This window comes from Caloenas nicobarica, chromosome 8, assembly GCF_036013445.1.
Source record: "Caloenas nicobarica isolate bCalNic1 chromosome 8, bCalNic1.hap1, whole genome shotgun sequence".
In the NCBI taxonomy this organism is placed as follows: domain Eukaryota; kingdom Metazoa; phylum Chordata; class Aves; order Columbiformes; family Columbidae; genus Caloenas; species Caloenas nicobarica.
Genome location: NC_088252.1, coordinates 9195492 through 9267580, shown reverse-complemented (window position 1 = coordinate 9267580; position 72089 = coordinate 9195492). Strand labels below are relative to the sequence as shown.

The window sequence follows — 72089 nt, the reverse complement described above, 5'->3', positions numbered from 1 at the left end:
TACGTTAATATAAATGGATGTGTCAAACATTAAACAATCTGCACACTTGCTATAGGCAGTTCCACTTGCAGGGCTCTAACAGAAATGTTATTACAATTGGACTCCATTTGCTTCAAACCTCGCCTCCGTCTCTGACTAGACACAGGCACAAGAAGCCACCTTGCTTTGCATTCTTGTGAGTTTGGAGGGAGGGACAGACAGGACAAGAAAAAACATCAGTGCAGAGATGCAGCTTGTCCCTTTGCTCCTGCCAGAAGGCTAGAACAAGAGCTTCTGCCAACATCTGTACAATCAGTAAGTTCCACTCTCTAGCAGCATGGACATGCATTTTTGCCTCCAGGAGGAATGTGAGACCATCATGTGAATAGGAGTGGTGCAGAGTCCAAAGGGCTCCAGTAGACAAACTGTCAGAGATACGAGAGCCACAGAACCTCGATAAGTTGAAAACATCATTGAAAGGAAAAGAGTTTTGTTTACTAAGGGAAATATGAGACAGGGAGCTGTTGTCAGTTATAACTGCTCCAGTTCCAGGCCATGGAAGCACTCAGCATTGAACCACTTTTTTGAATCCAGCTGGTTTTATCTGAGAGTAAATGCCAAGGAAGGAGGACAGGCAGTGTCAGGCCTGAGCTTAGCTGTCCCATTTCTCTCTGAAATTTTTTGTAAATTTAGAGCCACCTAAAAGCTGTTGTCCTCTTGCGTAAGATTTAGTAACTACTTTGCTCTTCTGTATGATGAAACTGGAAGTTAACTGGTTAGACTTCCTGCATAGCATCTAATAGTATTATGTTTTCTTTTTTTGTGTGTGTGTGTTACAGCTTCTCAAAATAATACAAAATGTTTATGGCAGCCACTGCAGTGTGTCTTGAACCAGCTATAGCTTTTCATTTTCCTGCACTGTGGTTCCTATAGGATCAAGAAGCTTCCAGCAATACCAGACCAGCATACACAAATTGTTGTCCAGCAGAACTGGTCTCATGGCAGATGGCTCAGCTAAACTGCACTATGGCATCATAAGTATTTCATATACTTTGCCAAATGTATATTTCATATAACAATGCCAAATCCATTTTTGGGTGATAGTTTAATTATTCCAACGTTTACTGCTCATTTCCTTCTGAAGTTCATCTGAAACATTTGGCAGCATTAGCAACACCATTCCAACCTGCTACTCTGCAGCACTGCTAGTGAGAAGCGAGCATTATCTCTGCAGGCATTCCCTGGTGCTCACAATGAACTGCTACCATAGTACTCCAAAAAGGCTATTTTGGCCTCAGTTCTTGGACACCTACCTCCTCAGTAACTAAAGACAAGTAACCAAGCATTCTGGTGGTGATTTGAAAGCCTCTGATCAGCTTTGACTACTTCACCCCGATGGAGTTACTGACGCGACTAATTGTGGTGTAAGACGTCACACTTGCCTGATGACACTCCTGCTTTTAGAGACCCTGGGGTTAAGCTGCTGGGCAAGACTTTTGTGGCAATGCCAACATCAGTTTCATATGGGTCCCTCTGCCTGAATCTACATGGTGTAGCATCTCACCAACACACATTAGGACAGGCGGCAAGGTGGCTAAGGTTCAGCTCAGTCAAGATGGAGGCGCATTGTTTGGTGTAATGAAGTATCTAACAAGAATCACAGTGGTGTTCCCTCAGCCACTAGATTTTACTAACTACCCACCGTGCCACTTTCCCTCCGTATATATGACACAAAGACTGCAGGAGCTTGTTTCTGTTCTGGGCCTTGCCCCGGTTACCTGTGACTGAAAACTGAAGAACTACTTGACAATTTATGTGGGGTGATAGCACACATATTGGAAACTGAGGGTGGTGACAAACTCAGCAGCCAACCTGTGGAGAGCTGTTATGCAGGAACACGCTGTGTGCTGTCACTGGCATTCTCTGTTGTGTCTACACACAAAAATACAAAGTAATTTTGAAAGTAAAGAGCTAGTTTCTCCTACTGCCACTATAAATTCTTATCGGTTAGTTGGCCTTCAGAGTATAGTTCTGTCAAACACATTCCTGTCGAAACATTCAAACAAAGAAGACTGTATATGACATAACTGCTGAATGTAAATCTCTAAGTTGCTTGAATTTACCTACATCCTTAAGCACAATTAAAAGCTCCCATGACATTGTGGCAAATCTATTGCAACACATTTAGGCTGAAATATATTGCTCAGCATTTTGAAGACATTTCTTACTTTGCATCTAGTAGCTTTAGTTACTCTGCTTTTCCCATTCTTCTGGGCAGGCTCCAAGTAGGTGACTTGCTGCTGGTGTAACAGCTACTCACCTCAGCTACCAGGAAGGCCAAGCAGGAACAACTATGAGAGCTCTTCTGGCTCCTACTGTCACCACAGGACCACAGCAGCAGCAAAAGGAAACCCAAAGGGTAGAAAGCAAGAATAGAAACAGATGCCAAAATATCAGGAGTTTAGTCCCCTATTTTTCTGTTACAGGCTGAAGTAAAGGAAATTGTGTCTTTTGTGTAAATAACTTTCTATCAGCTCTTCCTGAAGTAGACAGAACTTCACACATCTAGAGAACTTGTAGTAAAGTATCTATCTAATGTTAGGCAATTTAAACAGTGCTTGATGCATCCTGATTAGAAATCAGGTAAGCTAGTCTACCACAGGGGTAATGCAGCATTGTATCTCAAGTATCGTATCCTCAGAAGTAGGTAATAAGTCATGTTACAGGACATAACGAGAAAAACAATCTAGCTGGCTGGTTCTCTAGAACAACACTGCAGGAGGAGGAAGGACCCCTACACCTCCCATATCCACTAACACACCTACTGTGTAATGTCACATAGCAGAGTCTGTATTCTCATATGTGTTCATTGGTTGCATTTTTTCTAGTAGAGCTGTGGCTGGAAGGAGGTGCAGAGCCAGACTGGGACACCACTACCTAATTCATCTTCCTGGATTGTCCCTCCACTTTTCAACAGCGACTCACTAACAAACTAGATATGCTGATCTTTACTGCCCACCTCAAATCATTTTCAAACTCTTATCTGGCCAATAAGTTCTCCTGACGATGTTTTACAATAGAACCAGAATCCCTTAGTCTATAGGATCCCTACTTTCAAGAATTACTTTTGTTGATACCATTAATATCTGTCCCTCATAGATTAGTCTTAGCCAAGACAATATGGCCAGCTTTTTAGCAGTGCCAATTATCTGCAGCTGTTCTATTTCAGCTTGGATGGATGATAAGTTTAGTATTTCCAAGGACTAAGCTCTCTTCAGGGAAGTGCATGTGATACATAATAGGGAAATAAAAGAAAATTATTGATCATATGCATGTGATTTGTTCTAGAATGGATTAAAAGAGATAAAACGTCTGTCTTCATATGTTACATTCTTTTTAAAAGTCAATTTGGAAATGACTGATTAGCCTATGAAAGGAAGCTTTACAGTTACCATCACTGACAACATTTGACTTTGTAAACTGCATTCTCTTCTCCCTCATCTCAAACTCTCTATGCTTGCTTTAATGCTACCAGTGATTTTTCTTACTTAGAAAAGTAAGAAATAGCAGTCCAGTACCTTTGACTGTAACATGGAAGGAAATTTCGACAGTCCCTGGCTATCTGCACTCTGAGAGCTCGGTTCTCCACGGCACTATGCTAAATTTACATTGGCATAACAGGCTGTTAATAAAGTTGAAACATGGACAAACCTTTTTTCATCTCATCGGCTCCAAAAAGGCAAAAGATTGAAGGAGGACATTACAGCGGAGATTAAAAATCTGAACAATTGTTTAAAAAAAAAAAAATCTACTTTTTTATCTAACTAACATTGAAGATAACACTTCTTTTATACACGCTGGGTGTGAGATGGCATGTACTCAAGCTGTTCTGGGTAATGCTGGTGTTCCCTGACTGGCCTGCTTGTCGCCCTGCCCAGTGCCCAAGGGTACTTACTGCTGACTGCAATCACAGCACTGCTGAATAAAGTTTCTTCCCTCTACTTGAAGCTACAGCAAGCAAGCAGGAACCTGGCTGGTGACTCTGCCTTCTCACCTCTGCTACTCTTCCGTGCTCTGACTGATCTAGGGGAAAAAAGAAGGCCCCAACAAATCAACAACAAAATCATCCTCATATTCAGCTGATCCTGATGGCTCAGCACAGCAGTAGCTCTAATCTCATTTTGCAGAGCTTTTCAGTGCTGCAGCAAGTGAGGGAGGAAAAGAATAGTGTGAAAAGAGATGCCACAGACTTTTCTAGGTGGTGATGGCAGCAAGGTACTGTTGGTTATGGGGAGAAGGAAGAATGTGGAACAGCAACCTCCAGTTTGGGAAAGCGACCACATGCACAAGTCATACAATATTCTTGAATTCAGACTGCTAACAGGAATAATCTCCAAGTACTTCTTCAATATTTACTGCTTTATAAACTTCATTGCAAGAAAAACACTATTATAATCAGAAAGTTAACACAAAAACAACCAATCATCGATACAATCCAAGTGAATTTATGTATAAATCCAGACATCTCTGTACGAATAGCCTTTGGTATCATTCACTCAGCCTTATTCCTGACTGTAGCTCTGTACACAGACCTCTCTCTTGGTTGTGGAAAGATATGTGGCTCCATCTGTCTCACAGCTGGATATGCCTTCTTGCATAATAATTGTGGAGTATGAAAAAAGCAATGTAAGAAATCACCATCAACTACCAGAGAGTGTTACATTTTGGCACACCTTTCTAATAAGATGCCTGTAAATTTTCTGAGCTACAGCCAAATGACCACATCTGTTGTGGAGCAGAACACAAGCACGTAAAGCCTCTCATGTAATTCTCTCTCTACCAGCCCAAGACTACAGGCCCTTAGAGCCAGAACAGCCAACCTACTTTCTAGTTTTGAGGACAAACTCACTGCCAAATCACTTCTCAACAGATGTTCTGATTTAGCATATACTTTATCTGTTAAACAAGAGCCTCAGTGATGGCACCTCTGTCTACTGGAGGCATCATCATCTGGGGCCTATAAAACAAGGCTGGGAAAAAAAATATCCCCTTTGTCCTGGAAAAAGATACACACAACAAAACCACATCTGAAGAAGATGACAACATGGTACTTAACTAGTCTATTGAATTACAAGGCAGTGGAGGAAAAAAAAAATATATTTACATGAAACAGCCTCGATAATAAAGGTCGATGGATAAGTATTGTAGTTTCACCCCACAGAAGAAATTATCAGTTGACACTTAGGAGATAGCATGCCCAGGTTCCATAGGAGATAGCACGCTTAGGTTGCATTTAGAGTCTGAGGAACTGGAAGTGACATTTCTTGAGGTTTGCGCAGTTTCATACAAATTGAAGTATTTCCCTCACACACATGCATCACAACCAATTTTCATTCTGAATGTTGAAGTCATGCTGATATAATTGGAACAAACACTGGAAAGTGAAGGAGACAGGAAGAAAATGCTGCTTTCTGTAAAGCAGGCTTGGACACTGAGGTTTTCACTCAAAATCTACACTCTGCTTTCTACGAAACAAGTTTGAACACCGAAGGTTCCACTGGCCCCATCTGTGATATATTGGATATAAACATAAATGGCAGCTTTATCTAAAGCTAAATTCACACTCCCATTGAAGAAAGGAAAAGGTTATTGCACTGGAAGCAGCTTGGTGTTTATCCTGCTTTAATTGATGTCTCCATTATCTGACCTCTCAAAAAGACTACAAAACCAAACATCACAGTACATGTTTCTGACCTCCCTAATCTCTCCCTGTCCAGACTGATTTATTGATTTCAGTTGAACACTGAACAGTAGCTGATTACATTTAGTATGCATTAGATTCCACATAGAGTCTGAGGAACTGGAAGTGTCACATTGTTTGAAGATTGCTCAGTTTTATTCAAACTCAAGTATTTGCTTCCCACACGTGCATCACCTCCAATTCAGTGTGAGAAGTCACTTGGTATAGCCAAAATCTGTGGTGTTTGATGCCTGGTCAAAGACCATTAAGGTCAATTAAGTCAGGCCTCTATTGAGATTGCAATCCAAATTCCAAATGTTGAAGTTCTCAGAACTTGTAGTTAAAATAGTGGATATGTTTATCTGATCTGGTGAAAGATAAGCCTGTCTTCTGTTCAGCTGGGGTTTTGTTTGTTTGTTATTTGTTTTTTACAGACTACTGCAACTTATTGACATAATGGTACATGCCCCTTTGCAGCATTATACACCAGTGTTGTTTAAACATGCATGAGCAACTTACTGCTTAAGCAATAATTTTGTTTCTTCTAAGCAGTGACAAAAATGAGGAAAAAATTGATCTATATTTCTAAGTTATTTTTCTAACCATTTTTTTGCAGAACTAGGCTGAGATTGAAAGAATAACTTCTACAGCCACCCATTCTGATGTCACAAGCAGAACCAAGGATGTTTCTGAAATGACATCAGCAGCTGGCACTGCTGAAAAATTCTTCATGTACAAAGGTTTTCAGGATACATTTATCATCTGATTTTGAAAACACAATTCCTACTTTTAGAAAATCTCACTAATGACTACAAGCAGGAGAATGCAAAAAATGCAAGAGAACAGTTTTCAATGAGTATATGTTAATGTTTGCCATGATGTATCAACAACCCTTTGTTAGTTCCTCTATATGCTGTCTTTTAAAAGAAACAGGAAAAGCCAAGTGTATCATCTTCATTCACTGGCAATCCAGCAGTTGTCATGATTCATTTTCTATAGGTGTTCATTATGTTTATAGAAGACAGTTGCACATGCATAGCACAATTTATTTGCTGTTCTATGAAATTCTTGAAGGAAAAGTATCAGTATATCCTCAGATTTCCAGTCCTTTCTAATACCTAAGTCACAGAAGACAAACAAAAAGTGTCTTGGACTCACTCTAGGATGGCATTCCTAAAGGCAACTCACAGAATTAGGAAACAAAATTCCCACCTGTTCACACTAAATATAAGTTAGGTGAAACTGAAAGTCTCACTTCTAACACTGAACACATGTTCAGATCTCAGGATTCCCACCCTCCACTCCCTCAACAATTTAAATATATCACTGCGATTGGTTTCGGTAACTCTCTTGCATAGTATGGAAGGACCATTTCCTGTAAATGCCATGTACCTTTTTTCTCATCATGCTCACCAGTATATTTTGAACTGCTTTTCACACCTATATTTTGAAGGTGGCTTGGACATGCTCTCTATGAGGGTTCCATCAGTAGTTCTTCTGTAAAGTCTCAGCCTGATAATCATAGGGGAGCTGGATTATAACCTAGAGGGGTTTGTTGTTGTTTAAATGACGAGCAGTGTTTTTACTGTGATAAATCCTTGCTACTTACCGAGCTCTGAGAATAATATGTTCTTAAATTAAGTGTATGTTTACCTTAAGGAAGCAGCAGGTATCATAATCTTAGATCCAGCTCACCATTAACTTGCTATTCTGGAAATAACTGTTGCATGACAGACAGTAACTTTACCTCTAAACACTATGAATTCAAGTTACACAGCAAATCTCTCATCGGACTCCATTTCATTTAAAAACATGGCTAAATATCTCAGTGCTTCAACCTTTTGCTCTAGTCTGGATACAACACAGTAACAGACAAGGAATGAAACTTCTATCAAAATATCCTCAGAGCTTAAAGGACAACAGGAAACAAAGTCAGTCCTGTTCTACACAGCTGGATTTAGGAACATTTGAATTCTGTTTGAAGACCCTCGGAGCACATGTGTATTACATAATCACACACAGACTTGGCTTTGTGAACAGTGATAAAGTGCTGCTTTGCTCACATGGCAAACTAAAATTAAGATAAGATTCAAATAAAACTGGAAGAACACTGTGGAAAAAATAAAGAGTATATTCTTAGTCAGAAATCCTTGGTTTTTGAGAGATGGAAATTGAAAATATAATTTCTAAAAAGAGAGATGTAAAATTTCATAGTATGATTAAAGACAGGGGGTTTGAAATGTAGGTCACCAATCATGTTGAGTTATACAGAATTCCCATTTCATTCACAGGGAGAAATACATCCTATTAAACATGCATTTTACCATGAAATCAAGATGATCAATGCAATTTCCTCATCACTTTATGTCACAGATAAAAAATATAGCTCTTTCTACCACAGTTAAAACAACCTAATTACAAATCCAGACTTGAAATTTGTCAAAAGAAGAATTTGTCAAAACCTCCTCCATCAGATCTCACTGGTATCACATCACAAAAAACACTGCTGTTTCCACAATGCTCATAAGACCATATTCATCCAAACTGCAACTTCACCAAGGCTAAGAGACTTATAGCATGATATGAATGCAACTACTTGAGGTTGTGCCTAAATTTACGAAAAATGTGCAAAAGATTTTCCTGAGTATTCTCATAGAACTAGGGGAACATAAGTAATTTGATTGAATTGTATTTGAGTAGAAAGCAAGAGGTTAAAGAAAAAGTTTGTGCTCCATACAAGAGGAAATAACATCTCTGAGAAAGGATGAGTAGTTGCGACTTTGTATCTGCGACCATGTTGTGTCCCCAGAATTTACATGAGCCTATGTGTGCTATATAAACTCCAGAACAAGTGAGGGCTTCATCTGTTTGACCTGATGCCCTGTCCCAGACCTACCACTAATTACTCATCATAATCTCATTCAGATGTTCTCAAAGGTTAAGTAAACAAGTATCCCATAAAGTCTTGAATAAAATAGGTCAACTTGTAAGTTTCTTTTTTTTTGCACTGTTAAACGTCTTTTAAACTGGCATCGGTTAAACTCTAAGTAGGTTCTCTCCATTTCTTGTGAGTTTTCCTAGGCAAAGGAGTAATTCCCACAGGTTGTTTGGGGGCAGGAAATCAAGTACAATCTGATAACCTATCAGCCTTTTTAAATTAAACAAACAAACAAAAAAAGCAAAACCACAAACAACAAACTTTGTTTCTTTGGTCCCTGCCCTCACCTGCTCCATTTCTGGAAGTAAATGAAGAGACCATCGGAAGAATCTGGAACATGACAAGCTTTTTCCGTAGCCCACAGAAAATAATGAAGACTTCATATATTTAAAATTAAATTTGAAAAAAATTTTTGCCTCATTAGGATAAAAAACTTATTAACAATGCTCAACATCCTCCATTTGTAGCAGCAGCTAATCTAACAGTTTTCATTTTAGCTATGGTTGCTACACTTCAGAATCGAGGCTCTAACTGAGCTTTGTGTCATATGCATAACACCCAGGGTACAACCCAGGAAACAAAAACTATACTGTAGAGCTACGTACCAAAACTTCAAATGCATTATCTGTTAAAATAAAAAAAAAAAAAAGGCAAAGCCTCCTTGCAATACTTCCTCAACTGTTTCATTAGCAATAATAAAGCTTAGCAGCTTAGCTCCCTAATGTACACCTAAGTCAGCAAATTCCTTCTCCAGGCTTCAACAAGCTAAAGAAGTAATATCTCCTACAGTTGGAAATTAATTATTAAGCCGCATTTATCAAATGAGAGCAGCAAGGTGGCTGACTCCCTAGGCAACTGTTAGTGTCCTGAAAACACCTCCGTAATCTTGGTGCACACCTAAGATGGTTAGATTTGCTCAGTTGTCCAAATTAGGTTGCTTACATTAAAGGCTGACACACCACAGAGATCAACAGGTGCAGCTGTGATCCCTCCTCTCCACTTACATTCAGCCTCTTCCAACAAACAACAGTGGGGAGATGTTATTCACCACACCATTACTAAGCTCCCTGGTTTTATCACTCCAGCTGTGCAAAATCTATGGAGTCACACATTCACCTTTCTAAATGAGTTGCTCTTCCTTCTGCCTTTTGATGAAAAACTGCAGAGGTTCTGCTTCATTCTACTAGGGAGTGAGTAAAATTCTCAAATCTTTGAAAATTTTCACAAGGAAACTCATTTCCAATCCATGGGACATTGTTTACATACTGTTCACAAAGTAAGCTAAGGACAGAAGCCTGTGCTTGAGAGATGGGCTAAAACAGAATGGCATGATGGATCCGCATCTTTCAAAAGAGGGACACCTTGACAGCACAACCTACCCAGCTTCTCAATTTGAGACCCATCTGAGCACAGGGTGCACACAGTGCTTTCAACCTTCCATTCTAGACCCCAGGTGCTGCAGAAAACCACATCATGGACTATCACTTTTTCTCAACCTGAATTTATCCATGCCTTCCGGTAACTCTGCTAATATTGACCTTCGGCTTACGTAGTATTTTACTTTTCTGGTCCCTGTGGTTTACTCCTTTGGTGTCTTTATAGGCAATCATATCTTGTCTTAGCCTTATTTACCCAGCCCAAACAAACCAAATCTTTTAAGTGTTCTCTGATATGATAAGCCATCCATTTTCCAGATAACCTCAATGGCTGTTCTGTACACGTGATTTAGTTTGAATACACTTGTCCTGAAAACTGACAGCATAAGTCATGCAAAGTGTTCTTCACAGCTCTCACAAGGGCTAAGTACAATACAATTAACTGCTTTCTTGTCTCTTTTGTATCTGGATGGTCCTAATTCTAAAATCCAATTTTCAACACTTAGGGCTTATACTCTCCCTAGCAAGCACCTCCAGGTATTGAGGTAAACTATCCAGTTTTCACTCTTTGTTTGCAAATCATCATGCCTTCTGTTCTTTCTCAGTCATACATATATAATACCACTCTCCAAGTCCTTATTTTTATCCTATTGACCTTCTCGGCTAAGCATCTGACTTATCTCATTCTACTTCATTATTGGTGACATGGATTTAAAATATAGATTCACATACAGATCAATACAAGAGTTAATAAGATCACTGCCTTTAAAAAAAAAAAATCTTAAAGTGTCAGCTTTTGCTAGGGTGGAGTCAAGGTCCTCCAACTGTCGCATTTCACACCAATTCACTTCTACCATTTCAAAAGAGCGGTACACTCATTTTATTAACTTTCAGAATCAGTACACTGAGTTAAAAACATTACAAGGAATGTCTTGCTATGATTTCAGATCCTCAATTACATCCAAAAATCCTCAATACACCCAACTCCTGGCAACGAAAAAACCTCATTCCATCATTTACGTTGATGGTATTTATCATTGAAGTCTGAGTTCTTTAAGTCAGTGAATTATTTGTAAGGCTATCTTTAGATTTTGGGGTTTGTATATCTAAGGTTCTTTTCTCTTCATCGAAAAACTCTCTGAACATATTACCACTGTATTTGAAAGTGAAAGCACAACCATCACCTCCCCCCATTTTGAACAGTTTCTGGAAGCAAACCAGATAACACACCAGGAACATGGTATTTTTAAAAATGTCAAACAAGAAACAAATGAACCCTATCTTGATCTCATATACCATGTAATAAATCCATCCAGTTTCTTCCCAGAGGCTTACTTTACATCTAGATTTAACCCTTTTGCCAGGTCTTCATTAGCAGTAATGAAGCAGTTCAATTTCTCAGTGTTATCAACAAACACTAGGTAAAGCCTTATTCCTCAGCCAGACTTACAGAGAAATTAATGCTGACTGTTTAAGGAGCTGTACTTCAACCCCTCACCAATGTTGAATCAAATGACTCTTAAAAATGCATTTCATAGAACACAGAAAATAATATGAAAACAGGAAGCCTTAATCGCCAACTACTCATTTTCCAAAGCACAAAAGTTGTGATCTAAAGTCTCCTTTCTCACTTCCCTGGGAGAACAGCTCACTGTTTTCCCCCTGGAGTAACATCCCACTCATGCTTTGTTGCTGCCAAGTCCTAGGACTTTATCTCACTTAATGTACTTGTAACAAGGCCTGATCCGAGCTGCAGCTGACCCTGCAATGCCAGCTGCCCTCAGCCATTCCCACTTTCCTTCCTCCTACCAGTTTCCTCATTTGACTCTTGAGTAACTTCTGGTGTTTGGCATTTTACCACACAGAACCATCTACAGGCTCTGCCCCCTTACCTGCTAAACTGTCCCCTGCACCTCCCAGTTCTCTTTGATGCAGGACTCTAAGGCTTTCCCCTTAGCTTAGGGTGGACCCTTCCACTCACAAAGGAACAACTCAGTTTTTAAGTTCTGATATAAAAGTGATAAATCCTTTGTAGATCTTGATGAAAGCAGGCCTACTACTCAAACAGACCTCAATGGAAGTCAAGAATTGTGTTCAAGAGTTTTTCATCTTCTCATAATTAATCAAGCTTGTAATCCTTACCTTGTGCTTTGCAATTCTTCACTTTACAGCTGACTACTATTCACTTTAAACACATTGGCACTAAAGCAAGAAGGCAGCTGTTAAATATGCAGATGATAAACACCAAGAGACCTCATCAGCTCAAGGGACCACTGAAAACTGCCTGGACAGAAAAATCCATTCCTAACTTGCACACAAAGGCTGGGCAAGAAAACAAGTTCTCCAGTTTTTTTCCGCCACCAAGACAGTGAAAATAGACTTGGATGTATCTAAACCTTCAGCCCATTTTAGTTTTCACTGATACATACTTTCATATGGAAACTTCAAACCCAACATCTGTGGTAGCGCTTCAGCAACACTTTGTAACTCCGTAGTAACTCTGGCTCTGCAACAGAGCAACTACAGGTGCAAGCCGTAAAAATCTGCGCCTTTCAGCAGGCATGTGCTGCCCCTGCTGCCACTCTGCTCCCCATGCACTGTGTGATACACTCAATCTTATTCCTTCTGAAAGAAATAAAGGAGAACTGCATATATGCTCAGAATAGCCCACACCAAGTACAATTACACAAAGTATTACTTTGTGAAATTTCAAGAAAATACGCTATATTCTACCGAATGAAAAGTAGTCTGATAATTTCTCAAATCATACAAGTTGAGTTCCCAGAAATAAAAAAAACTCTTTAAAAGGAGAACATGACCTTAGTGGCCACAATTTTTAATAGCCTAAATTCATTCTTCTGTATGCTTTTGAAGTGTTAGGAAGCCTAAAGGAACTGAATAAACATTTAACTTCGTAGGATTGAATTCTGAGTATTCATAATTTTTAATTCTACACATCTTATCATTCCTGAATATGTGCATTTAAATGGAATACCTTAAGACATCTCCTCTGGCCTTTCATGGTGACTGGAGAGAAACAGAGCACACTGGCCAGGATGGTCATTTGAAGAAGGCATAAAAGAGATTAGGAAACAGTAGTTCCTAGGAAAAAGCAGCAGCATACCACAAGTGTGCCTCCTGCTGTGTTTTGAGAAACTTCTGTAGATTGCCTTGGTCAAGAGAAGCTGCTTTCTTCCATCTCACTACTCAGCATCTCAGGGTCAGCTAGTTGATAATATACCTTGTGGTTCATGAGGCCTTGAAAGCGCAGCTGCCTCTGCCTCCAGCTCACAGGAGCACCACAGCCATACACCCATACCCAGCGACACTTGTTCACGTAAGGCCCCCCTGAGCCAAGGCCTCCGGTGAGCTCTGTGCCACTGTCTTCCCTTCCTCATTATCAGCCCTTTTTTTCTGAAAGACTGAAGGATCCTACCTACTTTTTGATTCCTCCTGGGACACATTTCCTTCTCTCTACATGAGGATATAACACATCCATCCGTTACAGCATGATATCAAGAAATAATTTTATCCCACAGCAAAAGAATTTCATAGAAGGAGAAAGAAGTGGATTCAAATGGTTCAGAATCAAAATTCCCAACTGAATAAACCTTGTCTTCCCATTTCTTGCAGGGAAAAAATCTATTTCTGTGAGCTTACTCAGGAAAGGGAGTAATGTATCACTTAGATAAACACAGCATCTAAGAATGTTAAATATTTTAAAATAGGTTGTTTAGTACAAATATTATTTCAGAGAAATTGTTTTCTATTGTTTTATGAGGGTTAACCTTGGCACTGGCAAAAGACAGCAAATGTTTGTTTAAAGAACTCTAAATTGCAAACAAAGACATGACTACACTGAATCCACGTTCCAAGTGTGGAGTTGTTTCCTGTATATTTTAAACTTGTGTAATGTGGTCATATAAATATTAGAAAAATAGAAGGTCATTATAAGCCTAATAATAAGAGCAAGAATCCAACATAGTAGTTCAGAATAGAAAGACAAATGCAATTTTCAGAAAACTCATTGAAAAACAGCAGAAGAAATTCTGCTGCATAGGAAAAATATATTATCCTACTTTAAGTGGCCATAAAAGAGAGGAAAAAATGGCTATATCAGGAAGGGTAGGAAAGGTTTTTCTATTGCTCTTTTTTATACAGAAAGCCATCAATGAAATTTAAGAAAGGGTGCTCTCTGTTCAAAGACTACAAGAGGACAAGTACAGCATGTGCTGTGTGCATGATATCCTGAGGAAAAATCAGAGCTAGAAAACACAGAAACAATGGCTTAATTTCTTGTCACACATTTTTCTCCTTATTGGAACTCTGTTGAGTGCTATTACACATCTTAGTTACACCAAACAAACAGGAAAAGTCCAAAGTCCAACAATACACACTTTTAAAAAAAACTTCTAAATAATCAAGCGGTAAGAGTGACAAAGGATTTAGCAGGAGAGTTACTCAGGTTTTGCAATTAAATGATGGGGAAAAAAATAATCTTACAAACACTCAGATGAATAAGATCTTTCGAAAATGGGACATCACGCCATCTGGATGGTTTTATTTACGTTCTGGGCACTCACGTGTGATCCCATGTGGCATTTCCTCTCCACACTTACCTCTCCCCCGTGGATGAAGGGCGAAACGCACTGTAAGAGTCCACATCCATCAAGCATTACGGGATACGTAGTTCAGCCAGGAAGTCCAGCCTAGCAAGGTAAACAGAAGAAAAAGTAGTGTTAAAGACGGCACTCAAGAAATTCTGCAATGTCATTTTGAATCAGAACGCTTCAGACTCTGAGTAAAAACTGAAAATATTTCGGTTTGGGCCTTTTTAATGTTTCAATGGAACATTTAAATTTTCTGTAAGACACAATTTTTTAAAACTACAAAGCATATAATAATGCAGCTAAAATGTTTCAATAGCTCTGTTCTTACTATTCAATAAGCATTTCACAAAAATAATCGAATTACGGTTTTTCATTTGTCACAGTGCAAGCCATAAGTGCCAGATGAAGGTTATAGCTCCCCAATTATGAGTTCACCTACACAGAGACAGAATAAAGCAGAGTCTTTGTCTGTCATTTAATCTTCTTTTGAGTTTACTGGGACATGTGCTCTCTGGATGGCATCACATGGCCTGCAGAAAACTCATCATCTGTTCCCTCTTAAGCTACTGAGGGCACGGGAAAAAATTTGGACTCATGACCAAAAACTAAGTATTGGGCATACAACCCTTCATCTTTCATGCATCATTTGGTAAAATCTCAGCCAAAGTTTTCCAGTACTCTCCAAATAATTTATCTGTTTTAATTAACCTGAATATATTTACTCTTTCCTGTGTGACATCTTGTGCCAAGCTGCACATGATCCTTACTTTTTGAATGTTAGGTTTAACAAGTCTCATCTTAAACATACTACAGGCTTCCAAAAGTCTTGCCTGTCTGTCTCTTTTGGAATGATTTTCACTCATTTGTTCACTAGTTTCACCTACACACAGTCATAGAGTAGCAATGAAGAATACCAACTGCAAAATCATCGTCCTACTTTGCTTGTCCCAGTTCACTGTAACTACATTTCCCCCCCTCATGTCTCCAAGCCTTCTCCAACTAAACTGCCTCCTCAACTCCCATCAGTCTTACAAAATTTCGCATTACATTTCTAGCTTATGTGTTGCACATCAGCTCATCTTCTCAGAGGAGGATTTTTTTTAAAAAAGTGACTGCTTCAAAATGCATGCTTGTTTTGTTAGTGTAGAGATTCAAAGTTGTTGTGCTATTATGAGACAGGTCTTTATATTTTGGAAGAACTCTGTATTATATGGACACTCACAAAGGTTTTAGCTAGTCATTTATTTGCCTTCGAGTGCTTGGATTGTCAAAGCATTGACTTGAACAACAGTTTTATGTATTAAGTCAAGACTTTTGCAGTGTAGCATTATTTCTTTTCCCTTACCTATGTATTTTTGAAGAAAAACAAGACAAAAGTCACCCAATGAGTCCTGATACTCACTTAAGAACAGCTCCCAACAAGCCTGCACTTGGCTGTCTCTTTAGGAAGATGCATTGCTCAGTAGCTGAGGATATAGCCTATAATGCAAAAACGAGAAGAAACAATAACTAAGGCTACTACATGCCTTGCCAATACTACTGCTTTTGGACGCCGAGGGCACGGGGATCACTCTTCGTGTCCCTCTTCCCCGTGTTTTCTGCAGCCGATACCTGACCTACCCTCAGGACCAGCACACCCCTCAGGAGAGGCAGCCCACAGCGGGCTGTGGGCCTCAGAGAGCTGCACATAAGGCCCCCTCAGGAAGCAAAGGAGAAGGAGAGGAGACTCCCAGGGGAGGCGTTCACAGCAAGGACCCAGGAACACCCCTCACACACCGCAGCGCCGAGCCCGCTCCAGCGGCCCCGCACATCGCAGCTGCCGCCTCAGAACAGCCGGTAACGGCCTCCTCGCCCGGCTTATGAGGCGGAGCGCGCCGGTGACGTCACACAGCCCCAGCCAATAGCGGGCTCTGTTTACTCCGGGAAGGCTCGATGCCTATTCATGAGGGAGGCTCTCGCGCCCGGCCGTTGCCGCAGTGGCTCCGGGTGGGAGGCGGAGCCAGGCCGCGCGCCCCGCCCCCGCCCGCCGCGCGCCGCAGGAAGCGCGCGGCCGTGCTGCGTATTTATGCGGAACCGTGCGCGGAGCGGCTCGGCCCAGCGCGGGGCGGGAGCGCCCGGGAGCCCTTTCTGCAACCCGGGTGCAGGCGACGAGGATGAGCCAGAGAGACACCCTGGTGCACCTCTTTGCTGGCGGGTACGTACAGCCGCCGCCCGGCGGGGCGGCGGGCACGGTACCAGCCCTGGCCCATCCGCGCGGGTGGCTGGGCTGGGCAGGGCCGCCCGTTCGCCGCTGTTCCTTCCCCGCAGGCTCCGCCGCCCCAGCGGAGCGCGGCACCGTGTGGCGGGTGCAGCCCTGCAGTTCTCTCCGCGCTTGTCCTTCTAACCCTGGCAATGGCTCCTGCGGTGTTTTCCCGTGGGGATCCTGCCCCGCCGCGGCCTGGCCGGGAGCTCGGCCTGGAGCAGCCAGCCGGTGGCGGCGCGGGGGCTCCGCTGCGGCGGGAGAGCTGCAGAGGCCGCCCCGGAGCGCTGCGAGGGGCTGCCGCCCCTTCTCCGTGCCTGACAGGGCACTAAGGAGGAGAGGGATCCCTGCTGGGACGAGGGGCCCGTCCGCTCGCCCGGGCCCGCCCCGCGGCTCAGCCTCCGGGCCCAGCCCTGCAGGGAGCCCTGGCTGCCCGGACGGGCGGCCCTGGCCCTCGCCGGGAGCCTGGGCACGCCGTGCCCGTGTGGCGCCTGCCGAGCCCGGCCCCGGGGTCACGTTTTGCAATGGGCAGCGGGAGTGATACGTGGGCCCTTGGGCGAAACGGGTGAAGGTTTACCTTTAAAACAGCCCGTTCCCTCTGATCGCCCTTCCAGGAGTTTGCCCCTTATCAGGCGTTTCCGTGGAGCAGCACAAGCCTCTGTGCACGGTCTCCCCCGCTGGGTTGGAGAGGCTGCCTGAACATGCCTGCCAGTGTCAGAGGGCCACCGTGTTACTCGAGTGCATTTCAACACTCTGCTGTGTATTGCTTTTAGCTGTGGGGCTTGACATGAGCCTGCAGCTTTCTGCACACAAAGTCAGAATAACTAGAGGGAAGAATACAGCTAGAAGTGAAGCTGTGGCTCTTGTAGTCCTGGTTAGCTTTTGAGGTGACTCTTGTGTCTTTCCACGTCTGTGTGCATCTTTTTAAAGCTTTGTAATGCTGGAGGTGTTTGTGGTTACACAGCCTGTGGTCTCTAGGGATAAAGTGGGAGCAGCACCTACCTGAAAAGAGAAATCTGGGGATCCTGTTTGGCTTAATGATAAAAGTGTATTTGAGTAGTGAGCATGGCTGTACAGAACAAGAAAAGTGACAGACTGAGAACATACTTTTCATCCAGAGAGAAAGCTTGAAGCTTGGATTTTGATTTGTACTCATTGACTCTGGACTGGGGTGATTGAGGAGGAAGAAGAATGTGGTGTTTACTCTGGCAGGTCTGGGTGAGTTAGATACACATGAGCACATTCTCTGCTTCCAGCCCACTTTGCAGGCTTTCACTGTTACATGCCAGATTCAGTGCTTCTGTGGGTGTTTTTTCACCCCCCTGTTTTCTGGAACTCTTCTTTAAGAGGAAAGTGATTATGCAGCAGGAGGCCCAAGATGTGGTAGTGTGCACTTTTTTCTTCAGAATTCACATCCTTGTAAATGTTCAGAAAAGCAGTAGAAGGAGCACTGCCTTATTGTAGCACTTTAACTTAGATCTGCAAAGGAGAAATTACTGGGCAGAATAATGTGTAGTGGTAGGGACAGGTTTATAAACCTGAAACTTAAGACCGGATGAAGATTGCTCAGCTCAACTCTTGCTTTCCTGTTCTTTGCAGAGAATTCTGGTCTACATTTAGCTGCTGGCCAGTTGGGTCAAGGGTTATACTGTAAGGAAAAGGCCAAATGATGTTTCCACACATTTCCTGTAACCTTAGTTCAGCAAGGCTAACTGTATATTTGTCACATTTTGCAATAAGAAGGTTATTTAGGGTTATCTCATTACTTCTTTGTGAGCATGATGGGCTACAGATCTCTCGAGTGATCTTTAGTCTTCAGTGAAATTAAAGAAAAAGGAACGGAGCTTTGTTTTCCTTTAGGTTTCACTGGAGACTGTACAGAAACAACATGATTATCTCAATTTCTTGGCCTTTGTAATGCCTTAACATAAGTTCAGTCTTCGATTCCTGCTTTCTGTAATGAAACTATAGCTGTGATGATATTGCTGTTTTAGTAATGTGGGTGGGGCCATCCTGGGATTTTTCTGTAGCTGCCTGGTTTGTTGCAGGACCAATTCAACAAGAGCTGTCAAACTGCAGTACTTGTGGGACATTATGAGTTTATGTTGAGAGTTAGTTTCATATTTCTAATAGTTTCCCCCCCCAATTCATTTTTTCCTATCTTTGCATCCTTCTCCCTTTCCAACAGGTTTAATATACTCTTTTAGCAGTGCTGGCCACGGGGGCAGTGATGATGAGGAAATTACTCAGCAATTACTACTTGCTTTGTTTTCTAAAGTAGTTTTTACTCAAGTAGTTTCATTTTTAAGAATTGTCTCTGTTTAAAAACTGCATGTTACTTGTAAATACATCCGGTATTTTGTGATGGAAATACTAAGTCGAAGTCTAAAAGTAAGTAACTTAGTACTCATTTTGGAATGGCTTTTAATGTAGTTTCGAACACTATCATTGAACTGAAGTGGTCTTGTTTGTGAGGTTTTTGGTGGTGTTTTTTTTTTTTTCCTAGAAAACAAAGCTCATGTAAATGATTTTGCTGGACTAGTTCATTTATTAGACGATATATCAACAAAGTAGTGCTTCATGTCTAGGCAACTCCCCCTGCTATGACCTTCTTGATTTTTTTAAAATAGGATATTCTCTGAGGTTCTATACATAAGAATAAAAACAATCACATTTAGAAGTAGAAAATACATAGCATAAAAGCATCACATTTACAGGAAAGAGGGTAAGGTAAAAAAATAAAGAACTCAATTTTAATAAAAAAATAAGGTTACTAACTTTTAAGAAGACATTCCTTAAAGAAAAGCAGTTTTAACTGATAGAATTTGTAAGCAGTTGGTTCCATGCACTAACTTGACTGTCAGCTAAAGACACTTAAACATAGTTTTCTAGGCTATGTTCAAAACTGCCATTGTGCACTCTATACTGAAGAGTAATTGCAGGGAGCATATCTGCATGGATCGATAGTGTACCTGGGGTTCAGTTTCATGCTGAAACAGTGTTGAAATCACTTACTTAGCTCATATGTTGTCACGATGCCCCTAATTGTCAGACTCTGTTTCTGTAAACTGTGTGGTGACTGCACCTCCATTTGCGCATAGTATCTTGTCCTCGTGGCAGCAGGAACTAGCTGGACGCCTGTAGTGCTGGATCATGATACAAAATTGTGCTTCAGGTGAAACTCTTGCTATATAATTTTTGTTTTGAGCTACTCAGTTGCATTGGTCAGAACTCTTCTGGTTTAGATTTTTTTACATATCTTATGGTTTTCCATTGAGTCAAACAGCAGCTGCTTTCATGCTATAGACAGCATGTTGGTAGTAAAAACTCAGGTGCTTTTATTCCAAACCAAGAATAATCATCAATTAAACATTCTGTATCTTTACGTTATGAAGTCTTGTGATTGAAATGTAGGCTTTAGATGAACATTTTAGTTCAAGTATATAAATTACATAGTTACATGCTTTTCTAGTTATTAGACTACATAAGCCAACCAAAAAGTAGTATGAGGACCTTAATGTTTTGCTTTATAGGGAAGATTAATATCTTTTGGATGTAATCTGGTTGCAATCATAATTTGTACATTGGATGAAAGTTCAGGTGTAGGCTACAAAAATAGTTTCAAAGTTTTCATGATTTATTCTTCATTTCCAGAAAGCTTATGACGGTAATTCTGTATCATTCAAACTTCCGTCAGGATGTGGGAACTTGCCTGGGCTTTGTTTCCCCAGCAAAAGGAGGGACTGTTTTGGGTTAAGGTGTGGGCAGCTGCTTTTCTGAGTTCAGGGTTTGCATACTCTCAGATTTACTTCTTAATTTTTTCTTTACTCTCGGTGTTTCTTGCAGAAAGTTGGTTGTTTTTTTAATTTAATTTGTAAGGAAGTATAGGGAAGAGTCTCTGTTCATTTGTCATGATTATAGAACTATCTCAAATTGATCTGTGATTTAAATTGGTCTTTGACAGAGGTTCTTAGCAAATCCCTGCAATGGCTGAAATAGTTAAGACTCAAAGTATATTTAAGAAAAATGTTTGAATTATTTGGAAAGATCAGGCACTGTTGAAATGTATGAAGTAAAGGTGAAAGACCCTTGGAATTTTTCTTAAGAGATCAGTTAATCATGTAGCAGGTAGTGTGATGATAAGGGCTTTTTCACTCCTCCTCAGAAAATAGCCACTTGAGCCACAACTGAGTTGCCAAGCTCTTGGACTCTCCTCTACCCTAAAGTACATTCCTGGCATAACCCTAAATGTCTTTCAGAACCAAGTTCTTCCTGTTGTAAGGCACAGGAGAAGGTTAGTACCTTCCTATCCAAACTTCAGGTTATTTTTGTGTTCAGAGACTCTGCTGTGGGGAATAAGGCAATGTTTGTTTAAAGCACTGAGTAGCTTGGGTTTTGCTCCGTGAGGTTACAAAATCGCATGAAAATTGCTGTCAGTACTTGAAAAAACTGTGGAGCTGGTGTGTTTCTCATGTTTCATTTTAGATGACTGATACTTTCAGCTGTTTTTACTTAATACAAATGTCCTTATAAGTATTTATTTACCCTGGTTCTTAACAGAAGCTACGCTGTACATGTTCATGTTTGTTTTGGATAATGGAACCCAGTAATGCTTGTTCTCCTTGTGTTTTTCCTGTTTTCGCTTGTAGGTTTCTGTATGTCAGCACATCAGGGGAATTTTATTTTTATGCTCTTGAATAGAAGTAGCAAGTTTGATTAGTATTTTTAGTTTAAGGATGTTAGCTTAACTGATATGTTCTAAGTTTCAACAAAGAAACATAATTGGTGAATAAGGAGGTTAAGGTTTTCTGGCTGCCAGTACTTCTAGTAGTCATGTTAGTACCAAAGATGGGAAGGTGTATAATATACAGGTTTAGCAGTATAACAGGAAAAGCCTGAAAATTCTGGATTAATGAGAGACATTCTTGCTGTTCCCGAAATTTGTACTTGCTAAAGCCCTTAATTACTTGAAAAGAGGGAAACCGTAAGCTTAATATCCAAACCTGCAACTATATCTGTTGACGTGAAAGCGTTGTAGTGTTGCTCTATGGAGTTGCTGAGAGATTTGGGACCTGAGTTCGCAAGAAGAGGTGAAGAGGTTAGAAGGAGTTTTGTTTGCAAGTGCCTTGGTTTTGTTTCTTTTAAGAGTTTTGAGCTCCATTTTCTTACTGTTTCTCTTGGCAGCTAGTATTTGCATGGACTTTCATTTTCATACAGGAAAGAGAAACAGCTGGTAAAATACATGAATGAATGTAGACCCAAGATAACAGGGTCAAGGTTTATCTTTGAGTCTTCGAGGCTGTGGTTACAAATACTGTGAAAGGTGAATCTGAGACTAGCACTATGCAGCCTCATCTTTTATTTGTATGAAATACATAATTATCTGAAGGAATAAAGAAAAATATTGCACTGACAGTTTCAATTCTAGGTCAGCTGACACTGGCATTAGGGATATTAATCTGCTTTGGGGCATTTATAGACAGTCCAGTGGCTGAAGCTGAGACCCTCATCCATGCTGGAGTTGTCTCTGCTTTTACTTGCAGGGGTGTAAGGTAATGGCAGATGGTAAAGTCTTCTTTGCCAGCCATCTCTCGAAATAGAATCTGAGATTCGAATGCCACACAGGATTAGGTTTTTGAAGTATGTACGTATTTCTTTCCTTGCAGTGTCTTACAAATAATACAGATTTATCTGGGGAGAACGGTTGTCAATACTGTATCTGTGTTAAATTGCTAGCAGAGTTTAAAACCCAAATAGTTCCAGGTTTGTTTCTGTTAACCTGGTGAGCTGATGTACTTCTAAATGCACATTAGAGATCAAATGAAATGTTTGCGTTTTGGTGGTGGGTTTTTTTGTACGGGTACTCTCTGGAACAAGCTGCAGTTTAGGAGAGCATTGCCATCTTCCTAGATTCTTCTGTCCAAAAGATGTCAAGTAGACCACTGTTATTTGTTTTACCATTGTTGTTTGAAGTTTGTTACAATCCCACAGGTTGAATAACTACATGTCTCTGTTTCACTAAGTGCAATGCCTCTTGTGCTGCCTTGTACAGTTTAAGCTGCAGATTTAATTCTCTAACTTGACTGTGTTAATAATAGTGGGATTTTAATCTTCCTTTTTTACCTGTGGATTTACCTACTGATCTTTGCTCTTCTGGCCTTCAAACTACTTGGGACCTACAGGTGTTGTTTCATGCACTTGTATGATCAGACGTTTCTGATGAAAGTCAGCTTTGCAAGGTTTTCTCATACTCAATTGGCAAAGCTGAAAAAGGCTTGTAGTAAACGTAAGTTAGAGGCAAACATCACATTTAGGATAGGTCCTTAGAAACTGCTGTGAATGTTCAGACACAGGATTGTCTCAGGTTTTGGTTCTTCACTTCCAGTTTATACTCTGTCAGCAGGAGTGTATTTGCTCACCTGCTCATTCCACCAGGTGAAACCCATCTAATCCTGGAGAATAAGTTACACAGTAAAGTGTTCTCACAAGTCACAGTTGTTGAGGCCTAGTATGTGACTGGAGATGCTGAGGTCCAGAGTACATTTACAGAGGAGAAATTTCTTAAGTAGCTTACAAAATCCCACCTGTGTTATTGAGGAGAAGAATCCCAATAACTTTCTAACTCTTAAACTTTTTTTACCAAGCTCTGCTACTCCCTAATTTGTGTTAAGCCACAAAATTAAACAAATAAAACCCAAAACTCCTTAATTTGAGCTGGTGCAGCAGGAGAGGTGGCAGCAGTCTGCTGGCAATTTATAGAACACTCGGGCTAAGCTGGAGCTGCTGGCTGCCTGTTAATGGCCTGCCAGAACTTGGAGCACAAAGAAGTAGCTGTCCCTTTCACAGTGTTTCCAGTAATGTGTTAAATAAGCAAGGCCAGAAATACATTTCTAAGTAAAATACACTGTCATTGATGGTGGTGACAGAACAGCTGGTGTGCTGCTTGAAGTTGCTTATTTGTACAGGATGCGTAGTTATTGAATTATCTCTCTTTGTTTACCTGGGAGCTATGTTTACTGACAGTTTCTCATAAACAGATTTTTGTCAAGCCTCGCAGTGTTTATCTTGAAGTTCAAGTGAACTAAATAAATCAGTGTAGTTCCTTGGGCTATGCTTTTGTTCAGCAGTTCAGTTCAAACTCGGATCATGAGACTACTGAGCAAGGTCTGGTTTCTCAGCATTTGGGGACTTTTTCTTTCACTCCTTTGATTCTAGGTGCTTTCTCTGAGGGCTGGGAGAGTGTGGTATTAAATTTTGACAGAAGTAAAAATTGGGGATTTTGCAAAGACTTGTTTGTGAACAATACAGGACCACGCGGCACTTCCCTGCTTTCTTCATTTGTAAGTAGCAGTTTCAGATCTTGAAGATGGGTGACAGAGGAGGATTGTAATCCAAACTGTCAACAGATAGTGGAAAACATTCAAAATATTCTCAGGTTCAGTTGAGACATCTTAAACTGTTTAAAGAAAAGCAAATAAACCAACCACCCAACAACACAACAGTAAGAAACTGCCAAGAGTGCTGATTATTTGAAATTACTTGAATGGCAGAATGTGGTGCAGGCAGAAGGTGCCCCATTCTTCAAGGGAGGTGGTTCGCCTGCTGCTTCTTGCGATGCATGTAAAAATAGTGCTGGCTGCTGCTACATCAGCTGGTGATCACTGAACAACGCTTGTTGTAGGCAGACTTTTGAGGAGCTATGTGTCTTCCCTAGTGATCTCCTCAACTGTTCTGGAGTATTTCCAACCCCTCCATGGTGGATGCCTGACAGAAGTGCTGCTGCAGCCAGGCGGCCCTTGTGGTGATTGGATGTGGTGCAGGGGAGCATGCAGGACACAAGTGCCAGCTCGGTGTTAATCTTTGACTTTGGAAAATTTTTCCAGTGCAATGTAGCTGTGGAGCCAGTAGCATTAAAGGCTCTAGATTCCAAGCCCTGATGAAGAACGCAGGCCAAGTTTTTTCCTCTTCTGTTCTTCCCCTTCCATAGTATTTATCTCATTAATATAAACAATACCATGTGCTTTCTCTTGCTGTTTCTGTTGCTTGAAAGCAAGCGCTTGTGGAGCCTGTCCAAAAATCAAATGCGAAAAGATCTTAGAGTAGGCTGGAGGGGATCAGAAACAGAGGGGTTGCAAGAAAGGAAACAAGCTCTAAGGCCTATGGTGCCATATAGCAGTGTCTGCCCTTGAACTGCAGGAAATGCAGGAACTTGCTCTCTGTCTTGATGCTTAAGCTCTAAGCTGCATGTCAAGTTGTTTTCAGGGCTGGCTGCCTGTGATTCTCATGTGGTATCCATGTCATAAACCATACAGGCTCCTACTGCTTCCAACACTGGCTAAAATAAATATTAGCACATCTAGCCTGTCTCCTCCTGCAACTCTTATTTTAAAAATTATATTTGTAGCTTGCTATTAGAAGAGTGAGTTGCTCATTCAGAGATGTTTTAAATGTGCTTCTCTAGAAGCTGTATCAGGCCATTCCTGCATGTGTACAGCACACACTGTGAGAACACTTCTTTCCAGACTGACAATGAAACTCATTTTCTTAATTAAAACTTGGAAAAGAGTAGACTTCAGTCTAATCTTGGAGTTAGGGGTGGGACAATATGCCTTTAGGCTTAATAATAGGATACCTCTAGGCCACTAGGTTTAAATGGAGCATTAAGTGAACATCATCAAACATTATCCTACTTTGCAGCTGTTTGGTATTGTCAGTTCAAGTCACACAAACATTAGTTTTTTAGTATGCAGTGCTCTGCTAACAACTACCGTTATTTCTGGTATTCTCTTCAGTCAAACAGAGACAACAGCCTAAAAGCTACATTCCTATGAAAGTTTATAGCAGATCTTGAGTCTTAGTTATTCTAATTTGTACTGAACTCTTCTTTGCATTTTGGATGATGTTATGTAAAAAATACCATCGAACAAGTCTTACAGTTCTTTAAAGGTTTTGGGGGCGTATGAGCCTCTCATGTCACAACAAAATAGCTGGTAACTACCTTGTTAGAATCAAACACCAACTCCAGTTATTGCATCAGAGAAGGTAATGCTGGGCCCTTTGAATTTAGTATGAGTTGTATTTGTTAGTGGATTTCAGACTGAGCTGTTAGTAGCATAATTAATATCCTAATTTAAATCTGGGTTTGGGGGGTGGTGGTGGTGAGTGTTTGTTTTTAAAAGGGTGCATATCGTGTCCTGGTCATAGTTTTAAGATGGACATCTTGCAAAGTTAAGAATACTGATTTCAGAAAAGGTTCAAGGGGAGCACTTGCCAAGGAATTTGGGGATGTCCTTGGAATTGGAACTTGTGGATTTGATACTTTTCCCTTAGAGGCTGTATGTGATTGTAGTTAAACAGATAGTGTAGATCTTAATAAATCAGTTATGATCAAGCACAAGTAGAATCCTCTGAGCAGAGCTGCTAAAAGGCACACGTTCTTGGATATTTTCTGCTCTAGCAGAATGAGAGTAACTCCACTGTCAGTACAAGTCATGCACAACTTGCCTTGGCTTGCGCACAGAAACAAGTGGCAGACTGAAGCAAAATCTGCAAGTTTTCATCTGGTTAGTGACTTAATGCTCTTTTGTCTTCCCAGGTTATACTCCACAGTAGCTAATCTGTCTTGCTGTAATGGACAGAACTTAGGAAACACTCAAGAGAATCATTGCTTTCTTGGTACAATGCCCAAAATACAAATGCAGTTACGAAGATGTCTTCATCAGTATTTTAATTTTATTCAGTTGCCACACCATGGTTCTTACATGTAGTCCTGTGTGCATAGTGCTTAAAACATTTCTGCCATGAAGGATTTTTGGCACCACGTTTGTGGTGAGGAGCACACTAAACATTCAAAAAAAGTTAAAATTTATCAGAAGTTAAACATTTCACATAGTGAGCTATTTTCTAGAACTGATTTGAACAACATGTACTGAAGACTGTGCACCTTCACTACTTTAGGAAACTATTTTTTTGTCTGTTACATTTGTAGTCCAAGTTGTGGGGTTAACAAACTGACTTAGCAGTTTGCTTGCCTTCAAGAGCAAATAACTGCAGCATTGTCATGCATGTTCAGTTGTTTCTTCACCTTTTGCAATTTGACTGTGTTCACTATAATGTTAATTAGATTTGAATGTATCTTTGAGTTTCATTGCAGTTAAGAATGTGATGATCCTGTTTCTTTTTGCAGATGTGGAGGTACTGTTGGTGCAATTCTGACATGTCCACTGGAAGTTGTGAAAACACGATTGCAGTCCTCCTCTGTGACTTTCTATATATCTGAAGTTCATCTTGACACTGTGAATGGTGCTACTGTCAATCGAGTAACTAGAGTTTCTCCTGGACCCCTTCATTGTTTGAAGTGAGTGTACTTGTTACTGGGTTTTTGACTCATTTTGGGGAGGGAGGAGGAGAGAGGTGTGTTGGACAAATCCATGTGAAAGATTCAGACTCTTATGTCTGTTATGAATCTACTGTGAGATGACTTTCCATATTTTGCCTTTTAATTGTAATTAAGTTTCACATTCCACTTTTCCAAATGTCCTTCATGCTTGAGTTTGTACCTTGAATTAGCCAGAGCATATACCCTGTACAATTCACAGCTCCAAACTACATGCCCAAAACTCACTGGGAGCACTGTAACACTTAAGTGCCAGACTCCATTTTCATCCTGAAAAAGCATTAGTTTAAGACTTTTTAAACTGGTTTGTGTCCAAATCATAGATGTTGCTGAATATAGAGGCAAGAAGCCGTATGAAAATTAACTCGGCTTCTTAGTTTCTCTCTCTCAATTTTTATTACCCAATACCCTTCCCGCCTTTTGGTATTTTCTGGTGGATGTGTGACAAGTAAGGCCAGATTTTGCTGTGATCTGGGATGTTCTGTTTGCATAGCACCTCGCTGAACGGAGACTGCCTTTCCTCTCCTTGCCACCAGTGCTCGTGATGCCCAGTAGCCAGCAGAAAAGTTGTATGACCACAGTTAAACTGCTTGTACAGACCACAGGCAGCGTTCACTTCTGGGGGACTCAGACCAGTTATAGGGAGGTGCCTTCAGTATTTGGTGATGGAGCTTTCCTCTAGAAAGGACCTGCTACTGCTGCTTGCATTAGAAAGAATTTGATAAGACTCAGACCAGCTGTCTTCTTTCCCTGGTTAATCACTGAGTAGTTTGTAGAGAGGCCCTTCTGGCAGTTGCAGTGTAGGATTTAGGCTTAATCTAGTCAGGATTTGCTTAAATGGAGGTTGTACCCTAATAGCTTCTTGAATAGAAGATAGATCCTATTGTGGAAGGTTTGATTCAGAGCCTTTTTATGTGTAAGAATCTGATGGGTGAATGTGTTAGGAACAGGTATGGGGGAAGGAAGAGCTTATATTGTGACAAGGAAAGAGCTCCACCCAAAACACTTTGGTTACGAATTTATCTTCTGTTTAGAAATGTACCTGAATAAATAGGAGGAACAGATATTTGTTTCATGTGCCCCTCTGCTAGAAAAGCCCGCTATGCTTTAAACTCATTCCTAAAACTTAAGAAAACCTAAAATAACTTTGTCTTCCCAGGAAGCAAGTTCAGACAGAGGTAGTCTGTGATGAACTTCATTGGTGTTTGGTTTTTGTTTTGTTTGTTTTTTAAATTCTGCTTCTTAGACATGCTGCTTATTTATGATACAAGAATGTGTGTCTTCTGCTGCTTTTGTTTGTTGCTTAGATGTGTTTTCTTCCAGGACAGTATCAAACAATTGAGATGCCAAGTAACTTTTCTGGGTTTAAGGTTCTTTAGATACAGTAAATATGAAAAAACCCCAAACAACGTGGCAATAGACTGTGACTATAAAATACATAGGTGCGGGACATAATAATTCTTGGTTAAGGGACCAGGGCTGTTTAGTGCAGAAGTCACACTTTATCCCTCTGTTATTCTCAATGCCTTTACTGTCACTTGATATTTTTCTGACTCTGGTGTCAGGGTTTGGTTGTCTCTCCTCACACCAAATTCAATGCAGTGCTCCAAGGCTCACAATGCTAAGTCTAAAAGCAGGGCAAACCTGGCAAATTATGTCAGAATTTCAGTTAACTGATTGCTGTGGAATCACTTCTGCATTGTAAGCACTACAGAGGTGACTTCAAAGGCATCTCTGTCAGGAAACAAGCTCAAAAGAATGGGTACAGGTGGCTGCATTCTCTGGCAACAAAAGCAAATTCCCTTATTCTTAAATATCAGTGGTGTGTATCATATTGCGAATGCCTCTCATAACTAACTTTGCTGAGTTTGAACCTGAGGTCTTGATAACGGCAATCTGACCGGCTTCCCAATGTGAACTTCCTCATGTGACAGGAGCAGGTCAGCTGAGGCCATGTGGGGCATTTCTGCTGCTCTTCCAACCATGGATTTGCCACTTCTTTCAATAAACAGTGCAGGCTCTGAGATCTGGTATTTAATGCAAAAATGTTGTGTCATATTTTCAGTGTAGGCTCTGGAGCTCCTCCAGCTGGTGTCTGTGAATGCGATGAGTGTCAGTCAATACAATCCTGTCTGTTGCAACCTCTCTTTAACTCTTTGTTCTGTCAAGTCTTGGGACACTATAGATCCAGAGGAAACAAATGGACCTGGTACCCTTCACTCTTGAGTTTCTCTTCAGACACTGAGGTTTCTGCTGCTTTGTATACATGTTTGTTATATGTGCATATATACATGTGTGTAATGCATGCTGTTGTGGTGGTAGTGATATTTTAGTAGTATTTTAAGTGGACACAGATCATGTTAATTAGGTTCAGCTTTGCTGTAATCTGATGCCGTGCACATGCTGAGCTCTGGAACACGGTAAGATTTTTTTTGAACATTCCATAAGCATTAGAAATGCTTTCAGGATGACAGTCTAAGTAATTTGTATTTCCAGAGTGCTTTTGAGTATGTGATCAATCAATTATTGCTGTGGAGCAATGCTACCCACACAGTGAAATCCTATCTAATTGTTATGGACATGAAGATAAGATGTTGCTAGACACAATATATACCAGCATTTGTAAATAGTGGTGCAGAACCACCATTTTATTTTTGCTTACTGAAAACGAAGGTAAACTTTCAGTTTGATTTAGCAGCAGAACTGTAGTGGTGGGAATCTGAATAGGTTTGGAATCTCTTTCAGTGCTATAGATGGCTTTCACCTGTTTGTTCTGATAGTAAATGCTAAACAAATGAGATGTTTGTACAAGGGTAGTTTGCTTTTGAGTAATTGACTTGCCATTAACCTGCATCTCTCTTTGAAGAAGAAATATACAGAACTATGTGTGTATTGGCCAGTGTTTCTAAATCAATAAGCACAGAGTTCTGTTTTGCAAGACCTAGTGAAGTAGTTAAGGATTATAATCTGGTTCTAAAGCAATTGCTAGAGCAATTTGCAGTGATGGGATGCACATAGTCCTTGTTTCTCCTCCCATATCCTACCATACTTGTTTAAATACTGTGTCTTATTAGCATCTATATTGTTGGACAGATTTATTTCTCTAAAACTGAATATTAATGGATATCCTCTTACTGTGCCAGTGCATCTTGCCGCATAATGGTTTTCAACCTGGGCGTGACAGGAGCTGACGTCTTCCTGAGCTGCTCTCTGAAGGCAGAGGACTTTCTGTAACTGAACCTTCATAAGTCCCTCACCTTCTCCTCTCTTGCTCTTCACTCATCTTTCCCACACAAAAAAGTTCCCAAACATTGGGAACTAAAGGGTGATGAAAGGAATGTAGAATAGAAACAAATATTTTTGTTTCCTGAACAATCTACAATCTAGAGGAATGTAAACATTTCCATGTGTAGTGTTTTCTCCCTGATAAAAGGACACTTCAGCTTTCTAATGATGCATAGCTCCATGTATGTGTGTGTTCCTAGATTTGGAGTAAGTCTGTGGTGACATCACATGGCTTTACTTCTGTATTTAGTTCCTGGATTTCCATGGTATGTCAAGCAATAATGGAAATCTATTTTGTGCTGATTCTAGGAAATGACTTGTCGGTTATTATGGAAGTTTTACACAGAGTAAGGCTTAAAATCATGTACTTATGGTGCTCAGTGTGTTCCTTACTTTTGATGTGAATGTTACAGTATTACCACTTTTTTGTTTTCTAGGATGATCTTGCAAAAGGAAGGTCCTCGCTCTCTGTTCAGAGGCCTGGGTCCTAATTTAGTAGGTGTTGCTCCTTCCAGGTAAATACAAACATGTACAGTAGATGAAATAGTTTTGATGAAATCTAAGTTGCTGTACATTCATTAAGGGATTTAAGGTTTATTTGAAGTGAATTTTACATCTGTAGTTGTAATTTGTGTGAATTTTACATCTGGAGTAATTTTGTTGTCTGAAAAACTGATCTACTCATATACTCCACAGCTCCAGTGCCACATCCCTGCACCAACTGTTCCAGCATTTACTAGCCTATATGCTACTATAATAGAATTTACTATTGTGCACTATCCTTTATGCAGAGTTTTGTCCATTTAAGAAGGAAAACACTTATGGAATTGCACATGTAAACAAGTTTGTACCTTTGAGAATACACAGGTAGATTTAGCTCTTGGTTAATCTGTCATCTTCAGGAAGCAATTGTGTGACTGTAGCCTCAAAATAGTGGATCTTGAATTCTGGTAGAGCACAGACCCTGTCCCCTGCAGTAGGAAGCCTGTTCTGAAACTTCAAAAAGGGCAAGGCTGGGTAGGGTTACATACGGCCAGCTGTCCCAGAGGAAGCAGAGCCAGCAGCGGGTGCACTCCAGAGCATTCTGGGGCAGTGTCAGAAAGCGCAGTGGCCGGGGCTGTAAATCCGCTGTGCTCGGTGGTGTTGCTGCTCTCAGCTGCTCCACATCAGCAGACACTCCAGCTGCTCGGCTGGTGCTGCTGGTCAGAGTGATGGGCGGGTTATGCCAGGGTTTGAATTGATCCTTAAGTACAAGTGTTAGCCTAAGTTCAGTCCAAAAATAGAACACCTAAGGAAGAGTACAGAAACAAAGTTGCGTAAAGCTAATATTGCCACTTAATTGTGGGTGAGGCCGTATTTGTTTTCTGACCCAGTTTTATTCCCTTCTGTTTAAGAAAAGAGTCTTTTATGCAGAGGGAATATATTCCACAAAGGTTTTATTCTTCCTTTGACTTAGTGCCGTGCTTTTGTTTATTATTTTTGGTCTGAAGAGAAGACGTTCTTGTCTCCTGCATGCCCAGTGGGAAAGTATCTTAACTGTTCTGGTTTAAGATCTTTGGATTCTTCTGGAAAATTGTATTAAACTGGACTTCCCATTCAGCACTGATCTGTCTTCTACTTAGATCTGACCGGCGAGGAGGTGTTCTGTAGATCCTCTACATAAATAAGAAAAAAACATAATCCAGGAATTGGAATAGTTTTATTTTAGCAGATTTTTTTTTTAGGGAATTGGGAATACTTGAGGTATTTTGTGATCATTAACTTAATATCGCTGTTTGGAGAAGCTGAAGTAATGCTGGTAGCTTTCGTTGTTTTTGACACCTGTGAGTTGTTAGCATTTACCTGAAGAGCCTTTTGTTTGATAGTCCAGTCTGGTCTGAATGTTCAACATTTGTTAATTTAACAGCAATTTTTATACAGTAATGGATTCCATTTTATAAGCGACTATCCTCAATGAAAAATATCTTCACTTGCAAAACTCCATTTCAGTAAATTTTATGATAAATCTTATAATTACCTTCCTCCCATAGGTGAAATACTTAGCTCGTTTCCTTCCTCTCCCCCATGCTAAAAATGTCAATTTGATATAATATGTGACATGTTAAAAATAAGCACATCCTCATTCCCCTCTGGCTGACTCTGTCTTCATCCAGTACTTCATCTCAATTAAGCATTAGCTAAGTGGGTTTAACAGCAGCTCTTTGTTTAAATAAGCTGTAGAGAAGCATGTTTCATAACACATCCAGTATACTTCACTGAGTTCAGATTCCATTTTAGAAATGACACCTATGAAGCAAGCACTTTCTTTTTTTATAGTAAAGAAAAACATGTTTTTGCAGCTAATGAGGTTAATGTTCTGTTCATGAAAACATGCATGTTCATTTTTTCTCTTGTAGAGGAGTGTCTGTAAGTTAAAAAAAAACCCACAACTGAGTTACAACCTTAAATTTGTGAATTTAATGTTTAGTTTAAACTGTGCTTAAAAATAAGTTTTTAGCTTTAACAAGTGAAAACAAGCAATTTTCTTAATATATTGCATTGGAACACTAACTTTTATGTCTCGCTTTGCTTTGATACTAGCCCACAAACTTGAATATAGTACAAGTTTACACATTTTTGTAGTGCAGAGAAGATCTGTGTCTATTCTAAGTACAGAACTAAAGAAACAAAATGCGAATCCCAGGTTCACAGCTGTTCTAGCATTTAAAATAGAAATATTTATAACTACAAGTTATAAAGTGTAACTACAAGTTATTTGTATTTACATCTTAAATGCTAGAATATTATAGATATGAAGTGTGCTGTTTGGCTTAAAACCTACATACTTGATAGTTCTTGTGAAATTATAATGCTATTGAAATGAGTTTAGGTCCATTAGAACAAATTTGATATGTTAATAAAGAAATACCACTTTTCACTAGTAGTTTTTTACTGAGGAAGTAAGACTTGAACCAAGATCATTTTGAGTTAGTGAAGTTAATGGCACTGCTTATAGGGATATCAACACATAAAATGTAACACAACTTGGATTTGGTTCTAATTTTAGAGCGATATACTTTGCTGCATACTCAAACTGCAAGGAGAAGTTGAACAGTATTTTCAATCCAGATTCTACCCAGGTACACATGGTTTCAGCTGGTGTGGCAGGTAAGGATCTGTAACTTTTTAGCTTCATTCTGGAGTCATCTACAAATGAGAGGTGGCAATAAATGTGGAAAAAACCCAGAAAATGTTCAGTGATTGAATGATCTCTTTTGGTAGTGGTTACCTTCTTTGGCCTTTTGTTAAACAAGCTATCTAGAGAATATGTGCGTGAAACTTTACACTTGGTGTTAATGAAGATCTTTAACTGTGTGTGTGCACAGTCTTTTCTAGGAAAACTTGCATGCCTGCTTTTTCAATTGAAGATTTGTGAAATGTAAAATGAAAACTTTTGAAATAGTAACTTTTTGCCTTGCAAGCTATAAACAATGCTGTTTGCACTGGACCCTGGTTTAATGCTTCTTTATTTTTTTAACATCAATTTGTGTATCTGATGTAGTTTTGTCTTTCTGAAATATGCCTACCGATATTTGTATAAATTATATGTAACACTCCCCCCTCCTTTGTTCAAATACAATTGTGTTAAGTTTGCTCTACCACTAAAGTGATGTAGAAGAGCAGACTTCTGTAGTTTTCTTATGTTTTCATCTCTGGAAATGAATTTGTTTTATATCTGCAGTGTAACTTGGGTGTATTTTAGCAGCTACCAATATTTGTTGCTTGATTTGTATGTTTGTGCTTTGGGATCACTAACAAGGGGAGTTAAAGGCAACTGAGCCAAGTTATGGCCACGACCTGTGCTGGGGAAATCAAAACTTGGGCTGGCAGCACTTTACCTGTTGTTGCCTGTGTCTTTCCTATACAAAAACAATGTTAAAGTTTTTTTCTGTATGGACCATAAACACTTCACAGATGACTTCTGACAAATATATGGTAGCCTGTTGAAGAGTTTAATTCCTGTCAAACTTTACAACCAGTGTATATAATGTGAGTACGAGCAATCTCAATGGACTGTCAAAGGTGATGTCAGAATAACAGATAGGATAAGTTTTCTATTTAATACTTGCTAATGATCTGATACAAGTAAATTGTTATATAGCATGGAAAACTTAAGTGACATTAGCTTTATATTTAAATAATACTCTAATGCTTCTCTCTGGCACATGAGAAATGTGATGGCAGTTTTAAATCTTAGAGATGTAAGGAGAGCCGCTTTATCTTAAATGAGTAGAATAAGGGGCTCAGATGATGCAGTATTTTTATCACCTGGAAATGTGTGTTTTGTTTGTAGGTGAACAGCATGGGGAATGGAATGGAAGGGGATTTCATGAAAAGTTCATCCTAATCAGTTAATTGCTCCAAGATAAATGAATTGTCTTCAGCTCTTTGTCAAGGGGATAAACTGTCTTTAAATTTGGGTGGAGGGAAGTGTGGGTGATAGAAACAGGTCTGTCCTCAGGTGAAGACTATTTGAGTAACTGATGCAGTGCTGCAGGCAAACAAAGGTTCCTTATCTTTTGAAGTGACTGCCCTCATTCTGTAATCAAAAGCACGTTTATGGAGATGTGCTGTAGTGAGTTTTCCCAAGTGCTTGCAGACACAGACTGTGGTTCGTCAGGGAGTTCTGTATCTGCTTATTAACCTGCTTCCCTTCCAGAAGGTTGGAATTGTGCATTTGTACTTACATCTGCAGGAGACTGGGGTAAATGTATTTGAGCCTTAGTTACTGTTCGCCTTTTTTACATTTGTATACAAGTTTTAATATTGAACAACTTTTGTGGCTCTTTCTCACACTTACCTAGCTCTGCAGTTGTATTTCTAAACCACATATAGCCGGTGAAACGGAATGCTCAATCCAGGTCAGAACTTACTTTCTCTTGAAATGTCTTGGCGCTGTATCCTACAGACGTTCTCTGGAAGGCCTTTAAAAGAGGGTCCTTTGACAAACAATTTCTCAATACTCAGTCCTGGTGGTATTCTGATTTATACAAAAAGGATGGTAGTTAAAATTAACAGTACTTTCTTGGAACATGCTAACTTTGTTTTTGTAATTCTAATATATTTCAGAAAATGCACTTAAACCAGCTATTAACAGTTTTACCTGCAAGGTTTGTATTGCTGTATGATGCGAATCACCTTAAGGAAATGGCAAAAGAACAGGATCAAACATGAGCTCTTAATTGGCTGGCTTAAACAGGTTAACACAGAAGATGACTGTAATACTTGCTTTGGAACTTAAGATTTTGAAATGGGCAAGGTGGATAAACACTTCTAATATTTAGCAAAAAATAATCAGTATTGGTGTTTTTTCTTTTGCAGCTGCCATTGGTTTCAGTAAGGATTTGAGTAACTCAGTCTTAAATGAGGGGAGTGTTTTTAGTTTGGATATGGCCTTTCTGTTACATAAAGTCTTAATAGCTAATGAGCATGAGGTGGTGTTTGCACTTAAAAAGCTTCTCCTGTAGGTTACAAAATACAATAATTAAAAAATCTGTAACTCACTGTTTTATGAAAATACTGTAAATAGTGAATTTTAGTCAACTTTAAATACTGTTGACTTGTATCGTGTTAAGTATTTCAGGCTAGGCTGATATTGTTGTTAAACAAAGGTTATTCTATGCACATGGCATTCTTGGGAGTGAGAAGCTGAGGTATGGTATTTTAAGCATTTTTGGGTTCAGGCCTGATTCTTCCTTCTCAAGATAAAACATATATTTTTTTGTTTTATTAAGATTCTTTTAGTAAGTTTGTTTTACCCCAAGGAGGATGAATTATGCTACATAATAGTAACTGATGCCTTATGCAATTAGAATTTAATGTTCTCTTGCTATATGTGCTAGCTTCCAGCATTATAATTCATGTCACCTTCATACCTAAAATACCTGTGTATTGACATGAAGAAGTACTGGGCAATCTTTTTTGCTCACTACTTGGCATATTACATGGTTCTGTTTTTGCAAACTTGGACAGTGAATGCATCTGAAGCATACTAGAAGAATGAGAGCGTTTGCTTGTGTGAAGATAGTTTATCTCTGTACATTTCAAACGTGGGCTAAATTCTCAGATTCGCTATAAACTCTGCCTTCTTATTGCACTTACGCAACCTCTTCTGCCACAGAGTAATAAAAGCTGTGGAGAACGGAATGAGATACTCGATTCCAGTCTGGCTTTCTGATTTGCCTTTTGAATGATTCACAACCTCGTTCAGACAACATGGTTGCAGATCTGCTGCAAAACTACCTTGTATGCTATTGCTGTTCTTTCTAGAACTCTGCTGGTGAACCAATACAAATGTAGATTATTATTTTTTATTAATTAAAAAAAAATGGGACTACATTATTACTTAGAGATTCCGTACTTTTGTACCTTTTTAGTAGTATCAAATAAAATGAATATTTAGTTCATTGATTACTGATATTAGAAAGTTTGATTTCATAAGGCATCTATTTTGCTTTTTCAGTCTTAAGACATGGCTAGCTTTTTTGAATGATGTTTTGAGAGGGAATGGGGAAGGAGGAGGGTTCACTTGTAAATTTGACATATGGGTAAGTATTTGGAGATGTAAATTTGAACTGCTGCAAATGAGCAGAAATTTCAGTACTCAGTGCATTTCACACAACTATTTTAATATCTGTGGCCTGTTCTGATGATTTTTCTTTCTTTTTTCCTAAACTTTTACCTGAAAAGAGTTAGATCTCACAATAACTAATTCACAAATCCTTCCAATGGGATTCGATTTGTACACATGTGTCTGATGAGGTCACTGCTTGTTGTTATGATACAGAAAAGCCTGTGTCTATTTTAGGCATTTACTGTACATTTCTCCCGTGAAAAGAGTGAGATCGTGTCATCTCATGCTCCCCATCCGCAGGTCACTTCCTGCAGAAATATGGACTAACTTAAACCTCGTGAGTACTGAACTGAGCGTCTCTTGCAGCCTCTAGTGTAAGAACCACACATTGGGTTTTGTAATATCTATTAAATAAACAACATAAGGGGAATTAACTTTCATTATCTTGAACTCGGATGATGTGCATTGTGCAAAGACATCATTTCTCCTTAACTCTGTTAACAGAGTTTGTTTGGGTTTTTTTCTGGGCACTTCAGGGAAAGGTGAAAAATACTTTCACTGATAGCTGCTGCTTTACTTAGCTCTGGCTAATTGGAAGTCCCTACTGGGTTAAACAAAACCTTTAGGGTTTTTTTTTTTTTTTGTGTCCCAGAGCTGCCTTTAAAATGCTGCAGCTGATAGTCTGTATTGTCACATTATTTCAAAGGCCTCTTTTCTGTTTCTTTTTTAATATGTTTATAATCTCCTTTCTGTCTTTTTCTGTTTTCTCTTTTGATTTGTTTTTATTTTACTACTTTGGATTTTTAATTCAGCATTCCATATTCACATGCGTCTGTATGAATTACATTGGCTTACAGATTAAAAAAAAATCCTAACCTTTGAAATATGATGCATAATAGGAATACCTGGGATCTTACCTGTCAGTAGCTGGTATAGCTGAAAAAGTAGATTGAGGTAATTCTTTCCATCTGAAACTGGGTTGCAATTTTGTAGAAGAAAATAAGACTTGGGAAAGTACAGGAGTTTCTGGAGATGCCAAATTGATCTACACTTCTAATGAATCCATAATTATTATTGAGGATACAACACATAGATAAGCATTTTAAAGCATTATAAAGTTCACTGAGACTTCTAAAAAGAAAAAAAAGGCAAAAGGAAACAATTGATAGAGCATCATAGAAGTTGTTGAAAGTCTTCCACCTTTGTTTTTTTAACAAGTACTTTTGCTACAGATTTTCTGCCTTTAAAAGGAGCTTATCAAAGATCCCAAGTGGGATGTTTCTTTTTTTGGAGTGCTTTCCTTGGTGTCAGCATCACTCAACTCTTAATTTTTCTTCTTCCACTAACTATATTTACTACATTACCTTTAAGAATTGAGCTGTAGTTGTTTCATCTTGAAGCCTGAATTATTGAAGACTCTTTGATTTGAAAGCTTTGATTGGAACTTGTCACACCATTTAGTGCTTTTGACAGCCCTAGGGAAAAAAAAATTGGCTCTGTCGCTAAGTGTCCGATCCTACTGTGTTTTATCATGTGCAGAGCGACCCAGGGAGTTTAAGTTGAGGCAGAAGGGGCTGTGTCCTGCCCTGGCAGCCTCCAGGGTCTCCTCCTCCCAGTGTCACCACAGTCCCCACTGCCACTGGGGCTCTGCTGCTGGTCTCACCCGTGACATTCCTGTTCCAGATTTAGGAGATAGAGAGACCTTTTTTGGGGGATTGACTAGGAAGGAGAGAAGGCTGAGCAGGTAATGCTGTAACATGCAGTCTAGCAGTAAGAAAATTGCAAAGCATGCAACTAAAATAGGAATGCAAAGAGATTTTTTTGGTCTTGTTCACTTGTAGTTAATAACTAGGATACACTTAAGAACTAATTTTGGTTTTTAGAGGGAAGTCCGTCCTTGAAAATGTGTTGGTATGGGGAAGTCAGTAACTTTTCCCCACCTTACGTCAAAGCCTTTGTTGCAGTCCTGTGCATTTCTAGTGCCTTTCACTGCACTACAGATGTGGAAAGATTTTGATTTGAAGTAAAAGAAAGTTAAAGCTTTCTTAGTGCCAGTATAAAGAAATAAAAAAATGCAAGAACAAGGTTTCCTTTCAGTTTAGTTCAATCCAGGATCAAGTGTTGTTGGAATCAGCGGACTTTCTGTGGCATTAAGTGACAGGTCAGAAGGGCTCAGGCTAGTTGAACTACACGACCTTTTTTGCAGATGCATTCTGTCTTAAAAACATCCCTTGCCTTGTTACAGCACAGTAGTTCACTGATGCTTTGAGTTTTTACATAGTTATTTACCTACATGAAATGCAGATATGAAACACTTCTGGCTTGTTAGGATTTCATGCCAGCTTATGGAGGGCTATATATGTACCTAGCTATATCAAAAAATGAGTAGTAGTGTATCAAAAAAAAGCCAACACCAAACCTTTATAATCTACCACAGGAACTGATTAGTTAAGAGGTTTGAGTCAATTTTAAATTCTATTTAATCTAACAATTAAGCTGAAATCTGTAATGTGGTTTTACTATTTTGGCACAGAAATATAGCTAAATCTTAGTAGCTGCTAAACCTTGTAGTTTGTCTTTAGAACTGTAACTGAAAATCATAATGACCTATTTAAGATTTTGGGGGTGGGGTTAGAACAAACCTTAAAACAGTTAAGATCCCCTGGCATTTCTCTGAGTATTGCAGTCATTTGTGTGCAATGTAAATGTAGATTGTGATTAAACAGAAGTAACATGTATGCAAGCAGTTCTGCTAAATAGATATAAGCTGTTAATGATCTCCATAAACAAGCTTATCAATAGCCTGTTTGTTGTATAAGTATCGTGCACCAGAATGCACTGAACAAGGTAACTCTGTGTTGCTTTCCCACCCCCCAGTCCATTCCCTTGCAGGAGGGCAGCATGTGTTTGTAGTGATATATAAGTGATGTGTGTCACTTAGCAAGTGTCTAAATTTGTCATCTCTTGCCTGGCCATGTTCCAGCTCTTCCCTTTTCCTCTTCTCTCATGCAGACATGACACCTCATTAATGGTGCATGTGTGGTATTACAACTCTAGATGGTTTTTATTTTGCCTTTTTTTTTTTTTCCAGAGCTGTCTTTCACTCTGCTCTTCTTATCTCCACAGTTGTGTGGAAGTAAGAGTGATTCTTAATACTTTTCTTTATTTTTTTTTTAATTTGTTTCCTTCTCTCTTTTTCTTTTTCTTTAGTGGACTGAAAATCTTAAAGCTATAACTCTTTGCCCTTACGCAAGCCTGACTAGTTGCCGAATGTCTGGATAGTTAGAAGCCATACTATTTACTTTAACAATTTAAAACCTCATGTTTGTAAAAGTACTCCTAGGCCAACCAACAATCTCTGCTTTGAATACTAAATAAAACATTAGCACTCAAATTTAACTGCTCTTTATAGTTCAGTATTAAAAGGTCTCTTAACTTACAGTAATACATGCCTTTTAACTGCACCAAAAGTAGTATTCAGTCTGCATGCTTTTAAACTCGGATTGTATTTCAGGTGGCATATTAAATTGACACAATGTTTTATAGCATCTCAAATTGCTACAGCTTTATCTGCAATGCATTCTTATTGACATGTTTGCCAAATTGGCTAATATTAGTGTAGCTAGCTTTGCTGTCCTGTGGTGTTGGTATGATTAGATAGGTAGGGAAATGTACACAATTGGGCTTACTTTATATGTGATGTCTCTTGCTAAGAATCAAACTTAGTCAATATTGATGCAAAATTTAAAAAATAAGCTAAATGTTTATTGGCTTTATGGATTCACGAAATATCAGTGAAGGGCTACAATGGGTGCTTCCTAAAGATCAGCATAGTCCGAGTTTTTGCATCCACTGTACCTTTGTGGGTTTCAAACTTAGATGCGGTTGCTCTTGCGATACTATCACGTCTAACTTTTCTTTTTAAATATTTCAGGTTTTACTGCGATCACAACAACTAATCCCATTTGGCTAGTCAAGACACGATTACAGCTTGATGCAAGGTATAGTGACCATGGGTAATCTAACTGCTGTAATAAGATTTTGCTTAAATGTTGTAAATCTGTTCTGCATCCCAAAATGGAATGATTCTTTAAATATCCAACACTTCGAATTGGAAAGTTGATGCTGATCTATCTCCAGGTTACACTCCTTTTTCTCTATTTAATAATCTCTGTGTTCTGAGGCATGCTTGAGACACTAGAGTAGACTGACCATCAAATTTTGAATGAACTCCAAGGTTAACGGTCTCATTAAAATCATGTTCTACCATCCATATGCTTGCATTTTCCTTCAGTAATACGTTCTCTTTGTTTTTAGCCGTTGAGCTAAAAATTCCTGAAATAAGGATTTAAGTTTTTAGCAAAACTTTAGAAAAATGCCTGAAACATCCTGCATTTCATTTTTACATACGAACTGTAACCTGTAAAAAGGGGAAGACTGTTTTCATGGATCAGAACACAGGAATTGTCCTAAAGCCAGACAGTCAACAGAAGTTGTTTGGACTTATTACTGAATCTATTACAGAAACTGTTTATTACTACAAAACTTGTAATCAAGTAGAGTTTTATGCAAATAGCGAGGAAGAAAAACTTTTATACTCCTATCCATTTAAAACCATAGGGAGAGGCTGATATGATGCAAGTGTCTCAATGCAACTGTCTCGTTCATTTTATAGACTTTCTTGCCGAAAACTTAGCACGCAATATAAAATCATTTCTTCAGCCACGTATTCCTATTTTGGAGATGTGTTGGACTTCCTGTATAAAGTGCATGTTAACATTTTTCCTCTTAGCAGGCATATTAGCAGCTGCAAGGTGACCATAGTAAGTATATTCCAGAGCTAGTTTTACTGCGAGGAATTTTTTTTTGTGGTGCAATAGCGCGATTGGGGTGATAATACCATAACTGCTTCCAGGGGGATTTTAGTGCTTATGTGCAACCCGATGGCATCTTCTGCCTCTGCTTGTTTATCACTGATTAGTCAGTTTAATTGCTTAAACTATAGGGCTTTAAGGAAATTAAGGAGAATGATGGATTACTTGTGCACAATTATTTCTGTACATTATATCAAACACATTGTTCATGTGGGAGACCTGAAGAAGGATCTTCTAACTTTGGGTAGGACACTGCAATTACATGGGCTAGCCTAGCACATACTGCAGCCTCAGTTGTGATTAGAGGCACAAAACCGCTTGGCCTGTGGGATTATCCTGGCCCGAGCTTGTTTCTGTTTGAGTTCTCAAATTCCTCTGATCCCAGTAAGGGCTGCAGGAGGCACGTAGGTTCTTTCCAAAGTGAAATTGCTTTGGCCTTTGAGATAGACCTACAAGATGCACCTTGAGCATCAGAAGAACAAGCTCTTACAGCACAATGTGTCTGTGCCCCTGTCCAGGGGACTGGGGTCCCTCTGGGGCTGCAGCTGTAGGTCCCGCTGCCCTTCTCACCAGTTCTTTGCCTCTTTTCTCTCGCCTGCTAGCAAATCAATGCCAGCTGCTGAGTTCTCTGCCACCTAGTGTACTGGAGATCCAATCCGCAGCCATGTGTGCCCACTCTTTCTCTTAATTGCGCTTGGTACCTTGTTTCATTTGTCTGGCACTGCAGGTTCAAACTGTTGGGACTTAAATTCTGCTGTCGAGTGTCTCATCATACTACTTACGTAATAGCTGCTGCCTGTCTGTCTTTTGGCAGTATCTGTATGAATGACCATAACTTCTTAAAAGGTTATTTGCTCTTTTATTCTGTGACTTGTTCCTTTGGGAGACCTCTGCTGGCGGAATCCGCATGCTTCAAGTGCCTGCCCTCACTGCTGCGGTGAGGCAGATTTTATTCAGTGTTGTAATGGTTTTGCATAGCTGTGTACAGCGTGCTAAGTATTTCAATATGCACAACTCAATTCAGTAAGCAAGCTAAAAAGAGGAATAAGATTTTATTTCCCAAATACTGCTTGGTACAGTCGTGTCTAATGACCACTTTCCTTGACATCTGCAGTGATTTAGTTGAATCAAATCAAAGAAGTCTGTGTTGTATTGGTTGGTATGATCCCTTTGAATATGCCAGTTGTTTGCTGATAGCTGTGATGCTGCAAGGCCTGCTGTTTGAACTCTTAGCCACTGAAATTACCGTTCTATGCAGCTGTTTATTTGAGGCAAAATTTAGAGAAAATCCAGTCTTATTATACAGAAGAAAATGGTCATTTTTCATATGAGTCACTGACACTGACAGTTCATTTGGGTGTCTGTTTTCAAGCAATTTAGTCCTTTATTCTGTAAAGCTCGGGGAGGCCTAGAGCTGTCCAACTTGCCTATGCAATATGTGACGTTTGGCTTGGATTCAGTGTAATGCTTTACCTGTGGTTAGTGCTGAAGGCCTTTGAGACTTTCAAGTTCTTAAATGTATCTGAATTGGAGCCCCTCTGCACCAGTGTGAAATGTTTCCGAAGTCCTCTTGTCACTCAAGCAAAACTGTTGTTATTATTTTCTAGTTTCAGGTTGCACCAGATTGATGTCTGTCTTGTTCTCTCCTTTTTAGAAATCGTGGAGAAAGGCGAATGAGTGCTTTTGAATGTGTCCGAAAAGTTTATCGATCAGATGGTATTAAAGGCTTTTACAGAGGAATGTCGGCATCTTATGCAGGCATATCTGAGACTGTTATTCATTTTGTTATTTATGAGAGTATTAAGAGAGAACTCCTGGAGTATAAGACTGCTTCTGCCATGGACAATGAGGATGAATCGGCAAAAGAAGCTTCGGACTTTGTTGGAATGATGATGGCTGCTGCCACTTCCAAAACTTGTGCAACATCAATAGCATATCCCCATGGTAAGTGGGGCACGTACAGCTGAGAGCCTGAATACAACTGATCAAAGGGAGCGTTTTCAGTGATATTTCTAGCAGGCTTTGGCTCACTTGCTCGTCAGGAACTATTTCTTTGCCTAAAGTTTCTCACATCAGATTCATCCAGTCAACATGAATATAGTGTTCAGAAATAGAAGTATTTTTAAGAGTATATCTAGCACAGGCCCTTCTTAGGCAATGTTTATTTTTTTCCAAAGGATTTGCCAGGGTATGGCCCAAAATATGTAAGGAAAAGGTCTTTTTTCACTTGGAGTCTCTCTGTATACTCAGCAATTGCACATAATTTGCCAGGAAGTTCTTATCCCCCTTCTAGGAAAACAGGCTGTCTAGTTTGATTTTCAGTTGCACTCAATTTTCCCGCAAAGTAGTTGTGTATACATTAAGTTTGTTAATGGATTGAGTACTTCATTAGTGGCAACTTCCAAGCTAAAACATAAGCCCAAACAGTCCTATTCTGGATTTTAACTAAGAAATGAACTTTCCTTGCTTAGCTAGATAGGCAATACTGCCAAAAATTTAATGTTTTGTTCTTACACAAACTTGGTTTGCTTCTCTGTTTTCCATCTTCCTCTTTTTTTAAAGGAGTTTTTCTGAGCCTGAGTCCTTGGAGAGGGGGAAAGGTGGCATTTTAATGTAAAATCACTGATTGGTTCCTGGGAACAATAATGAAAAGTGGTGAACATAACCGCTGTGGTTTTTCTTTGTACAGAGGTTGTACGAACAAGACTAAGAGAAGAGGGAACAAAATACAGATCTTTCTTCCAGACATTATCTTTGCTCGTGCGAGAAGAAGGGTATGGATGCCTTTACCGAGGTTTAACTACACATCTGGTCAGACAGATTCCAAACACAGCTATCATGATGTCAACGTATGAAGCAGTAGTCTACTTGCTCGACGGATAGCAGCGTGACAAGGCTTCCTAGAAGAAAGTAGAAGACTGAGACTGGAGTGGACCACTGAATGTCAATGCCAATGTGGTGGGCAAAAGGAAAGTTGTATCAGGAACATGCAGCTATGGACAAAACAGAAGGTTGATTGTGGGCAACTATGAATGATTTTATGCCTTATTGTATGGTCTCTTGGCAATGTGACAAATGGGAGCTGCCCAGCAGAGAATGCCTTTATACATCTCTTAATTCAAAATTGTTACTTTGTTTTTGTCTGTTAATCTAGACAAGGTCATTCAGTCATCTTCAGAGACCTGATGGGTGAGGTAGGGGGGTAAAATATATTCTTGGGCAGCCTTATTCACTTGTTAGTGATTGCTCTCAACTACATCCTTTTTGTTTTACTGCCCAGTAACCTGTTGGAAGAATGAAGACAGTACTTTCATACCTTTTCATACCTGAAACTTTGATTCAGTTGTTCTCAAGATTTGTAGAGAGACTGAGGCAGTAGTCAGTGTGTAGAGTTCTCCATGTTTTACCTCAAGACAAAATGTGGTGCAGGACCCAGAACAGTTATTTCTTTGCTACAAGAGATGATACTTGGTTTGGGGTGCTTTTCGAAGTTTGAGCGGTGGTGTAGGTTAGTGAGAGAGGATATGATTGTTGAACTCTTCAGGTTATCAATCTGTTAATATTGGTGTACGTGAATTTCTAGTTCTGCTGCATCAACCTTTTCTGGAACTTTCCTTCCGTAGGTGAGACCTATGAAACATTCTCCCTATAGCATTGATTTTCTTGCCAATCTGTCAGGTCCCTCACATAGCTAAGTAAAAACTTTCTGAATGTGAATTCATAACCTTTTAAAGGATTCTTAATGTGATGAGAAATCTCAACTAGTCCAGCCTATAATTTGTGAAGACAAGATTCACTCAAATAGTTTCATGCTACCTAAGACCAAGCTGTATTACCCTAAAATGTCAGGCAAATCCTGACTTGGATTACCAGTATCTATGTGGGAGTGCAGGGGGAGAACACATCACCATGGCTAAGGCAACCAGAAAGCAGAAAACAGTTGAAGTTGTGATAGATCTTTCCAGTGCAGACAGCCTCCGCGCAGAATGATGGAGGAAATTGTGATTGAGATTTCTCGTAAGCGTTCCCCTTGTAACTGTTGTGTCACTTCTCCCAACTTGAGCCTGTGTACTGAACTGCAGCTGATAGTGTAACCTTGTTCTCCAAAGTGTCTGAATATTCAGGCATTGTTTTTGTTGTTCTATAAGCCAATTGCAAAGCAATGCATTGCATTCAGCAGTGAGGCTTAGCTAGTTTTTTCTGCAATAATTGACAGGGTTTTCCAAAAACATACAGCTGGAGCATCAAAACCAGAAGCTTAATGTTTCAAGAGGTTGTACAGCTTTCCAAACAGGTATCTTTTATCTGTAGCTTGAGTACTTCTCAGTCTGCATCCATGATCCTTCTGAGGAAGATGATAATTATAAATTGGGGGCAATAGCTTTCTACAGATAAATGTTGCCGCACTGGTGCGGACAGAACTGTGCTATCAGCTCTTCCAGTGTGGTACTTCAGTCCACTCAAACTGGGCATTGTGTGCAATGGCTTTACTTTATGAATGGCTCCTTATGCACTTTGCGGCCGCCTTCCGGCCTATGACTTTTCTTCCTCTTACTGGTTATCCGTAGTTGAACTGTGTTCAAAACATGCAGTTTGGTTTTAAACAAAGCATGTGGTTTGATTTCTGTGTAAGCTGTGCAGGATAAAACATTTTATGCTGTAGATCCATAGCATCTCTGTTGCAGTTGTTCTGTAGGCTGGCTGTAAAAGCTTGAAGCTTACAGAACAATCTGTCTGGGTTTTTCTCATTTGCGTTTGTTTATTTTGACCCTTGTCATGTTCTCCACACAGCGTCAGACTATTCGAGTATTTCTGTAACTGTACTAATTGCTCATCCTTCTAAAAGCTGCCTATAGTGTCTACTGCAACCTTGCAGTGGAGGCTTAGCTTTATTGGCTTCCTTCGCCTTGGAAAACCTTACCTTAGCTTTTTAAAGACAGAGAGGTGTGGTCTGTGATAGGACCAAAGGTGAACTTGATTGTTTTAAAGAAACGAGGGGAGTGCATAAATGCATGTTCTAAAGTGGTGTTTTTCTAGTCATGTCTCTAGGAAAAGTCTGGAATATAAATGACTTTGACCTAAGTCTTGCTGTGATGCCATTGTTCAGATAACAGGGTGCAATTTCTGTTCTGTACGAAGTGGATTACTCTTCAGGCTACCCAGATTATTCAGTCATAACCAAAATTAAAATTGGCAAAGACAATATTCAGCTTTGAATACAATTAACACTTGTATTAGCTTAGGCTTCATGAGAGTTGCCCTCCTCTGTTTATCGTATACATTCTCCCTTGGTTATATGTTCATCTTCCATTAATTCACTGGTACCGTGTGTGCACCTTGGTTGAGAATTCACAAGTAGGGAATATTAACAAGGACAATTGAATATGGGAGACAACAGCTAAAACCAGACAATCGTCTTATTATTCTGACTTTTTAATGGGTGTTTAAGCAATGTTTTAAACTTCAGGGGTGATCTTTTTGGCTTGCTTTACATAACAAAACATAAACCCAAAATTTCTTGGGATTTTTTTGTTGTTTTTAATCTAGCAGTACACACAAAGTTACCTCTGAAATATTTCCCAAAGATCTTTATTTATGTAGTTTTCTTGATATTTATTATAAAAACTCAAAGGGAGTAAGATGCTACATTCAGTAATGTCATCAACTACAGAACTGAAAGGAGCGCGTTTAAACTTTGTTGTAACTTAGATGGTCGTCTTGAAGTCTATTTGAATGTAGTGTATTTGTCACACCTTTGTGTGCTAGAGGCAAAGGAGTTGCATGTCTCAGTTGTTAATTAGTTTTTTCGTATTTCCCTTGCCTACATGAAACTTTGGTGTTATCCCAAGCTGTTAATTTGCTTCGGGAGCCGCTGTGAGGCTGCAGGTTCCTGAGCAGTCAGGAGGTGGCACTGGAGCCGAGGGGACCAGGCGGGCTCCGGGTGTCACCGACTGGCTGTGGCGCGCTGGGGGACATGGCAAGGTGGCCCGAGATTTGAAAGCCATTAAAAAAAAAAAAAAAAAAATTTGCGGAATGCAGTCACATTTCTCAGCCCCTCTATTACCCATTTGGTCCCTGTAGAGCAGTGTGAAACCAGGAGTTGTGTGTTGCTGAGGGCGGAGCCCTCAGACTGATAGATCTGTTTGTATCTGAATTGCTGATCTGCTGGCCTATGTTGTTTTAAGTAGGTTTATGCTAGGGATTTCTGGAGTTTTTTGGGGTTTTTTTAACTGTAACTGAAACATCAGCCTGTCCACTTGTATATTGATATTGCCTCTGTCTAGTTCCCTGTTTACTTAATGCACTCCGTATATTTCTTTTCTGATTGAGGTGTTTGTTAATGAGTTTCTGCTATTCTGTTTTTGTTCTTAAAATGACATTTGTAACATTCCTCAGACTGTAGCATTTTAAAAGAATGCTTCCAGAGACAAAACATTGGAGAGCCTTTATAAATGTTGCTTCCTGTTTAAATTTGGAAAACAAGCTGACCACTGAAGTGTGCCTAGGTAAATGTACCGCTTTCTTCAACTTTCTGTCTGTTAAGACTCAGTTATGTAAGTTTTCAGTTCTTCTATTTAAGTGAGTCTGCCTACCCTGCATATGTGAACATAATGATGCCCTCGGAGTCATAGCTAAACGCTCACAGGTGACAGCTGGAGAACACTTCAGTGCTCGCGTGAGGTTTGCTATTATTCTTGCGTACACGTAGTAAACTATGTGCATTTACTCTGTATTTATATTGTTTTTTGTTTGGATTGCTTTAAACTTCAAAGCAAATTAAAATGATGTGCTTCTATTCAAATGCTGCCTTCTGTGCTAAACTGTACACTACTTTTAACCTTTTAATTTTTCTATTATTCATATATACCAGTGCCTGGACAATTGTGATTAAAAATGAGCAATTCATTAGGAGATGCCAGTGAATCATTTTACCTTGTGCCATGTAATGTATCTGTGTTGTACCTGTAATATGTTCCCTTTGGAGGAGTTTGTGGCTGACTTAAACTAGTTGGGTGTGTTCTTGCAGTTGGATTTGAATGCTGTTACTGCTGCAGAACTAAGTATTACTGTCTGTCAGCTGAGAAATCAGTAACTGGTGATCAGAGAACTTGTATCCATTTAAAGTGCCAGCTAGCACAGACCACGGCTGACAAAAATGAAGGGCAGTAATTCCTTAAAATGTTCAGACCTAATTGCATGTGCAGTTATAACCAAATCCTTGAATCTGAAACATTAGACACTTTTTCTCTTAACAGTAGGCGTTTGATCTGAAGTCTGAGGATATTCTGCAAATGTGTACGTAGGTGTTTTTTGGCGATTGTGTGCTGCGTTTTTCCCCCTCTCTCTGTTCTGGAATCGAATCCTTTGCAGCCTTTGATATGGGGCCAGGCTTGATGTCTCCGATTTGTTGTTTGTGGTTTTTGGGTGTTTTTGAGCTATTCAGAGCTATTTCAAATCTTGCATTAAAACAGCACATCTCTGGGTTTTTGGTTTTTGATTGCTTGTTTTCAGTAGGTGTTAATGCAAATTGACCCACCTTGCTCTGCTTCTGAGACTTTCTAACTTTGAGGCCAGCCAGACTTACAAGTGATCAGTCTTCTGGAACCAGTACAGGCAACCAGTGTGTTTATCCCTGCCCTATCTGAAATTATGCCCGTAACTGACATAATTGTGTCTGTAATTGATCTTTAACTCTCCGAAAGAGGCACATTGGCAGGGCAGAGCTCAGGTGAAGCGTTTGGAGATGTTTTGACAGTCATGCTGCTTTACAACCCCTCCTGTGGAGATTGCCCTGGACAAAATGCATATATATAAAATAAAGGTGTATTTGAAGTCCTAATTGGGTTATGGCATGGCATTAATGCAGTAGTGTAGCCTGACATAGGTGCAACCTAAAAGCATGTGAGGTTTACCATTGACCTCTTTCACAAAATAACGCCCTTAAATTTGATAATACCCTTAACACTACAATGAAAAGGTACTTCCGAAGGCAAGTACTCTGCTCACCTTCTATGTGTTGTTGCCAGCCAGTGTGCTTTGTGCAGACTCAGAACATAATTCTCTTCTTGCACAGCTTCTGTCAATGGCAGGAAACACCAGGGCAGGAATCTAATTCTCATGAGCAAATTGATGCAAAAAAGGAAAAAAAAAAAAAAGTTGAGCTGTGGAAGATACATTGGAGAGGAGGAGTGTCTGTTTTTGTAGATGGAATATTTCAGGGGATGCTCTTAATGGTTTCACTGATGCAGAGATCCTTGTTAATGAGAGAATTGTGTGAAGCTAACTAGAAGCTTTCAAAGACAAGCTCCAGATGGTGAAACCTACTGCTAATTCTGGGTAGACTTCTACCCAAGGGAATGTTTCCTCACTTAACTCCGGCTGCTTAGAAGTCGGTAGCTTTTCCTAATCCTGTTTCTGCAGCAGACCCTTGGAATAGGACTGAGGATGTAAATGTTGAATTATCTGGGGCATAAACAAAATTCAAAGCAGTCTGTTCTGAGACTCGATCATTCATCTGAAATTCTGAAAATAGGTATGCGATGTGCAAGTGTGGCAGAAAATATTTAAAGGATTCTGTTAATTTAGGACTGTCACTATATAATTAGAATTTAGATAATGTAGAACAAGTATTGAAAAGCAAAACAAATGAGGAAACTACAAGCTTGCGTGCCCATAGCAAGCAGAGCTCTAAGTACATTCCACTCCTGCAAAGTATGTTATAGATATAAAGGTACCTGGACAGTAAACAAGAATTGATGATGTTAAAATAAGCTGATGGTTATTTCTGATCATCTGTATTTTGGATGAAGTAAATGCAGGAGATCCAGTCCATGATTTTTTTTTTTTTGTGGAACTATGTGATATGGAGCCACAAAGGAAATTTCTAGGTAATTCCAACGTGGGTAAGATCTTAGCTAGAGGGAAAGTGTTTTGTATTGGGAACTGTTGGATTGGTGGTGGATACTACAAGTACTTGATGACCTCTGAAGACTTTTTGCAAGAACTGGTCTTGGTGTTGTATTTATTATGCCTGTCATTGGTTTTGGCAGAAAGACTTGGGCTACATCAGGGTGATTTGTGGGTAATAAATTTGAGACAATTTGCAGTACACTTAAGTTTTCAATGATTTTTTTTTTTTTAAATAAGCGAAGTAAGATTAAATAACAGTGCAAAATAACTATTCAGTCAGTTATAAAAATACTAATGAGAATTTTTGCTTTAGGCCAGGAGCGTTGCTTCCTTGGCTGGAACGGAGAGAAGACAACTCCGGGTATAGTCTGTTCAACAATGATTGTTACCCATTTAAAAAAAAAAAAAAGTAGAAGTTCCAGGATGCTAAAGGGAAGCATAAACAGCACGATATGTACAAATCTTGAGCTGGCTTAATTTGGGGTACATGCAGAGCTTTAGTTCATCACAGCTATAATAAAGAGAAGGTTGTAAAAAATGATGAGGGACAGAAATGTTTGTATTCTGTCAGAGCCTAAAACCGTGTAGCTTAACCTTGATAGGATCTGAAAATGGATATGGTGGTTTTACATATTTAAAAAAAAAAAAAAGTACTGTGGGTGAAAGTATTAAGTTACAAGACCTAGTGCTACAAGAGGAAGAACTATTTGCTGGCTGTTATTTTATCTAGCCTGAATGTAAGAAAGCTTTTAATGATCAGTGCAAAACAGTCTTATATAGCGAGAGTAGGAAGGGAGGCAGCTCTTCAGAGTGCCTGAACAGCCTGGGAAGGGGATGCCAGGATCTGGTGACCTGCAGCAGCACAGACCTAAATGGTCTCCTCTGTGTGTTTCATAGGGAATAGGGTCTCTGTTTATGATGGAGTTAATCACTCTGTGCCTGTGGGGTGCACGAGGCTTGTTTCAGGAGGTTTTATAGAAAAGACGAACTAGGATTCCTGCTCCCTCAGAATCAACCAATCCCAGTAAATTGTCTTTGCAACATCCCCCTTCATATGTATATCTTTAAGCAGTTTATCACTTTAACTGAACAAAATAATGTATTTTGTTGCTGATCTGAATTTTTCCTGGTCCTATGCTACATATTGCTTTTCTGCAAGCATTATATTGTTGTCAGTGCCTGAGGAATGGCACTGTTGTATGCTAAGGTATTAGGCAAGAATACTTTGCCTTCTCATGGAGCATGCAAGGACTCGAGGAGATTCCTGGTGCAGATCTGTGTGAGCTGACCTAAACTGGGACTGAAATTTGCCAGTTCTTATACTAATGAATAATTTTATCCTTGTTTGTTTCTTCCCGCTACATCTAGTTGCGTTGGTTCCCAGTCCCCACTACAGTTCAGTGAGTTCATACAGTATGTTCCAAACTAATCTTTCTTAACTGATCAGTTAAATACAGTTCACCTAACTATCAGTATGTCCACTTTTCCATTTCTCTTAGTATTGATTACTGTTTTGACTTAAAATAAATGTTAAAGGGAACGTCTTTGTGGGTTGATTCACCCTGGTGCATTCCTGTTGCATACAGTTATTTTCCTCTAGTTTCCCAGGGAAAGGCTTTTGTGGATGTAAAATGGATTGTGACAAACATGCCACATCCACTTTAGAAACAGCCATCCCTGTCTGTGAGGTCCAGCCATCAGCATCGTTCTGTGCTCACTCAGATTAGGCTTTGGCTAAAGGTAAAATGAGCGAGTGTTGCAGCAACAGGTACGGAAGGAAAATCCAGCACTTCCAAGGGGACATCTAACTCGTCCTGTATGCAGTCTGTATGGGCAGTGAGGGCAAGTTTTGCATTAAGGAAGGATTTGGGAATATTGAGTGGGGGTGTTTTAAATATTTCAAAGGAACTTGGTGAGAAGTTGTCCTTTCCTAGTCACAGCTTAAGAATTTCTCTGGGAGGCATAAAAATCTGGAAGATCTGAGAGCAGGAGTAAGTAGTGTCCTTGCCATAACAAGAAGAAACGTGTAAAAGTAGACTGGAAGGAATCAGAAGGCAATGCATGATTGGTTCTATTTTTATCATTTTCATGATCTGCAGTTAGATGTGTAACGATATTTTTTAAATAATGGAAAAAGTCCCCTTTGCCAGCAATTCCCACCTAAGGGAATAAAGCTTTCCAAGTACAGCTTTGCAGGATTTCTCTCCCAGTTTGGCTGTGTCACATTCTTTGATGAAGGTAATAGCACGAATACTTTTCAGGGCCACACTTGGCTTTGTGCCATCTTTGGCTCCTCCACATCTCCAGAAGAATATTCAACAGAAGCATCTCTGTGGACTCCGCCTGTGCTCCTCTAAAGAGACCAGTTCTCGTAGGACTGTTCAATTTTCCCTCAGGAGAGACTTTGGCTAAAACAAGTATCAGTGAGAGCCTTGTGGATAAGATACTGAAGGGAGAGCACAGCTCTTGAGAGAAAATCCTCTCCAGTTTCTCTAGTTTATCCTTTGGATAGAAAAAGATAGTGAATGCTGAAACAAACAAACAAAAACACAAAAAAACCCAAACCAAAACAAACCAACCACCTCTGTCCTTACTAAGAAACCCCAGTAAGTGTGAATCTCTTCCCAGAGGTGGGACATTCTGCAAGGAATTCTGTGGGAAGTCCCAGTGGATTTCCCTGGGCATTACCTGGTTTTGGCCATATCCAGGAGTAAGGTCTTCTGGGGAAAAAGTTGGGGTTTCCTTCCTCATCCTCTAGAAATAGCTAAAGATGTGTATCCTGTTGTTATACCTTTTGCTGTCCACAAATACTGTTGTCTACAGAAAATTCTTACTAATGTGCAAATAACTTTTTTTTTTCCTCTGGCTGCTAAAGGCAGGCAAGCAGAATTTGTTTCTAAGTTGGTAAGTTTTCATGATCGTTGTTGGGTGCTTGCATTCTGTCATTCCTTGAGGTATTTGTTTCCTTTCTGTCTTTTCTGACATGTAGCTATCAGTAAAAGTTTACGGAGTTTATATTACCTTGCTCTGCCACTACAAATGTTTCCTGGCCTCTGCAGTGATTGAATGACTTGCAAGTTGTTTTGGAGAGCTCCAGCTGGATTTGTGCTGGATACATTTAAAGACTTGGGAATATGGTTTGAATTACTAGAAACCAGAATGATCTATTATCATGCACACATTTTCCTAAGAGACTAGTTGAGGGAAAATACTGAAAAATGACAGCCATCCAGCTATGCTTGTAGGGTGGTCCAATGTTATTCCCTAATTCATTCAGGTAATAGACAAAGATTTAAAATGCTTTCTTTGCAGTACTAAAAAAATCACAAAACCAGTACAAAAAATATTGACCTTTCCCCACGAGACAGAAGAATATCTGCCCTAGTCCCTAACTGTTATAGACCAAGGAGGCTATTGCTAAAACTTTATAGCTTGAATGTAAATGGAATATTACCTCTCGAGCAACAGCAGCTCAGAGCTGTTAAAACCACACACACTGCAATGCCTTAACCACACAGGGCTAAACCAGTTTGAGCTTGCAGTTCCCCATAGCTCAGTTCAGCCAGAACTGTACTTCCTTCCCATCACCTTTCCCAGGGTACGAAATTGTTTCCATATGGCAGGGCAGGGACACGAGGGGTCCTCAGACATGATGAGATATTTCTGTGGGGCAGCATTTTGGTAATTCTCAAGTTTGGAGCTTTTTCCTTGAGCTGTCACTTGCCCTTCTCCCCTCTCCTTGGAAAGGTGTGCAGAATTAACTCAGGAGGAATGGGATTTTTAGAGATGACAGACATAAGACACTGAAAGTAAGAAAGTATGAGGATTTTGGCTTACTGGAAAAGACCAAAAGACACGACCACACTCCCTTCCCAAGTACCTCAAGAAAGACAAATCTGTGAGAAACTTGGAGCTTTATTCCTCCCTAGCTATGAAAGACACCTCTCATTATTCAAATGGAGAGTTGGCAACATGTGGTGCCAGTACCCACCAAGCTTCCTGTTTGTTCCTGAAGTTGAAATAACATTGGGATTCTGTGCTGTAAATCCCTTTCTAAAGAAGGAAAAAAGGAAAGAGACAGTACGTGGAGAAAACAGAGAGTCGCTATGGCTTTGAACCGTGTGTTTGAGTTCCTGGGATGAAAAGAGGCTCTGAACTGAAACCTGTATTCAGGGTTACACCCTGTATGCATGTTACTCAATTATATCCAGTCTGTCTAGTTTGCATGTTCTGGGGAATGAGTAGAGGAACCTTCCTAATATGTTTTCTCCTCAGCGTTGTGTCCCAATGCAACTTTGAAGGGAGACAGACTAAAGCTGCAGCAATTCCTAGGCCTGTCTGTGGACTCGGTGCTGCCCCTCTTTGCTAAAGCCAGATATAAAAGTAAGCTGGAAAAGGCTGTGGGTTTAAACTGTTAACAAGGAACAAACAAACCAGCTAGCCCTCTTTTTGATTTGACTTTGTATCTGTTTACTTAATATTTATTTCCTCATGTGTGGTTTTACTGGGTTTTTTTGTTTGGTTGGGTTTGTTTTGTTGCAGGCTTCCGGTGTTAAAAGGGTGATGGATGGAGAAAGTGAGATTATCTGACTAAGTATATCTGTTTTTCTACAAGACAGCTGAAGTCATCTTTGCAAAAAAAGCTTCTGTAAGAGTGACATCTACAAACATCCTGAGCTGGCAGACTAAACAGCATTCTTGGGACCGAGCAAGAAGCCTGGTAGTCTCTGCTCGAGGCCAGGTAAGGGCGGAATGCCAGCAGAGTCACCCTGGAAAAAAAAGAGGTGGGCTGTGAGAGAAGGCTGAATGATTTTCATACTGAACCTGGCTAATTCACTCTCTTACATAAAATTAGGGCTAAGGCAAAAGAGGTGGGGGGGGAAAAAGAGATACTGGTTAGTGAAGCTTTGCATAAGGAAAAATGAACTATCAGCTTCCTCCAGAGCAGGCAAGTCTAACACTAGTGTTCTCAAATGGCTTATTATGCCTAAATGTGTTTTGGGATGAAGTTGTGTGCTGTTTATTGGGAAGTCAAAGAGCAAATTTGCACCAAAATGAGAATATTGCTGTATGCAGTAGACCCTAGCATGTAGACAAGAGCTTTTGCATGTGCGCTATGTCAATATTAGCTGTCTACCAGAGTGTTTGGATGAAGGCATCACTGAATAGTGTGATTAATGTTGCAGGTTTTCTTGAGATGTAATGGATGATTGCAGTCAGCCTTCAGCATGTACCAAACTTGCAGCATTTTGTTACTGACTTGGTGATGCAGCATAACATGATGATACAGGATTGAGTCCTCATGATGTAGCGTTTCCTTCCTGAAAGACTGCAAAGGAGAAACTTCAGAATCGTACAATAGTCTGGGTGGGAAGGCACCTTCAAAGCTCATCTAGTCCAAGCCCCCTGCAATGAGCAGGGACATCTTCAATTTGATCACGTTGCTCAAAGCCCTGTCCAGTCTGGCCTTGAATGTTTCCAGGGATGGGAACCTTGGTGGATCAAGATGCAGAAGATGGAGGAGCCTCACCTTGTTGTTCTGAGCCCCTTGGAAAGAGCTGCTTTCTCCAGGGAGCATGTCAGCCCTAAGTAACTTGGAAACTGGGGAGCTTCCTTTGTGCAGTAAGCATGGAAGGTGAGGTACTTCCAGGCATTACAGACCAGAGAGAAGATAGTCATGCAAAAGCGTCAGCCTTTGTAGTTGATGGATTTGAGATGGCTAAATGCCAAGTGCTGTAACCAAAGCTGAAACTTTATTGACAAACAACTTGTGAAAAGTCTTATTTATGTGCTCTACAAGTTGTTGCTATCAGCACATCCTTCTACATGAATAGAAAGCACCACAACAGCATAGTTGTGGAAAACCAGAGATATTGCCTTCTGATGCAGCACAGGTAAAATCTGCAGTTAACCCTTCTACTCAAAGTTTAGGGATTGAAGAGGACCTATCTGGACACTTGATGCTATAGAAAAGGACTTGGGTGTATAAAGTGAGACTTAGGCACTTATGTTTTGCCAAAGACCCCTTGCTGCTTTGTCTTGATGGTAGATGAACTGCAGAAATCCCCAAGTAGTTTATTTTGCCAAACATCTGGAAATTATTCTCTGCTCATATCCACAAATGCCTCAGTGGGACAGGAACATGCAGCTCAGCCCTAAGCTCAACTGAGATCCTGAAATTTAGCATTCCTTTTTTCAGGTTCCTTAATGGTCTTGGCCTGGAAATAGGTATGAAATAAAATGCAAGGAATGACTGCTGCTTTCCTTACTGATATGGCTGGTGTCATTCTACTTGAGTGGGGTTTTTTTGTTGTGTTGGAGGGATTTTTTTGGGGTTTTTTTCTTTGCAAAAATAAATGAAGGTAAGAGTGTTTAGAGAAAACAGAAGAGACCCAGATTCAGATTACTTCTCTTTCTAGAAAATTGTTGCCTTTTGAAAGTGTAGAAGAGGCTGTTCCTGGCTCAGATGAACCTTTCCTGCTTCTCTTTCCAGCATGCATCCCAGCTGTAAGGAATTCAGGAAACTTGGAGAAAAGAAAGGAGGGAGAGACAGGTATTGTGCTGGCTGGTTCTGGCCTCTTTTCTCAAGTCACTGGAAAAAAGGAAGAAAAAGGAACAAAATCATGGCTTTGCTCCTGAAGAGTGATTTGTCTTTTGCCATGAAGTTTATTGACCTTCTTATGCACCCTTTTTCACTTCCCTTCTCCAATGACTTTGTTTTCTGCACAGCCACTGTACTCTAGCACTGGAAGTTGAGACTGTCTTTCCCAAGATAAATGAGTTTATATGCATTTGAATTTCCTCTAGTGAAGGAGAGACTTTGATTTGCTGTGCCCCTTCCCATGGCAGAAAGCAGTCTGCCTTGCTTGGGGTTCTTTGAAAGAAAGTTCATCCAATCTCCTAGGTGAGTTCTTGGTTGTTATCTTGACTGGATAGAAAGTGCTTGCTGTACCAATGGTCACCTCGGGTTTGGAGACTAAGGCTTTGTCTCAGTATTTCCTCTTCCTTTGCTCTATACAGATACCTGTGAATATTTAGGATTTTGATGGTTTTAGGCTATGTTAGGATTGTGAAACTTTGTACTGTCCATACCTGTATGCTGATAACATGGGCCCTCAGGAACTTCACTTTTCACTCCCAGTCCTTTCTCAGGACAGGAAACCAGCAAAGCACCAAATGAACTTACGAGCACTGAAGCCCTTTACTGTGTCTGATAGAAAGAGTTTGTACTTCTGATAGACTGGGTCAATGGTAATGTTCTGCCAAGCAGGGTTTAAGATCTTGATACTGCTAGCCTTTGTCTGGTTCCTTATTCTGTGGTCTTAACTACTTTTGCAGGTATAGGATGTGATGAACTTCAACTAGTGTATGTGAAAACACAAACTCCAGGGAACTCTACATAGAGAAATTACTGTATTGCAGGGGGAAACACCAGCACCTGCTTCAGCTCAGCTCTGCCAGCCTATGTCAAGACTGTGCTAAAGTGCTTAAAGCTGCTAGTACACCACAGGAGGAAACAGGCAGGGGGGATATGGTAAGAATGCTACATGTGTTTTTACATTATGCAAGCCTTCTTTTACTCTCTTCCTGGCATTATCGACTTTTTTTTTTTTTAGGTAGAAATTGCTGCAGCATGTGGAGGTGCAGCTGCATCTCTATCAGCCTCTGTGAAGAAAAATATTTACTTGCTGTCCCCAAATTGAAAAGCCCCAAACTGCCACTGGTCAAAAAAACATTAAGATATTGCTGTTGTTCAAGAACAGAACTGTCAAGCTAATAGCTAATGATTTCAGATGAGCACAAATCAAATTTAAAAAAAAAAATTCCAACACACTGAGGTATTTTGCAACCCTGAGAGCCTCACTGAGGAGGCTTGCAGGAGTGAATGTTGGTGGTTCAGCTTATTATCTATTCAGTTTCTACAAAAAGGGCTGATGAGGTGACCGTGATACGAGATGATTGAAAACCCTCACCAAGTCAGCTGAAGTCCATTGTTGATTTGTGTTGAGGCAATTTGGATTATGATGAATATTATTACCGTAACATTGAGGAGTGTTAGTCATAGATTGGGATTCTTTGTGTAAACTGCAGACACGCACCTTTTGAGAGAAGTGTTGGCTGCCTTATAAGCAGGCCCAATTAACGCAGAATAATTTAGGTTACTACTGATAGATGCAAATTTTCTGCAAACTCGGGTAAATAGCATAGTCAAAGTAATTCTTCATTTAGCTTCCTCTTGGTTTAGTTTTCAAAGATTTAGGAGTCTTAGTGGGAAGAAAAGCATTTCCACCTGTAATATCTGATGTTATTTAACAGAGCTGTTATTTAGCCTGTTAATTTGAAGCGTTACAAAGTGGTTCATTGTGAAAAAGCAGTATTAACTCCAGGAGACCTAGAGGGACTAGTGAAAAGATGCTTATTTTTGTAAAAGGTCATTCTGAACTTTTGACTCTGAAAGTGGGGGCGCTTGTTCTTGACCTTGGGATTTCAGGTCCCTGCACTGATGGTGCTCAAGAATATTCAAAACAGAGCTATAGAAAACTACCAATTTTCACTTGGTATGAAAACTGATAGTTTTGCAAGTATGTGAAAACCTGATCCAGTGTCCAGTTTGCTCTTTCTGCCAGCCAACGCCCCTATTTGTGGTGTAAATGACTGAACTTCTCCCTCGGGGCAAAATGGTGGATTTGTTCAGGCACAAATATGTCTTTTCATGACGAAATTTTATCCCCCTTCTATCAAAAGCAGCTTTTTATACAGAAACATGGTTTTCCCACTGTTTTTCTAGTAATAAGAATTTCTGTGCAAAAACAGTGATATGGTCTTATGGGAATTGCATACCAGCTAAAGCAATTCCAGTCATTGTTCTCTAAGATGAATTTCTACCCCTTCATGCACTCCCACTTGAATTTCTGCACATTAGTAGGAAGCCAGTAATATGGAATTTTATAGAGGAGAATTACATGAATACCTGAAAGATTAATTTACTCTGATTATTCCCTTGTTTATAGGCAATCAAGTATCTCTTAACATGAGTATAATGTATATAACAGCATGAAAAACCCAAGATTGTCTAAGAAAATACTTTGAAGGTGAAACACAATGGTAGTATCATCTTGCAGTTACAATCATATGCAGCACAGGTAGGGTGTCCAAACAGTAAATCATATATGTGTCATAACACTCCCAGAACGAAAGTACCACAAATTCACATTTGTAAGTAACATCTTCCCTGTCCTGCAGAACTGAAAGAAGTATGTTTGAGCTTGCTTATCTTGTCCCTCAGTACGTGAAACGTTAAAGGAATTATTTCTTTTCTAGAATGACTGAGTAAAAAGAGATGTACATATAAATCAGTAAATTCAAGTTCCTAGGGGTTGAATTTTAACTTTTTACTGAGTTTTTATGATGGAGAGTTCATTCTGTATTTGTTATTTCTGAGTGCTAGTAAGGTTGACATAATCAAAAAAGCTTGACCCACACTACTTAAGGAAAAAAGGCGTTTTAGGTATTTGGCACTAAGCAGCAAGTTTTAGAATGAACAAATCAGGTGAACTATCTACTTCCCTGTGAATCAATTTGTGGAGCTGTCTGCCTGAAATGTCCCTGCTCTCCAGAGATGAAGGCATAAGGCTCTAGAAAGAAATGAAGTTGTTTAATGTAACTATTCAATATACAAGCATGGTTCAAACTGGGAATTCTAACAAAAGGCAACAAAGCCAAGACCCAGGTCTAAGTAAAGCTGGGGTATCAGAATAGCATGGAATTATACATTGACTTGAATAGCCTGGATAGAGCTTGAATACGTCAGTGTATAAGGGTGTTAGTGCTTTTTAATGCGACTGATAAACATTTGGAAGTAGATGCATGAGTTGAAAGAGAAAATCCCTAGTAGGAACTTCAACACAGGTGCAGAAGAGAAGAATTTGCCTATTTTTTTGGTAACACTTCAGTGAAGTTCCATTGTTGATATATATTAAGAAGAATTTTTGTAGTTGGTAAACCTAGTAGATTCTAGGAAGTCAGTAAGTTGCTTATGAAATAAAATCATCTAACACCTTGTCATACTGTCCTATGGCACTGCTGTTCATAAGGATCATAATACATCTCCCAAGGATTTAGAAAACTTTCAAAATGGGACCTTAATGTGTAGGTATACCATTACTAACAAGAAGCAGTGTGATGTGCAGGCCTCTTTTGGTTCCAAGGTGGCCTGGGAGTGGTGACAGCAGAATATATAGTGAAAGCTTAGAAAAGAACATTGGACAGGTAAATAATTTGTGCAGTCCAGAAATATCCTTGCCCAGCCCTCCAGAGGAGCTTGCTCTCCTGTCAGCCTGGGGTAAACCTGCGTTATTGCTGTTTTCTGTGGCTTGTTTGGAGGGCTGAGGAGCAGCCAGGGCACTCTGCAGGCACATCTCCAGAAATTAGTCCCCACTTGCTTCACAATGCAGGACTGAAAGGGGGATTATTGTGAGATTAAATCCAGGTCCTTGTTAGGGGAACTTGTGGCCTATACCATTCATATGTCTACCAGGCTTCATCTTTAAACTAATTAGGTTACTTGTTCTACGGGGAGGTTTCCTCAAAACCTGACTTTATGTTGAAACTGTGCTCTAATTTACTATTCTAGCAACAGTTCCTATAAATTGATATAACGAGTAACAGTAAGTGCAGGCAGCCCTCTAAAGAGTAACTTTTGTCATATGCTTTTTATATTTGAGACAAGCAGTTTCCTTGGTTTCCCTTTTTTTACTGGTTTCTTATGCTTTTGAGTAGCATGGGGAAGCATCTTATGTATGGAAATGTGACTTAGGTTGCTTTGTTCTTTGATTTGCATAGTAATAATGCTGTCTTTTTTGTTATTATATTAAAATAGTTTATCATATTTCTAAAAACGATCTGAATCATCAGTCAGCTATTGCGTCTTGTAGTTAATGAATAGCACAGCTGGCTCAACTTCTATGCATCCATAGCACTCAGTTCAGACTGAATCTCTCTTGGATTGTTTTTACTGTATCTTCTGTCTCAATTGCTGGTTTGCAGCAGTGGCACACATATTTTGTAGAAGCTTTTCTATTACTGTGCAGACACTAAATTTCCTTTTGGTTGTACACAGAATTGTAATACCGTTGAAATATAAACTTGTAGTAATTTTACTTGCATCCTGGCAGCCTGATTCTGCTACCCAAACTTGCACAAGTTTTATTCATTTGGTCCCGTTTGATGGAGGAACGCCACTGGCTGAGGTGCTCGTGCCAGCCCACCATTGCACAGCAGCATCTTGGGGTTTTTTCCAGTGACACAGTACGAAGCTGTCCTGAAGTGAGTGCCACACACGCCCGTGGTTTTTAGCTGCTTGTCCTCATTGCTGTGTGCTTACAGCTGCTCCTGCGACGCTGGGAAAACTGTTGTGCTAATGTTATTGCGGAGTGTCTGCCTGACCTTCAAGACTATAAACTACTCGAGTGGTTTTGTTGTTTATAAGTCACGAGAGAGTCAGCACTTCCATTCCTGGCTGTGCAGCTGTGCCACATACATCAGCATCCCTAGTAAATCATGTTGCCACCTCTGTAGAAATTAGCCATATACTGACAGGCAGCAGATATAAATAACAATATATGTATAACCTAAGGTGGATTCAACTCATCTGTCTGCTGATAAAATAATTCAGTGGCAGCCAATCTTTATTACAAATTTCATCACTGTTACTGAAAAAGCTAGCTTTTAGCTGTCCATTTTTTCCGATAAAGTTTTCCCTTTCCCATTATTTGCTGCTGGGAACTGTCATTCATAAAATGGGTGACTGCACTGTATTGATTGAGGTTAATATCAATAGAAAAAGAATCTTTTGGGGGTAGAAGAAAGCCCTTCCTGTAGAGAGTTAAATTACGAATTTTTTTTAAGAGATACGCAGTCTATCTTTATTTGTACTACTCTTGATGCTGAAGAGAAATAGATTTACAGATATTTTAATAAACTGTAAAAAGCTGTCCCTTTTTCCCTTTGGCAGAATAGCTTTCTGCTGATTTCAGAAGGGCCTTCTGTAGGCACTCTGCTTTTGTTTCTAAACTTTAGACTGGTTTTCTGGACTCACCTAGATGAGAATTTGTTATATTCAAAAAGGATTATACATCTTGGGCTGAAAATACCTTTAAATTAGAGCCACCTAAGTATAACTTAATTTATGCCAGTTTCCTCTGAGGCAATTATCTTGTGACCTGACGTAGGATACTTTTGCCCAACCGTAATTCCTACCACTGATAAGACAAAGCAAGCAAGTGGGAAGGCACTGTGCTTAGCTGGTCTGGAGCTCCTGATTGAAGCTGCATCCTCCGGCACTCCTGATAGCCACAGGTTGTGCTGGGCTTTCTCCTCGCTGCGGCACAGCAAATGTGCTGTGGTGCTCGGGGGGGGGCAGCTGGGGCTTTACCACAGACACTTGAAGCAAGCGGCTGGAGCTGGGAGGCTCGAGCTTGGCTGGAACCTCGCTCTTGCTCTCCTTTCATCACACAGTTGACTTTCTAGAATGGTTTTAGGCACTCAGCTTTCTCAATATAAGCTGCTTATTCTCTTATTTTTCTTGCTTTTTTTTAAACATTTTATTAGGGAGAACATGCTGCCTTTGATAAAATAGTAGTAGAATAGGCTTAAAGGATGAAAAAATCCAGTTATGATCTCCGAAATCTCCAAGTGATGTGCTCAAAATAACTTGCATCTCTTCTATCTTGCGTAAATTAAATCATTAAACTAATATGACTCAATGGGAAAAATGTTACAGATGCATTGCAGTCAAGTGACAGACTTAAATGAGCCAATTCATAGTTAATTTTCCTTTTTGTTATTATAAATTTGTTTGAATTATCGTTGGGATTTGGGGAATCCTACAAAACTGAGGTGAATGATTTGATGTTTAACAGTTTATGAACATTTTCACTGTGAAATCTAATTGCCACACTCATGCTTTGAGTTTATTTTTGTGTTCATGATAAGAGGTTGGTTTATCATTAAAAGAGTACAAAATCCACATAAATGACAGGTTCTGTGATTCTAGTGCTGGACTGCTATCAGGAAGGATTTTCCTTTTTTGTAATTCAGTTGAGATTTTGCAGATGAAAACCTTTTTCGTTTTAACCCCTATTCTTAGACAGAGGGCTATTTTTGATACAACCAAGAATTGCTTCAGAGTCTGTGATAAGTGAGTAAAATGGAAATGTATCATAATCTTTGTTTTTTCTAAGTAGTACGTTTCAGAATAGGACTGGCTTTTGTCTTAAGCAATACATGTCATCAGCTCTGAGCACACTTCCCTGTTACGTTTCTCTAGGTCAGATGCTATTTTAAGGACACGTGCTCTGCAGAAAGATGAACTGGTATGTGGTTGAGGTATTTGAGAGTGAGAAGCAATCTGATCTTTGAAAGACACTATGCCTGGTCTTGAGATAGTACAGTTTGACGGCTTCATGGGATGCACTTCCAGGGACAGGGGGAACAGCTGAATCTATTGGTATTTAGACCACTTAGGATTTAATTCCAAATTTTAGTTGGAAGGCTGCCTTTCTCACAAAATCTTGGTGAAGCTATCTGATCAGCTGTTTTACCTGTAAGGATTTTTATTAATAGAACTCTTGGAAAGACTTTCGGTTTCTTCTGTTATAATGTTAAGAGCTGTCACCACAATGGAAAATGAAAAGCAAACTTTTTTAAAATCACCTCATAAAAATCATATGGTTCTGAAATGAAAATATAAGTAGACCCAGATAACAAGTACAAAAAAAGCATAAAGTTAGTTGTATGAAGCATCTGTTCTGAAGGGGATTTGTGAATCCAGCTTTGATTGCCTTGTTGTAGGGTTTGTTGTGCTCTTCACAACAATGAAGGGGCTTAGACTGCTGACTGAAGGGAACAGGGATTTCTTTTTCTGGTGTAAGCGTCTCAAGTTCTTCAACTCTCTTGTTTTCATTCTTGAAGGCTGTGTTTGACCGCTGTGCACACAGCTCTGACTGCTCTGGAATAGATATTCCTGGAGCTGCCCCTGCCCTGGAAGCAGCTCTGCAGAAACAAAGCTGGATTTGGCTGTGCTTCTGCCTGGGCCAGCCTGAAGAGATTATTTTCCAGCGTGGCCCATCTGCTGGTTATCGTTCCCTACTGGAGGCAATTTCCCTCTTAGGTGTGCTGGCCCATGCATCTAGGTGAAGTTGCTTTCAAACACAAATCATTGAGAATAATCTACATGGAGGTTTTAGTATAGTGGATTTTTTCAATGGATCGTTTTGTCAGGAAAACACTAGAGTGTGATTAGATGTGGTGTCATGCTGCAGGAAAAGGAAGGGATGGGGCGAGCAGCTGAGAAGGGATTTGGAGTGATGATGTGTTTCAGTGGTCCAGACAGAACAGTAAGTCTGAGCATCTCCTGAGGCGTATGGCCAGAGCTACCACACCTGCAGCAGGGGCTCTTTGAGCTGTGCTTTACATGTTACATTTTCTTTCTCCTATATAAATAGCAGTTAAACACTCGGTTCCCATTGAAATTCATCTTGAAAGTCAGGAGCTGGGACGTTTAACTTCCATTTGTGTCTTTGAAAATCTCCCCTTTAATGCTGTTGCACAGTGGCAAAATAAAAGTCCAGCAGTCTCAGCTAATTTGGAGATACTTAACATAAGAAGAAAAATTATGGTGTGAAAACACTGTTAAATTCTACAAACCTGCTTTGCAATGCAAAACTCGTTCATAGCAAAGAAGCTGAATCAAAAGCTCACCACGGCTAACTAATTATTTAATGTTTTCTAGCTAATCTTGTTATGGTGCCAAAAATGTGTGGTTCCATCTCTGTTTCTTTTCTCATTAGGCGGATAAGCTGATAAATTATTTTTCTGCTTGAGTTGCATTTGATTTTCACTAAATTTTCTTTTGTGAAACTAAATGCCTGTTCCCTCTCTTCATCAGCAAATTTGGAAAAAGTGGCATATCATCACTTCCCTGCTGAATTTAGAAGTACATTTTAACTGTTTTATCACACTCTGTAAACAAAAGACAAAAATTTTTAATTCATATATGAGAAACCAGAAACCAAAATGAATGTGTAACTTCTTGTCTCTGCAAGGCTTTAGATATAGTGATACAAAATAAGACAGTTGTTAGGTTGCTTGCTAAAGAGTTGAAGTTTGCCTTCAGTTCACTGCTGTTGTAAACCTGTTGTAAATAGATCCTGTAAGATTGCTGGCAAGTAGTTCTATCTTTGGACATCTCTAAAAGTGCTCTTCATAAACAAGTGTCAAGAGGACAAACACTAGAATTCAGGTGCAGCTCAGAGATGTTCAGGTATCAGGGTAAAGCAGGTAGTTTAGAAACCTGTCGCAGCACACCCCACCATGCCACTCCAACCAGCCCAGTGCGGTTTTCCTGTGTACCATCACTCAGTAAAGACTGGGACTCTAAGTCAGTGGGAAATTTGCTGTTGATATCAGTGCAGGTAGGATCCCCTGGGTAACTCTGAAGTTGGATTATAATGTAAATTCAGACAAAATATCTACATCTCCTTGTTGCGGTATCTGAAAATAAGCATTTTTTAGTACAAGCTTCTTTTTTGGGTAGAGCAGCTCACAGCTATCCCATCTGGAGCGATGATTTTGTCAGCTCTTGCAAACAAAGCATATTCCAGTCTTGTTCAGAGGCTGAGAAGGAAAACCCAGGATGTTAGGGTTCTGATGTAGTAAGCAGTGCCATTCTTCTGTTTCAGCTATTTCAGTGCTAAGTTGTGCTTCCCTCCAAATGGACAGAATATTTGTTGGAGGAAATACCATTAGAGACTGGGTCTCCTGACAGTATTCACTCCCACGCAATCACTTATTGTGTTGGGATCTTGATGGGATCCGTGACCAGCAGGTCCCCCCGAGGCACCACGCTGCAGCTTGCCAGCCCAGGCCTTCTGTGAGAGGGTTCAAGAAGCCCTTGCTGACCTGATGCCCAGTTTTAATTAGCACCACATGCTGGATTTGTCCTCCAAGTCTTGCATCCAGACATGGACCAGCCCTTGTGTTGAGCTTCTAGGCTTTCTGGAGATCACAGATGAGAAGACAGCTGTAAGGTGTGTGTGTCTACAGGCTTCTCGTGCAGCATTTCAGTGGCAACAGGGCACATGCCCCGGGGGGAAGGTAGGAGAAATTTCAGTTTTCATCAGAACAGCTAGTGATCTCTCACATATGCTTAGTGCAGAGAGAGTCTGTAATTACCATTTGAAAGTAATACCAGAGTTTGGCTAAAGCAAACCTGAATTTATCAAAATAGAGCGGTTTCCACAAATATGAAGCATTTGTATTTGTTTTGTGGAGAAGTAAAGCCAGCAGGAGGTTCCTCTGGGCTTAGAGTCAAGGTTTGAGATCTTCAGACTGAGGCCTCATGACAATGCATTTCTAAAAATGTGTAAATAATCAATCTGTCAGATTTTTGGCAGAGGTTTTGCTGTATCTCCATGGGGATCCTGGCAATTTTAGTGCATGGAACTGGTCAGTCAGAGAAGTAATTGAGACATTAAAGTATTGTACCCCAAGATACCCCAGATCTCTCATCGCTGCATTCTTATTGGCTAAACTGAACGAAGCAGAAAACAGGCTATGGAAATAAATGTTTTTAAAGCCTTACTGGAAAAAGGAACTAAGGGAGAGTTAGGGGGTTTTGTGGTGGTTAAAGAATTTAAAAACAGAAGCTGGCATAGCTGCATTAGAGGCTTGGTTTTAGCAGATATATTTCAGCAAATGTATGTGTGAACAGTCCTCTAAATGCTAGAATTTCATTAGGGATAGGGAAGAGGAGAGACTACTTAATGCTGAATTTCTGTAGACAGGGAGATGCCTCTAGGTCTCAGTTGACTTCACACATTGTAGTGATCCAGTAGCAGTCTAAAGTGTGGCAGGGAATATCAGATTCTGAGCTAAATCCTAGTCCTAAAGAAGGAAAGAGTAAGTTGGTTTTTGGGTTTGTTGTTGGTTTCACTTGATATTGGGTTTAACTCTGTTTTTATGGCTTCTGAACAATTTATGTGCATAATCTGTTTGACCTCACACTATGTAGAATTTGTAAATCATGTTCCTAAGATTCCTTGTCCTCCAATGTGGATGCTCTGTTGGGGTTTCTTGTTGGTACAAAAGGATAGGAAATAGTTACAGATGTTTAAATGGTAAGTTAACTTTATATAACTTTCACTGTATATCTTGGGCAACCTTGAAGGCCATATCCACATCACCTGCTTTGTGCCTTACTCAGGCCTCAAAGCTCTGATGTTGTGATGGTGACTCAGATGGCCTTTGCCCACACCTGTTGAATTCTGGCTCTTCAGGGGCATTACAAAAGCAATCACAGGACTTGGGAGAGGAACTCGCGTTGAGTAGCCTGAGTACAGTCCTAAATCATCATAAAAGCCTCCTGGCAGTGTGGCACAGACTTGGGGTCTTGATCTCTTGTTCTCAAGTTTCCATATCCAACATCCTGAGCTGCTATCTCAGCTGGAACTACACAGGCTTTTTAACAGAGGAAAGCAATAGAAAATACTGGAAGTGGTAAAAATATTTAGCTGCTTTCAGAGACAGCTGAGCTTCCATGTGCATAGTTGCCATCTTCAACCATGGTCCTGCAGGTATCTGGTTGGGAGGGAATGATCAGTGCCTGCATATAGACCTGCTTCTACTTGGATTCCTGGTGTTATGAGGTTCTGTGCGAGTTCTGATCTTAATGAAGCTTGTGGAAGTTGAGGTGACTTGTAGTGCTAAGCAAATGGGGAAATTTGGCTCAGTAAAACAGCTGCATCCTCACCTACGCTTGTATTGCCATGGATGTGTAGGTGTACTTACTAAAAACACTGAAAGTGTAACCTGAGAAGAGAGGACAGCATATGCAAAAGATGAGGTAAATTCCCTTTGGGTCCTTCCAGGTCACTTGTCAGAGTTTAACTGACATCTTCTTCCTCTTCATGTCCATGACAACCTTTCCATTGCAGTGGTCATGGCAACATCTAACAAGCTGGTGAATGAATCAAAAAGTCTCTGTACGGTGGATATTATGCAGCCTGCACTGTGCAGTAAGTGCCTGTTTAACCATGCTTCTGAAGGATTAAGAAAGACTAAAAATAACTTTGAGAGGAGCTGCAGTAAAATCATTCTCAAGTCAGAGCTGTCAATAGTTGCTGTCCCAAGGTTCTCCTGCTGCAGCTCAGATACTCTGCTTGCTCTAAGAAGAAATAAGAGGACAGTCAAGAAGCCAAGATAAAGTTACAGAAATGTGCCTATGAGATGGTGTCACTTCTGGTGACCTACACAGTGCCTGGCATTTTCTCACCGGTATTCCATCTTGCAGCATCTGTTTCCCTGAGCTGGTGCTCCTTCCTGGGTGATGACTGGTGAAATAACACTGTGAGCAGCACCGCCATCTGGCTCGGCAATGCTGTCTTTGTGCTAGAACCCATCATCTGGTGCAGTAACTGCTCAAAAGTAGCTACGAATATAACAAGGCATTTCCTATTAGTGTGAGTAGCATTCATGTAGCTGTATCCCTGATAAGCTGCTGTGAACATACTCCCCATACTGAGTTGTGATTTAAACTGACAAAAGCATCTAAATTTGTAATGAAGAATGACAATCTATCTTCCATTCATTTTACAACATAACTGTGTCCCATCTGTCTGCTTGCCTCCCGACTGCAAAATCAGCACAATCCTTAGGTTGTTTGCATGCATGCTAATTCTTAAGGGCAGAAATTCACACTGTTAAAGACAGCTAACATAAAATTTGGACATGCACAGCACAAAGCAATTTTCCAGGTCAGGCTCAGACAGTTGTGGCACTTGGAAATCTTCTGTTTCGGTTGAGAACCAAATATAATTAGTGGGTGAAAACATTTGGTTAATCTATCAATTCAATTCTTGCATTTGTTTGCTGTAGCTCAATAATAGGCTTATGGAGGTTATTGCTTGTTGCTAGTCTTTTTGTTTGCAAATGCCATCTGTTTCGAAGAAGCCAGTTTGAAAATGCAGAAAATAAAATACGCTTTAAAAAGAAGTTCAGAAATGATTGCAGTGATAAATACAAGAATTTTATTTTGTAAATTGCATGGTTTATTGTAAAATGCAGCCAAGTATTGATTGTGGTCTTAAAAAATCCAGAGGACAGTAGAACCGAAGTCAGGGACAGGATATTAATAGGTATGTTATCAGGTAAATTTAACAACTAATGTTTTAGGAGGGAGGGCATTTTCCCGTTGGTTCACAAAATGCCCCATAAGCAATACATTAGACTTGTCTATTCTGTTCTCTTGGCTCTGTTTTGCCAAGTGTCTTCCTGGCGCAGCCTTGGAAGACAATGTAAGGCAGAAATAGCTGCAGACTTTGCACCAAACCCCACTGTACCCTTGACACCTTTTGTTGAAAATCTGTGCTGTAGTATGTGCCAGAGATGAGTCTGCCTCCAGGTAACATAATAATGCGTGCTGTACTTAAAGGTAAATTTAACTGCTGTCTGTGTCATTGATGACAAGTTGGCAAGAAAACCTCTGATGCCAGTGCAGGCAATTTCCAACCGTTTAATAGTGCAGCTTGCGTTGTAAGAAATTCTCCCTTGAGAGCTCCCAGTGAATCTGCTCCTCTGCAGTTCTTACGTGGAGGAGTGCTGAGCCTGGTTTTCAGCTCTCCCTCGATGTACACTAACAGGTAGATAGCACACAGAGTCAGGGTCACGGACCATCCGTTCTCTGTAGGCATGTGATCTCGAAATGGGAACCTCTGCTCAAGTAGTTACGGTAACATGACAAGCTGGTGCAGGTACAGATCTTTCCATTGCAGCCTGTTTAATGTGTGTGTATAGGCGTTCAGTCTTGTGAAGGTATCCAGCGTAGCTTAGTCTCTTATGCAAAGATGTGTAAGGAAGCAGTGCTCCTTTGAAAGAGAGCTGTGTGGACAGCTTGTTCTCTGATTTCTTCATCAGGCGTTTCTTTAGGCAGTCTGGCTTTCTTGGAGTTGTTTGTGCCAAGCGGAGATTTTTACAGAAGATCTGGTATGTCTTGATGCGCTGAAGCACAATCACTTTACAATGAAAAGATAACACACTTTAGGATTTAGTTAACTGAATGCAATTTGAAGCATAATACAAAACTGACATGAGCCAAGTTTAGAATCGTGGCATCAACTGAAGTGTCATGGTCAAGAGCAGAGTGGGTCCACTAAGGGGCTGTGAAAATTCGCAAATGGCATTTTCCCTGCTGATAACACAGATGGTGCTACTTTAAAACTATTCTGTTTGTCAATGCTGATGGATAGTGATGAATGAAGATCATGCTAAAACTAAGGGCTTATATTCTCTAATTAACATAATATATATATTTTTCATTCTCAAGATTTCCAGTGATTGAGAAGTTTGACACCATTTTCTGTTAAATTAACTGTAGCTATTTTACTCCTTAGAATTATCCACATTCATTTTTACTTACAAAGCTTGTGCATTGTCTTAGCCAAGAAAAATACATTCGTACAGATTGAAAACTCCTTCTGAACTGAATGGGAGTTACATCTTTGGAATGACTGCATCACACAGGGAGCATTTTGCAGGGAAGATGTCAGAATGGTTCATTTCTCTGTGCATTCTTTCTTGAAAATGTGTCCTGGAAAATGTCTTTTCTTGGGTGTAAAGCTGGAACTTAGAATCAGATTTCAGAAAATTAAAATCTGCAGTCTGTGTTGCATTCTTTGTGTCTCAGACTTTGAACTTGTCTGCATCAGCACGCACCCATAACTTAGATTTCTGGTATTAGCTGGCTTTTTGTGGTGGTGGTTGCAGTTTCAGAGCACAGAGATTCACAGCACGGGATTGTGTAGAGTGTTCTGTGCTGGGATGAGTAGGTGATATCATGATAGGTCCTACTTTACGTTTAGATTTAGGTCTGGAGTTTGGTCACAGATGGGTTTTTCTTCTGCAAAAGCATTTTTAAGAACTTCAGTTTTACTGGATTATGCTCTTACCTAAATTTAGGAAATGGTGCCAAGTGTACACTGAATTTCAGGGAGATATTGGTTGTCTGGGTAGTTCCTAGGGCTACTGTAAGGATTAGGATTTAGGGGGAAAAAAGGTGAATCTCCTAGGTTGCAG

General features: G+C 40.0%; 1 protein-coding gene across 1 annotated transcript; it reads left to right on the top strand.

Moving 5' to 3' along the window:
* Nucleotides 1-16668: 16668 nt before the first annotated feature.
* On the top strand, nt 16669-50971 carry SLC25A36 (solute carrier family 25 member 36). Its single transcript, XM_065639835.1, has 7 exons — nt 16669-16837; nt 27069-27239; nt 31001-31078; nt 33610-33710; nt 41111-41177; nt 43705-43994; nt 44740-50971. The coding sequence occupies exons 1-7, from the start codon at nt 16797-16799 to the stop codon at nt 44931-44933; spliced, it is 942 nt and encodes a 313-aa protein (XP_065495907.1). The 5' UTR covers nt 16669-16796; the 3' UTR covers nt 44934-50971.
* Nucleotides 50972-72089: the final 21118 nt, after the last annotated feature.

Coding starts and splice junctions, on each gene's coding strand:
- SLC25A36 (XM_065639835.1), top strand. CDS start 16,797: ATGAGCCAGAGAGACACCCTGGTGCACCTCTTTGCTGGCGG. Junction 31,079..33,609: donor GTAGGTGTTGCTCCTTCCAG/GTAAATACAAAC, acceptor TTCTAATTTTAG/AGCGATATACTTTGCTGCAT. Junction 33,711..41,110: donor GGTTTCAGCTGGTGTGGCAG/GTAAGGATCTGT, acceptor TAAATATTTCAG/GTTTTACTGCGATCACAACA.